Raw genomic sequence first — 72,089 nt, 5'->3', positions numbered from 1 at the left:
GCTATGCACTGAAGACATTTGGGGTTAAGGTTTCTTTTCTTCAAAACGCATGTCTTGTTATATTTTCAGTAATAAACGTCTTTTTATTTCTTATTAAAAATCCAGCGTCTTATCATTTTAAGATATTTTTGGATTGTTGCTGATTTTTTCACATTTGTCTGGTAAAAACTGACCCTTTCAGTTTTAAAACCTACTGTATTTTAATATGAGCTCCGTTTGTGATGTCACAAATTACGCTGTAGCAATTTGAAAGATTTGAACCAATCACGTACGATATGCAAATTATCAGAGGCTTGTTATTAGGAAGCCTCACCACCTGCGTGCCTCCTAGCTAAGCTGTTCCTAATGAAGAAAAGATGGAGGTCGTTATGGTAACGTTATATTTTGGAAGGTTTGGCTGAAGGAATGACGGGTCAAGATGAGACTCGGATACGGAAACGGCATGTGGCCTAGCTAGCTGCGTTTTTTGGAAGAAAAAAAAAGAGAGATTGGTGCTATAGCTGTTTATAGCTGCTATAACGTAAGCGATAACTTGTTTTGCCCACAATAAATGTAACTGTAAAAGGATAAAAAAGTACGACATTTCATTCTTTAATTAATAAAATTCTAATAGTTTGCAAATTGCTGTAGTAAAACAGGAATAAAACACTTATGAAAAGTGAAAATACTGAAAATAATCAGTAACTGCGCTTCATCGCACCTCATACAGTAGTCGTTGATTATTTTCCTATAACAGTAGGACGTTACAGGAGAACGTAGAGTGACGTAGCGTGTTATATTCCTTACATAATCAGTACTTTATGTGTGAGTGTTTAGTTGTTAATTAGCATCTTTTTCTTATCATCATGTTAATTAGCATCTTTTTCTTATATCACACATTTTTTATCACATTTATTCTCTCACACATTTTTATCACTCTCTCTCTCTCTCTCTGTCTCTCTCTCTCTCTCTCTCTCTCGGGGTGAGGATGTCATGAGAAACTATGGCAACCAGAGATAAACCCATCACTCATTAGAGAGGAAATGTGTGTGTGTGTGTGATAAGGTAATTGAGTGTGCCAAATGCAGGTCATGGATCAGTTATAGATTTTCTGCGCCTGGGGAAATGAAACGAAAATTTTCAGCATTAAATAACTTTTTAATCTCGCTGACTCTGAAACACACACACACACACACACACACTGATGCTATCCTGTAGCCCTAATTAATGAATACTGAAAAAAAAAAACAAGCTTCCCTTCCCTCCCCTACTATCTATTCTTTATCAAGCAGGACTGTTATACCAGGACAGGAGTGCAAGGGTCACATGGTGAACAGGTCAGGCATTCTATGCTGTAATTAGCAATAATCATGCAGAGTCATTTTGACCCCACGTCTCATCTTAACCTTATTTACAACTCATTAAAATGTATAGAATTCTCTCATATTGTACACCGTGGCACCATATTGGGATTGACAGCTTTAGAACCCATCTCTCTTTTCCTCGCTGTTCTTTTAGACAGCTTGCTTTGCATTCTTGTGGCAATATTTTCATTCCACACTAACTAAGGCACTAGATCTCACACTATGTGTACTCACTCACACACTACCTTAAGTACTTGCTTATGTAATTACTTAACTACTTACTTATTTACTTGCATACATACTTACTCACTCAAACATATGTAATAACTTACTTACATACTTAATTAATTATGTGCTTATTTACATACTCACTCACATAATTACACACTTAGATACTTACTTATGTACTTACTCATTTACATACTTACTTTTGTAATTAGGTTACTCACTCATACTTTTATTCACTCACATAATTACATATCTACAAATAAATAAATAAATAATTGCTTATTTATGTATTTACTTATGTACCTACGCATTTATTGACTTACATACTTACGTACTTATTTACTTATGTACTTACTTTTGTAACCTACTTATAAACTCACTCCCTTACTTTTATTTACTCATATTTATTTGCGTAAATTACTTACTTATGCGCTTACTCACTTCAAAACTTATATACTTACTCACATTATTATCTTCCTCACTGACATACACACTTGAGCACTTTTACTTTCTTGCGTACCTTGCGTATGTAATTACATCCTTATTAATATATTATTATTACATCCCATTAATTACATCCTTACTTTTTAAACTTATTAAATTACTTATAAAATTCACAAAAATTAATATAACACTACTAAACACTGACTAAAGTTTTGTCAAAAGAATTTTGTCAAATTATGACAGAATAAAAAAAAAAAAAAAAAAAAACTCTGAGAATGAAGACTGCAGACAGGAAGTAGATGAAGTGAGGAGGATGAGCAGCTACACCTTCACTTCCACTGAACATTTCGACTGTGTTTCTTCAGTAGATAATGTGTTTGCTTTTCCACCATCGACATGTCCTGTTCAAACAAACATGCTGCAATTCTGATCAAGCTCCAGCAATCCTTCATTATAGCTGATCTGTAAGTGCTTCCAGGATATTAAAGCACAATAAATATTGAATATTCCAAGCAACATTCATCAGAAATGTCAGCGTGCGTAACATGCACAGAGATTACATACACGATAAACACACCAGGCGAGAAAACAACCTTCTGGTGAGTGTGATTACATTTAATATGACTTCTGCCATTTAAACACACACACACACACACACACACACACACACACACACAGAGAGAAGCTCCCAGCTGGAGATTAGAGCTGTTCACACTGTTTATTGTGTTTGGTTTAAAGTCAGAGTGGTAATCTAGAGAGAGAATTCCTGCTGGCTTAGAAACATCGCTGGAGCTTACTGTTTTTAAGATCGAGCCTACAAGAGTCGAAAGAATGTAACGTACGAGACCGAACATGGAGAGGGGAAGACAGCGAGTCGTGTATTTTAAAATAGTAATGAACAAAAACATGCATGAGGTGATTTTTATATGCTTTGTGATTTGCACAAGTTTGCTACCTAAAGTCTTAATTCATTAATTAAAAGTCTTACTCAATTTCCTACTTACTTACTTTCATGGCCAGCTGTGGCCTGTTTCCTCATTATTTCATGACAAGGACATAAAAGGTCTGGAGTTGATTCCAAGTGTTGCATTTGCATTTGGTAGCTGTTCATGGGAACTCTCAATATGCAGTCCAAAGAGGTGTCAATGCAGGTGAAGGAGGCCATCATTAGGCTAAAAAAAAAACAAAACAGACCTATCAGAGAGGTAGCAGAAACTTCAGGAGTGGCCAAATCAACAATTTGGTACATTCTTTAAAAAAAACGAATGCACTAGCGAGCTCAGCAACACCTAAAGAAGAAGACCATGGAAGACAACTAACGTGGATGATGGCAGAATTCTTTCCTTGGTGATGAAAAACTCCTTCACAACATCTAGCCAAGTCAAGAACACTCTGGAGGAGGTAGACGTATCATTGACAAAGTCTACAATCAAGAGACGCCTTCATGAATGTAAATACAGACGGTTTACCTCAAGATGCAAACCACTGGTAACACTCAAGAACAGAAAGGCCAGATTAGACTTCAAAAAACCTCCAAAAAACACCTGACCAGTTCCCTTGCAAGATTAACTTGTACCAGAATGATGGGAAGAGAAGAGTATGGAGAAGGAAAGGAAGGGCTCATGATCCAAAGCATACCACATCATCTGTCAAACATGGTGGAGGCAGTGTTATGGCATGGGCATGTATGGCTGCCAATGGAACTGGGTCACTGGGGTTTATTGATGTGTGAAGTGTATAGAGCTATACTTTCTGCTCAGATTCAGTCAAATGCTGCAAAACTGATAGGACGCCGCTTCACAGTGCAGATGGATAATGACCTGAAACGTACCACAAAAGCAACCCAAGAGCTTCTTAAGGCAAAGAAAATAAATGTTCTTAAATCTCTGATGAACTCAACCCAACTGAGCTGCTTTTCACTTACTGAATGCAGAAAGACCCATAAACAAGCAAACGGCTGCAGTGAAGGCCTGGCAAAGCATCTCAAGGGAGGAAACTCAGCATTTGGTGATGTCCATGGATTCCACACTTCAAGCAGTCACTGACTGCACAGGATTTTCATCTGAGTATTAAAAATTATCCTAATATTTATGATTATGTTAGTTTGTCCAAATTACTTTTGAGCCTGTGAAGATGGAGGGACTCTGTAATAAAAGGCTGTAATTTCTAAACGGTTAATGCAATACTTTTGTTAGACCCCTTGAATTAAAGCTGAAAGTCTACACTTCAATCACATTGCAATAAGTTAATTGCACATTGTTGATTGCTTCATCAAATAGAGACAATGGAGCTCCACAGTGACACCACCAAAAACAGGACGTCCTTCCAAAATGTACAAAAGGACAAGACAAAAACTTACCAGGGAGGCTGCCACAAGAACTAAAGCAACATTTATTCTCCACTTCAACAAACAACAAACGTCTCATTTGATAAGAGCTTACCTGAAGAAGCACTACAAAACAAAAAATATCTCAGTTAACTCCGGGGTGGACAAATGATCAACTTATTAGCTAGATCACTGTTAGCTAGAACTAAAGTATCAGGTCAACTCCCGCATCCACTGAGAACTACATTTCCAAGAACACACCGTGGCCTACAAACATGGCCACCCCGGACTACACTACCCAAAACACACGAACTCTGTTACGTTATCAATCAGCTGACTTCTAATCACACCTGTTCACGATCACACCTGCACCTAAATAAACAAACCACAGATATTCAGTTAGTTGCGAAGTAAAGCTCAGTGTATCTTTACCTGGTCTTACCAAGCCATTTTTCTGTGTATCGTCTCTTTTTTTTTACTTTGGGCTCTACCTGGTTTTTGCATTTTGGATTCGCCCTCTCACAGTGGTTTGTACATCACCTGACCTTGTCTGTTCTGAGATTACGCCTTTGCTTTACGTTTTGGATTTGTCTGTCCGAATCTTCAAAATAAACTCTCTCTGCATTTGCATCCGTTTCCGCCTCACGTACCTGACATAAAGACATAAAAGCTGTATTTCAACCCCAAAGCTAATATTTAGCTAGTTATGTAGTTAACTAAAACAATACTCTAAAATTCTCTTATTCCCATGGAGGGATTGAGTCTGTGTGGGAAAAGAAATCTGTACAGCCGTGTCGTGTTTGTATCCTCAACCAAAAAAAAACAAAAAACAACTTTTGGCTAACATTTGGCTGTGTAAATCGAGTTTGCTCAGCTAACAGCACAGCTATTTGACAGTTTTGCGCTGCTCTGTTCTCTATTTAGTCACTGTTTCCACATTTGCTTTGTAAATTAATACGTCTTTCATCCGTACAAGCAAATGTGTTTAATTGTTTTTTTTATGAGGCAGGAACAAGCAGCGGATGCTAGTAGTGCTTCACACCGTGATGAAATATTGAATATTTGGTAGATGGGAGAAAAATTGTTTGCACCAGTACATAATCAGCTTATCCCGGATACCCAGGCCTGTGTATTTGTCCACCTCGAATTGATGTCTTCTATTTATAGCCATGAACTAATCGTTAATGGTTAAACATTACAAGGTAACTGTTTTCAATATGCAGACATGTTAGTCATTTATCTGGACTGTTCTTCGTACATTTTACGTAGCTGTACCTTCACGAGTGCGTGGGGAAATCATGGTGAGAGCAAGATGACGTCAGTGTGTAAAAATAGACTCATAGTGAGTTTAATAACGTTCTCTGGGATTTATCCGCGGGTTGGTTTGAGCTGGATTCTTCCAGTATGCTCAGCAGCAGTTAGCGATTAGCCGGTTTTGTCCAGTACTTGTCATGTTGTCTCGCTTTACACTGATACAAAATGTCCAGCCGGGCTAATGGCATGTTTACCCAACACGCACATCACAGAGTGGTGAGAACAAGATGTTTTCCATCAAAAAAAATAAATAAATAAATCTGGTTTGTGATGAAGGCTTGCTGATTTCTGATCTGATAAAAGATGTGGTTTTAATCAGTAACCAGCACACTCCTTTAACTCCTCTCATCTCAGTGAGAGGACACTACAGCCACACGCAAACGCTAACGCTGTCTGTTTACTCATACAAATACAGCGTGTACACTACAGGGACCTGTTCAGCAGAATCTAAAAATACAGCATGCTAGATTAAAATAGCAATCAATTACCTTAATTACTTTCACTTAAAATAATATTTTATGATGGCATAGAGCTTATATTATGAAATACGAATGATATGTAAATTAAAATAAAATTAAAAATAGAAATATTCTTTTTTCATAATAATGAATTTACAAATAATAAATTATTGAATCACACAATGTCAATATTTGTTTAATTCTTTTTTGATATTGCAATATTATAAAAGCAAATTCAAATATAAATTTAAAGAAATTTGTATTTCTATTACAGCGTAATTAAAGCAGCTAAAGTTGGTATAAATTAAATAAATAAATAAATAAGTTTTAGAATTAGCAAGGTCATAAGCATAAAGAAACATATTCAGATTATAATCTTTACATTTTTTTAATATATATATATTAATTTGGAAAAATAAAAGAGCTACTATAAGCAAGCCACTACAGAGGAAAGCAAAGGGGTGTAGAGCAGAAATTAGGATTAAAAGCAGAATATTTAAGCTTCATGACTCCATCTTAGATAAACAGAAGTTTAAAAAATGCAAATGAGTAAATAGAAGAGAGTTTTACCCCCAGGTCTGTTCTTAAGAAAAGATTATTTATGTCTGTGTCAGCGCTAATAAAGTAATAGTAGAGTGTGTAAATATTCAGGACTAATATTAGCTGATTATTGATGATGATATGTGATCCTCGTCCTGAAAAGTCAACACGGATATAAGTCGAGTTCATATACAGCCAGCGGTGATTAAAGCTGCTCATATTTACCCCTGACTTATGAGCTGCTCAGTAACCTGGTGTCACATGACAGTGAGGATATAAAGGGGCTCTCTCTCTCTCTCTCTCTCTCTCACACACACACACACACACACACACACGCACACACATCCACAGAGAACCAAATCTACCCAGATTGAATGGAATTAACTATGACTCCCAGAGTGCCTCAGGTCTGACCTAATATCAGCTCCTATAGCAGCTAATAAATTTCCTGTGATTGCTGGGATCTTAATAAAATGAATTAACATAAAAAAGTATAATAAAATAGATAGATAGATAGATAGATAGATAGATAGATAGATAGATATACTTTATTGATCCCATGAGGGGAATTCTTGGGTTACAGCAGCATGGTCAGTAGCAAGATCCAACACATACACACAGAAAATATAAAATATAAAATACAATAAGTTAAAATAAATGGAGTAGTGCAGATATGGAACACAGTTGTAGATTTAACCAGATTTACATCAGTATTTACATAAGTACACTTGTGAAAACTGGCAGTGAATAATGAATATGAAGAACCTTGAGAATGTAGAATATAATGACAGCTTTCTAAATGATCGCTTTCTTGTAGTAATGTGAAAGTGTTATCATGTGTCACACACAGGTGAGCTGTTGTACAACGTTATTGCGAATGATAAGAACTCCTGTAACCTTCTCTGTGACAACGAATTTGAATGAGTCTTTTGGAGAATGAGCTCCACTGACTCTGTAGTGTGTTGTAGAGTGGATAAGACGGATTGTCCATGATGGAGAGCAGTTTGTTCAGTGACCTCCTGTTCCTCACTGACTCAAACATCTCCAGTTTGTGTCCAGTGATAGATCCAGCCTTGTGAATAAGCTTGTTAATCCTGCTGGTATCCCTGGCACTGATGCTGCCCCCCCAGCAGACCACAGCACAGTAAATGGCACTCGCCACCACAGACTGGTAGAAGATCTCCAGCATCTTGTTCCATACATTGAAAGATCTGAGCTTCCTCAGAAAGTAGAGTCTGCTCATTCCCTTCTTGTACACAGCATCAGTGTTGGTCCTCCAGTCCAGTCTGTCATTTAAGTGTACACCCAAATACTTGTAGTTATTAACAATTCCAACTTCCTCACCCATGATGGTTTTGGGCTTAGTCAAAGTTTTAGTCCTCTTAAAGTTCACCACCATCTCCTTGGTTTTGTCACATTTAGGAGTAGGTCATTCTTAGTGCATTCACCAGTCCACAAAGTTATCCAGTAGTCCCCTGTACTCCGACTCCTGTCCATCCCTAATACACCCCACCACTGCAGAGTCGTCAGAAAACTTCTGCAGGTGGCATGATACAGAGTTGTACTGAAAGTCTGAGGTGTACAGAGTGAACAAAAATGGAGACATAAAATAAAAATGAATAAAATAAAATAATTCTTCTGCATAAATCAAATACTGAAAATAGCTAAAATCACTGAAACACATGTTCGTACACAGATACATCATAATTCTAAAGTAGCAGCAATTCTGATGACACTGACAGACAGACAGATAGATAGATAGATAGATAGATAGATAGATAGATAGATAGAAATGAAAATCCTTTAAGAACTGTACTTTGTGTGTGTGTGTGTGTGTGAGAGAGAGAGAGAGAGAGAGAGAGAGAATGAAGAAGGAGAGTGAGAGGATTTCATCTCTCTCTCCATCGCAGTGAGTACACAGTGATACTGACAGATAGAAAAGAGCGTGTCAGTGTGAAATGCAGGTCAGATGATCATGTGACCAGATCACACTGACAGTGATGTACACACTGAAACTGGGCCAGAAAAGCGCTAAAAGCACAGAGAAACTTTTTAAAGAAGAGTATTTCAGCTATTTAACATTTAACTGAACTTGATGAGCTGCTGTTTCTATATAACCACATGTTTCTATATGACGTGTTTCTATATGATGTGTATCTATATGACGTGTTTCTATATGACGTGTATCTATATGACGTGTTTCTATATGACCACATGTTTCTATATGATGTGTTTCTATATGATGTGTATCTATATGACGTGTTTCTATATGACGTGTTTCTATATGATGTGTATCTATATGACCACATGTTTCTATATGACGTGTTTCTATATGATGTGTATCTATATGACCACATGTTTCTATATGACGTGTTTCTATATGACGTGTTTCTATATGACGTGTTTCTATATGATATGTTTCTATATGACGTGCTTCTATAAGACGTGTTTCTATATGACGTGTTTCTATATGACCACATGTTTCTATATGACGTGTTTCTATATGACGTGTTTCTATATGACGTGTTTCTATATGATATGTTTCTATATGACGTGCTTCTATAAGACGTGTTTCTATATGACGTGTTTCTATATGACCACATGTTTCTATATGACGTGTATCTATATGACGTGTTTCTATATGATGTGTATCTATATGACCACATGTTTCTATATGACGTGTTTCTATATGATGTGTATCTATATGACCACATGTTTCTATATGACGTGTATCTATATGACGTGTTTCTATATGATGTGTATCTATATGACCACATGTTTCTATATGACGTGTTTCTATATGATGTGTATCTATATGACCACATGTTTCTATATGACGTGTTTCTATATGACGTGTTTCTATATGATGTGTATCTATATGACCACATGTTTCTATATGACGTGTTTCTATATGATGTGTATCTATATGACCACATGTTTCTATATGACGTGTATCTATATGACGTGTTTCTATATGATGTGTATCTATATGACCACATGTTTCTATATGACGTGTTTCTATATGATGTGTATCTATATGACCACATGTTTCTATATGACGTGTTTCTATATGATGTGTATCTATATGACCACATGTTTCTATATGACGTGTATCTATATGACGTGTTTCTATATGATGTGTATCTATATGACCACATGTTTCTATATGACGTGTTTCTATATGACGTGTTTCTATATGACCACATGTTTCTATATGATATGTTTCTATATGACGTGCTTCTATAAGACGTGTTTCTATATGACGTGTTTCTATATGACCACGTGTTTCTATATGACCATGTCTGTTTAGTATTTAGATTTAGATTGATGCAGTGTGATTTTGCCTTTATTCCTCCATCTCTCTCCCTGTTCTTCTTGTCCCCTCTTTATCTCTCCCTCTGACTCTCTGTCATCTCCTCTTGACTGATGGACTGATGGATGATGGCAGCTCATCCTAGTTCTCATTCACTTCATGCTGCCCAATTTACAATTTCACCTCAGGACTGCTTCTCTCTCTTTCTCTCTCTCTCTCTCTCTCTCTCTCTCAGAAGTCATGACTTAGGAGTCATTCAGTCTGAGGGTCAGTCATCTCCATTATCCCATCAATCAGGCTGAAGCAGATACAGAGGGGAAAATGGACTGAATAAGGAAGGAAGGAAGGAAGAATAATTAGACAGAGAGATAAAAGAAACAAGACATAAAAGAAACAAGACAAAGGTGAGGAGAGAAGAAGGGACTGAAACAGAAAAAAGAGACAGTGAGATGTATAGAGAAATGCGGAACACATGCCACGTCTTGCTTTTTTTACGTTTTGCACCAGAGTGAATAAAAAGAAAATGAGAGATTCTCATCTTAAAAAGTGTTTATGTTCTCAAGACTGTTCTCAAGACACTATAAATGTAGCATGACTGAAAGTAGAACACTGAGAATTTCTTCAGGCTAAAGGTCAGCTATGTATAGAAAGAGAGAGAGATGACAGATGGAGAGAGAGAAAAAAGATCACACAGATCACAGAGTCTATTAACAATACTGACAGATTTTAATCTTCAGGGCCCAAGACTAACACAAGAATGGACAGATAAATAAATAGATGGACTGATGATTAACTGAGTAAAGAATTGACGGATAAATGGAAAGATCAATACACTGATAAGCAATCGGTTAGATGGATGAAAGGATGGGTGGAGTGAAATACTAATGATTTCATGAAAGATTGGCAGGATACATATATAAGTAGTAGATGGGTGGATAGAGGAATAGATGGATGGATAGCTGGTTAATGGGCTGAATGGATGTTAATAATGAAGAAAGATTGAATGGATAAACATACAAAATAGTAGATGGACAGATGGATAGGTGAATGAATAAATGAATGGATGGACTGAGGTGCGAGCACAAAAGAGATGGATGTTGACTTCACAAGAGCACAGAGTGACCACTCTCCGCTGAACATCCACGGCTCCTCCGTGGAGATCATCAAGAGCACCAAATTCCTTGGTGTTTACCTGGTGGAGAACTTCACCTGGTCCCTCAACACCAGGTCCATAGTCAAGAAAGCTCAGCAGCATCTTTACTTTCTGCAAAGGCTGAGAAAAGCCCAGCTTCCACCTCTCATCCTCACCATGTTCTTCAGAGGGTCTACAGAGAGCATCCTGAGCAGCTGCATCACTGCCTGGTACACAAATTGCACCGTCTCGGATAGTGAGGACAGCTGAGAAGACCATCGGACTTTCTCTTCCTTCCATCACAGACATTTACACCTCACGCTGCATCTGCAAAGCCACCAGCATTGTGGACGACCCCACACACCCCTCACACACACTTCACCCTCCTGTCATCTGGCGAAAGGTACCAAAGCATTCGGGCCACATGACCAGACTGTGTAACAGTTTCTTCCCCCAAGCCATCAGACTCCTCAATACCCAGAGACTGGACTGACACCAACCCACACACACACACATACACACACACACTGTGTTGACCACCTGCACTCTCGCTGCTAACACTGTATTTGTCATAGTAAATACATAGTGTCACAGTATGTTATGTTTACATTTACAGCATTTTACTATTATATTGTTATATCTTTTTGCAGTTACATATGGCACTCAGTCCACTTTAGCAACCTAAGACTGTGTACTAGTCGTTGCTGCACTGTCCTTTACTGCGTCTATTGTCCTGTTTTAGGAAATTTGTACTTGTCTTGCTCTGTTTCATGTTTGAACACATGCACTTTATGTAGTCCTGTGTAGTCTTTAGTTAGTTTTGTGTAGCCTCAGGTAGTATCATGTTGTTTTATGTAGCACCATGGTCCTGGAGGAACGTCGTTTCGTTTCACTGTGTACTGTACCAGCTGTATAAGGTTGAAATGACAATAAAGCCACTTGACTTGACTTGATATACTGATAAGCAAAAGGACAGATTGGTATACAGATGGTTGAATAGATACATGAGTAATGGGTGAATTACTAACTGCATTATTTGAAAGATGTATGTATGTGTGGATGGATGGATAGACGGATGGATGGATGGATGGATGGATGAAGGATAAATGTATATATAAATGAGTGGGAGGATTAATAAATGCAGTGGATGGCTTGCTGGCTGAATGGAATGGACTTTTTAATGATAGTTGAATGAATGAATGAATGAATGAATGAATGAATGTACCTGTATGAAGGGATAGACAGATTAATGAATACAGTGGTTGAGCTGATGTATGGATGGATGGATGGATGGGTGGACAGATGAATGAGGCACAGGAAGAACGCATGGACGTATGGATTAATAAATGCATTTGATCTTCTGATGGATGGATGAATGGATGAAGTATTGAATGAATGAATATATATATATATATATATATATATATATATGAGTGGATGAATGAAATGATGGATATATGAAAGAATGGGTAAATGGATGAATGGATAGATAAACAGATGAAATTCTACACTGGCACTACAATCTGACCCTCAGTTATAAAGCTTTATAATGAGTGATTTGGGCATTTTGGATGTGTGGACGTGTGGAAGTGGTTTATCAGAACCTGAGCTGGACAGTAAGCCATATTCTTCCACTTCTGCTGTACTCAAACATCCTGCCAGCTCCAGTAAACACGGCCCTCAGATGACGCTCCGCTTTTTCCCCCCTCTTTTACGAGAACTGCCCTGCACTGATTTGATTCGGTAAATAAAACACTCCAGATTGTTTGATTATGGACTAATCATGGTATCGGCTAGCAAAAACACTCCGTTTCCATATTACTGCCTCTCGCAGTGACTCTCACAGGAGTGATAAGGACAGAAAAAAAGCAATGTTTAGAGGAGTTCCTCAGAAAGGGTATTTATAGGAAACACACACACAGGGATCACATGTCTGACCATTATGGTGTGTTGACGATATTTCCATCTCTGCATGTGGAGATATCAGAGCTGGAAAAGCAGAAACGCTGACAGGAACTCACACGCTGTAAACACCACGAGACGGTTCTATCTTACAATAAACCATCCATGAAGAAGAAAACAATATCCAAAAAAAACCTTCAGTGGTTTTATACACTGTCGCATTCTGATTGGTCAGAAGGTGTTGATTAGTTCTCTAGAACAGCAGCTGTGAAAATAGCGCTCCTTCTAATACATTTTCGTTTCTGTGTAAATGTATAATCCTGGAATTTCCGTAAATAATGTCCGTAAAGAGCCATTTATTTAACATTTACGCAAGGAGTCTTCAGTGTCGGCGCTTTGGAACAGTAAAGCTATAACCTGAAGGTTTCCAGCATCATCAGGACAGAGTTTATGCTTTTTTTCACTTTAACAAGCTGTGTTTTATCTTATTAAAGTCAAGAGAGAAAAAAAGATGCTGCTATAACGTAAGTGACAACAGGAACTTGATTCACAGATGTTCCACAACATTAAAATGTAACTATAAACACATAAAATGTATGATATGTCGTTCTTTAATATAAAAGATTGTAATCATTGGTACATTTCTGTGCTATTAGAGGAATAAAACACTTGGGTATGGAAACTGTTTTATTCCTTACTTATATACAGAGTATTTAGTCATGTTCAGCTTATTGGACATGTTCCAGAACTTCCAAGAGTTTAACCGTTCACCTCATGCGAGTAATTTAGAGAAAGCAAATATTTATCTTTGGTTGAGAGAGACAGAGACAGGAGGAGAATCAGATAAGCCTGCCTCACATAATCGTTTGGCCCAAAGACACAAAAATGTCTCTCTAATGATAATCGACTGTTTCGGTTCCATGATTCGCTCGAGCCTGAAGCAGTTCTTTATTTCTATTCAACATTCTTATTGGCCTGATTCGCACGACCCTGAGCACAAAGGGGTCCATCAACACGTCCTCACACAACTCTGCGCTCTCTTATTTTAACATTTAAAACATGACCCATTGTCTTCACACAGCGCTTTTTTAAGATACAGGATAAACACTAACATTATTGATTCAGGTTTGTGAAAATATTTGCATGCAAACACAGCCAAAAGACACACACTTCTTATCCTGACACATCAGCTTCTCTCTCTCTCTCTCTCTCTCTCTTTCTCTCTCTTTCGAGGGAAATCGCACTCAGCCATGCTCTCACACAGAATAAAGCAGCTTCATGTTTCAAAAGCAGGTCAAAGAATTTTAAATGCATGTGTCCAGAAATTGATTAAGATTTAAGCAGCAGCTCATCATTTCACCGCTTCTAAATAACAACATCTTCAACCGAGAACATAATACCTCATACGCCAATCTTCGTACGTATGACAGCGTCGCACTTTGCCACTCTTTTTAGAGCCATGACCGACAGACTGAACATACACTTAACACTTCATCTGGTTTACAAACCAGTGCAGAACGATGGAGATGAAATCTTCTCAGTCTGTGTGCCAGAACACAAGCACAGCTCCTGCGAGAGCCAAGAAAGAAGTCGCAGGAGCAGTTTTTTTTTTTTTTTTTGGGTCAGATATGAAGCTGCGTGACACGTTTACCGCATTCACTCATTGCTGTACAAACATCCTTTACCATTTATCTTTACTATAACTTTCACTTTGTTTTGCTTAATTTTTTTATCCTTTTATTTTTAACTTCCTCTATCATTATAGTTATTGTTTATTCTTCTATTCCTTGTTGAAGTTTTTTAAATATTTAATGTAAAGCGTTTTAATACTTGGACTCAAAATGAGAAGTGCTATATAAATAAAGATTATTAGTTTTACATTATTATTCATTCATCTTCAGGAAGTGCTTTATCCTGATCAGGGTCGCTGTGGTTTAAATTAGTAATTTGTTTATATTTTGGAAAATAGAACCAACTAAATTCCTTAGAGGTCGGCACAGTGGTGCAGCTCCAGGGTCCACGGTTCGATCCCGAGCTCAGGTTCTCTGGAGGTTCTCAAAACACGGCAGTAGATGGATTGGTGACTCTAAATTGCCTCCTAGGTATGAATGTGTGTGTATGAATGCACCTTTGATGGCCTGGAGTCACATCCAGGGTGTATTCCCGGCTCACACCCAGTCCTCCTGGGATAAGCTCCGGAACCACTGTGACCCGTACCAAGATAAAGCTCTCACTGAAGATGAATGAATGAATTCATTTGAAAAGATTGTGGATGGGTACAAATAAAAATAATATCCTCAGGAGTGGATGGGATTGATCAGAATTCCTTTAGGAGCAGACGGGAATGGGATTAAAAATACAATCCCAGTTTGAGCCAGTTTGGGCAGAAAACTGAAAAAGAATGTTTGTATTTAAAACTGTTAAATGAGGCTGCGCACACTCGGACCACTTTTAGCCCACAGTTTAACTTCTTTCGGAATTTTTTTGCTGTCTGAGTCTTCGGAGATTTTTTTCAATGCATTATGCAGTTATCTCCCGCTTAATAAAATGAGCAAAGAGCAAGCCTTTGTTCTACCGGCGTCTTCAAGCTGTTGTTGAGTGACTTTTTCATCCCTACAGCCACCCTTTCATTCATTATATTTCATTTTTCCTCCAACAATATTAATTTCTCAGTCTTTACTAAGAGGAGAACTCACTGCTTTTTCTGTGTGCTGTTTCTTTGTTTGAAAAAAAGGGTTAGAGAATAAAAACACACACACACACACACACACCTTCCTCCTAGTACACAAACTGGAATCAATGTGCATAAGACCTCACAGATTGGTCTGTTGGACTCCCTGTTATGATCTGATTCGCTCAGAAGAGCAGAGGGCGGAGTCCCAAAGGGAGGGAGTGGATATAAAAGGGAGCACCTGCTATGCAACAGAGGCATCTGTGAGCTTTTACTACAAGTCATAAAAACAAGAGGAGAGGAGTTTCAAGATAAGCCGCTGTGCTGAACGTAAAGAATCTGAGAAAGCTGAAGGAGAAGAAAAAGAAAAAGAAGAAGGAGAAGAAGAAGCAGAGCCTGAAACGTGAAGAAAAATAGAAAGAAACCTCAATTCGTTCTATCCACCAAACCTCTAAGCAGCAGGAGATCCGTTTCCTAGACCATGTCTCTGGACGTGAAGGAGAAGACCCAGGTGCGTCTGGTGTTCATGGGAGCAGCCGGCGTAGGCAAGACTTCGCTGATCCGTCGCTTCCTGAACGACTCGTTTGAGACGAAACACAGGCGCACGGTGGAGGAGCTGCACAGCAAAGAGTACGAGTTCTCGGGCATCAAGGTGACCGTGGAGATCCTGGACACGAGCGGCAGCTACTCGTTCCCGGCCATGCGCAAGCTCTCCATCCGCAACGGCGACGCCTTCGCACTCGTCTACTCCATCGACGATGCAGAGTCTCTCGAGACGGTCAAGAATCTGCGCGATGAGATCCTGGAGGTCAAGGAGGACAAGTTCACGCCCATCGTGGTGATTGGCAACAAGAGAGACCGTGATGAGTGCAGGCAGGTGAGCGTCGAAGATGTCCTGGCTACGGTGGAGCTGGACTGGAACAACAACTTCCTGGAGGCATCAGCGAAGGAGAACGAAAATGTCGTGGAGGTGTTCAGGGAACTTCTCCAGCAAACCAACCTGCCCAGGCGGCTGAGTCCAGCACTGAGACGACGCCGAGAGACATTTCCTAAAGACACCAGCTTCAGGCCTCCTATGAATAAAACCAACAGCTGCACAGTGTCCTAACCTCAGACATCCAACACGTTGAGGACGTTTCTCCAGGAGGAGACATCTGCAAGATGAACAACACCTCCATACTTCTCACTCTGTTTGAGAACACTGAGATCTTCTCTGCATCGTTCTTTCATGCGGGAGAGAAAAATGAACATAACGAAGAACAGGTGAAAACACTGAGCAAAGATGACAACACCCACAATTCCTCTCTGCTTCCTGACTGCAGGTGAGGGAGGACCTGAAGGAAAAAAAAAAAAACAGAATAAATCTATAAATGAACATGAAGGTAAAGAAGTGACAAAGACTCGTTTAAATGTTTGTGCTGCTCCAGAAAAGACGTTCGATCAATGTGTTAATAATATTTTGCATATCGTGTTAGTGTTGCTTGTAACAAAACCACGCTCGCCATATTGTGAAGATTAATTCATAAAAAATCAATTATACACCATGCTGACAAGTTGGTTTTTTTCTGCGGGTTCTTCAGCCAGGGGTTCCTACAATCAACTACTATTGGTTTAGAGACTTTATTATCGAGTTATAAGCTGAACGCTTGGTCATGAGTTTTGAACGGATTTAATCTAAAAGCTAAAACGCTAATTTAAAAAGTCAGCATATTAAAAAAATTATGTAAAAAATATATATTTCAAAATATTATCATTTGGTTTATGCAGAAGATCATTTCAGGAATAAAATTTCTAATGGCTTCAATAAATAAAAATAAATGTGATGGTATTATATCATATTAACCTAATGTGCTTAATACTTAAATAGAGTGTATTTCATTCAAAAAAATAAATCTTTGCTTTGATGGAATAATATTAAAGGAAATTAAATATATTTTTTAGAACGGGGGCCACTCGCTGCAAAAGTTTTGGCACCCACCATCCAGGTACACCAAGCACCGTATAAACCGGGCAACTCATTGTAATTGTGCATTTAAACATATTCTGTATTCAGTATATTATATATAAATGTCATGAATTTTATATATGTATGCATTAACTGATGATGTTGTTATTATGTTTACATGAAGAGATAGAAATATAAAAGTGTATAAAAACAAACCCGATGTTGTCCGCTGTTTGATGAATTTGTTGTTTTGGACTTGTTCATATGCACTTTGTCGAGTATTTTTTTACGTATACGTAAAATGTTTTTTTTTTTACATGAACCGTACATGAATGTATACAATGTGTTTCAAAGAAGAATTAAATTCCTGAAAATGTTTTTATTTTCTTTTTAAAGGATTGTACTCTCTCTGAAATTGTACTCTACTGTCTATACCCTACTAACGACAAAGTGCATTATGGGTATTGTGTACTTCAGGTTAACATATGTTGTCCACTGTAGTTAATAAACAACAAAATGATAAACCTCAGAACAGTGCACTATGTAGTGGATAGGGTGCAGTTTTTGGACGCTTGCTGCATGTTAGGAGTTGCACGTGTTAATAAATGGATGGCATTAACAGAATTTTAAAAATAGAAGCAGTTTGTTGGTTAATGTTCATGGAGATTTTAGTTTCATACATGACTTTCTTAGAGGAAATTGAATTGTCTTTGTTTTAAAAACGCATTTTTGGAAAAGTCAAGATTGGTAATGTAATAAACAATCCAATGAAAAGAGCTCTGACTGATTTTGTTAATCAGTGTTGCCCCCTGGTGGTAACATCAGATCAGTGCAAATAAATATCTGTATAAAGGACACTGGAGCAACAACACGTCTCTGCCGCAATGGTTTTAGAAAGGTTTTTGTTTTTTTGTTTTTTTTTAATTCGTGATTTTGAGATCATCCACACTTTCTGACCATCAGCAGATTTAAAGAGTTTTGTATTACATTGTATTTGGTCAGATTTTACTGTGGATTTTAGTCGTATATATCTACATGTATAGAGAGAGTCTGTCAGGAAAGTGGACACAAAAGTTTAGGCCCAAAGTTAATGCAAACAAATTAAAGGGTTAATTAAGATTAAGTGCTTGAGTGCTTTGGTTATTGAGCAACCCTGATTTGGCCCAGCCCTGCCCAGTGTACATCTAACATTGGCCCTTAAGATCAGAATAAACTTGATGCAGCAAAGAAAAGAAATTCCTGAAGAGTAAAAAAGCTGTTGAATCCTATCAGTCTGGAAAAGTTTAAAAGCCATTTCTAAAGTTCTGGGGCTCCACAGAACCGTAATCAGAGCCATATTGTCCAGATGGAGAAAGTTTGGATTAGTTGTTAAACTTCTCATGAGTGGCCGTCCTGCGGAAATCTATTTAGTTTGCCAGGAAGCACCTGGGTGATCAACGAGAACTCTGCAACAATGTTCTATGGACAGATGAATCAAATGTGGAACCTTTTATTGTTTCCTTTTATGCATTATTAGGCTTTGGTTAAAGATCGGAAGACATTCAGTGTAAAAAAAAAGTGTAGAAATGCAGAAAATCAGGCGAGGGGCAAATACTTTTTCACAGCACTGTAAATAAAAAAAAACTGCAGGTCTACATCATCACACACTGACCTCAGAAGACACTGGACCTCATTTATCCTACAAATATAACTACAAATTACCGTTAGATTCACAGAAGTTGAGAATCTAATACGTTATGGTTTCTATAGTAACAGGGACTCATGCAGTGGGCGCTCCACGTAAACTGATTAAGGAAGGAGTCTCCAGTGTCAGCGCTTTGTAACAGTCAGAGCTGGAATTTTAGGTTTTCTGACATCTTCAGGACAGAGGAGTTTACGCTTCACAGTTTCTCAGTAACATGACAAGCTTAACATAGTTTAATGTGTTAAAACAGCTTTGCATCAGATCGTATCACACCGCCCTGTCGTGGATTATTTTCCTATAACAGCACAACACCATGTGTTTTATTCTTTACTTATAATGGGGGAAAGCTTACTGTGAAACTCGGTGCTTTATACTTAGTTTGTGGGGTCGTTCTTTTCCTAGTTGACAGTTATGATTAATAACGTGAGAGAAAGTCGCTGTTTTCTCCTGATTCATTACACTGCAGAAAATATCATAGGAAGTAAATTATGAAGCTTATTTCTAGATATTTTTACTTATTTCAATTATCCCATAGTGAGAAATATTTATTCAGGATAACTTCGCTTGCTTTCATTTTTGCAGTGTATAAAGGGTTTCTCTACAGCCAATAACACGTACACTCCTGAGCCAAGCACAAAATGGCAAGTATTAAGCTTTTAATGGTCTTAACAACTAATCATTGGCCAGAAAATGAGCGAGAATGAAACAGATGCACTCCTGAGAGCTCCTGTGCCTCCATTTGCTGGTTTCCTTTTGCTGCAGTGAACTGTTTGTTTGGGGAAAAGCTAGAAACAGGGAACTACTTCTATAGTCTTCTTGTACGCAAAGGTCAACCCATGATAATGATTCAAATGTATGATGTAAAATTCAAACTAACACATGTCTTGGTGCACTAAATCCTCCAAAATATCTTCTGGGATGTTTTTTTTTTCTGGAAAGGTTAGTCAATATTTGGTTATCTGCCACACCTGATGCAGCTCATCAAGAGCCACGAGGCTTAAACACTGAAAGCAGTTAAAGAGAAAAGCTATCGCATGCTAAACTCCTTTAATTTTGTTTAATTCTTGCTCATTTCCTGACCACTGATCTGTTGTTTAGACCATTAAAACTTATACTTTGCCATTTTGGGCTTGGACCTCTTGTTTTGCCCAGGAGTGTAATGTGAAAGTTAGCGTGTTATGTTTGGATTGGGTTTACGGTAAGAGTGTGTGATCTGGTGTTGCTTTACATCAAACAAGTTCCTGTACACTGTATTTTTGTTCCTTTAAAAACAGAAAATTAAAAAAAACATGTCAATGAACAAAGCGTGATTCAAGCACACGCACTGTGAATAATGTGTTTTTACAGTAAGGAAATTATAATCATGTAATATACATCATGCAACAGACACACACACACATACAGGTATAGCTTGATTGCCTTAAACGGCATACACACACACTTCCTTACATGGATCACTCACACACACACACACACGCACACACACAATGCCGGCCTTGTCCGTGTGTTTCCCGTTTCCCATCTCAGCTCTGATAGCTGCACATTGTCTCACACGAGGAAGTGGCCAAGAGTCGGTTGCTGTCTAGTTCCTCTTTGGATCATGCTTACACACACACACACACACACACAGACACACTCACACACGCCTCATTCTCACTGCACACAGTCACACAGTGCAGTACAGAGACATTCCACCCTGCCTCACTTTCAGGTAAGTGACATGTTTACTGCTAATTTGACTTCGCTACCTGTCGCTGAATATTTCTGACTTATTTACAGTTTAAACCTGAAGTTGTTTTTTTGAACATTTTGTGGACTAGAAAAGCAAACACACATGACTTGTGAAAGAAAGTGTGAGTAAAGTGCAACGTTGGATTGTATTCTGCTTTCTTCCTTACTGCAATCTTTAGCATAACTGGATAACAGAAGTGAATAAATGTGTGAATGTGAATGAATGAGTAATTTTACAAAACTAACTGAATGTATGAATGAAAGAATAATCTTGTACAGATGAAGGAAAGTATAAATATACTTGAGTAAGTGAATGTATGAATGATTTCATGATTAATTTTGATTATTTTGTGAATAAATGAGTGAATGAATGAATAAATCCATGAACTTTACACAAGTACATGAATGTACACTATGAACAAATGAACAAATAAGATGGCACAAGTTTAAGTTACAATACATAAGTATATAAAGAATCTTACACAAGTGAATGTGTGAATGAATGAATGGATGGATGGATGGATGGATGGATGAATAATCTTACACAAGTGAATACATGTGTGAATGGATGAATAATTATCTTTTTCAGATGTATATATGTGTGAATGGATGAATAATCCTACACAAGTGAAGAAACGGTGTGAATGGATGAATTAATGATGTTTTACTTATGAATAAATGTAAGTAAATGAATGAATGAGTGTGTAAGTGATTAAATGGTTGTGTGTGTAAACAAATAAACAAGTCTTGTGCATGCAGATAAATTAATTAATGCAAGTCATTAAATAGGTGAATGAATGAATGAATGATGTCTTTGCCTCTGGACTTGGTCCAAGCTCCACAGCAGCTTTAATGAAACCTGCGGAGTTTAGAACAAGTACAGCGTCTCTGACACTACAATACGTTACCCAGAATGCATTTCACACATTTCATATCGATGATCCTTTGCAGCTCTGGCTGCTGAGTCGACGTTAAAGCGTAGAGCAGATCATTGTGACCAGCGCTATATGCTTTGCTCTAACGTGATGTATGTGTCTAACTTTAGCGTTCAGTCTTTATGTGGTGTGTGTGACATAACAACATCATGTCATGTGTTTATATAGAGCTACATGTAATACGCCTATTTTAAAACACAGTTACTCAGATCATGGTAATTCCCCTTCACACTTCCTCTGACTTCATGGATGAGTGTAACTTCTGCAATGCCGATGACTTTAGGAAGTCCGATTTCCTCAAATCACTCGAGAAATCTGAACTATTTGAAAGAGTAAAATCAGTCTTAGTTAAATAGCCAAGTGGTGTTTCATCCATATATCTATCCATCCATCGTTACATCCATCCTTCCATCCGTCAGTATAGTCATCTATCCAATGGTAGAGCTATTCATACATTCATCCATCCATATCTATTCATCTGTCCATCCATATATCCACCCATTCATCTGTTTACATCCATCCATCAGTACATCCATCCTTCCATCAGTCAGTGTATCCATCCACCCAACTGTAGATCTATTCATACATTCATCCATCCATATATCACCCCATTCATCTGTATATCCATCCTTTCATCAGTCAGTATATTCATCTATCCAATGGTAGATCTATTCATACATTCATCCATCCATATCTATTCATCTGTCCATCCATATATCAATCCATTCATCTGTATGCATCCATCCAACAGTAGATCTATTCATACATTCATCCATCCATCCATCCATCCATCAGCATAATCTATTCATCCTTCAATATATCACCCCATTCATCTGTATATCCTTCCTTCCTTCCATCCATCCATCAGTATAATCTATTCATATATTCATCCATCCATCCAACATTATAATTTATTCATACATTTATCCATCCATCCACGAGTATAACTATTCATGTTTTAACCATCCATCCATCCATACATTTAGCCATCTATCCATCAATATATTCATCCATCTGTCCTTCAGTATATCAATCCATTCATCTGTATATCTTTTCATACATTTAACCAGCCATCCATCCATCACCATCTGTAAATGCATCCACCACTTCATTAATCCATCAGTAAATCCGTCCATCTTTCCATTCATTCATCAGTCATACTGATCCATCTGTTTTTTCAGATGTGCACCAAGCAAAAGAGAGGCAAAAGTTCAGATGCTACCTATAAATACTAGCGTCTCCATTTTCTTCTAAGCCCACAGCTCCGCCTTCTTGTTTTCTATTGGCTCACAAGAAGAGGTTTGTGAATTCACAGGTCAAAGGTCAAGTATATAGTTGGCTGTATAGTCAGTAGCTATAAGTCCTATGTCCTTTCCCCTTCAGTGAAATGGATTTTCCACCAGGTGAATTTTATTTGTGTTTGTTCTGATCACTTCTTTAGCTGGAAAAAGCAGAAAAGAAAAGTTTTTAGGCTTAAGTTTTTCTCATATCGCCAGAACAAAGGATCAAAAACTGAAAATGGTGTGGCTCAACAGTACATATTGTCTCATATCTCAGAAAATGTCTTTTAAATCAATGTAGTGTTTAAGAAATTATATATTTTTATGTCTAAATATTTAATACAAACATTAAAATATGAAATGTAAAATTTTTATATTTTAAATATTTTATAGAATAAATATTTCTATTTTTTAATTATTTACTTAGCTGGCTGTCAAGCGATGTAAAGTTTGTGTCAGTTAAAAAATTGTCTTATCATTAAAGGAAAGAATGTAAAAAAGAAAATTGTCCGTTTTTCTTGATTTATTGGTCCACCGTTTTATACATGACACCAGACAGATGTGAAAAACAGAACAGAATATTTTTAACAGGAGGTGTATGGTGTGTATTGTGAAATGTAGTGCATATTTCACACAAAAAAGTGGAAGTGAGAACGTTAGAGCACCACTCTGTCCAACAGACACGGAATGACGTAGTGTTTCTCCTCTATCTCCTTTCTCCTCCATGCTGAGACTGTTGTTGGAATAATTACGCTGTAGAAGGAGCATTAGCTTCCTGCACAAGGAATATTTTCATACTGCCGTGCCTTTTTTTTTTTTTTTTTTTTTTTGATAAAACAGGATCTGAAACCACCAGTAAGGCACCACAGGAAAAGGCCTCAGACTGGTCCTGGATCAGCGTGAGGACTCGTTATGCTCATTAACGTGCCGTTAGTCGTCCACGGTGATGTTGCGGAACAGGTAGGCCATGGATTCTCCGTTATGGATGCGACGGATGGCTTCAGCCAGAATCATACTGACGTCCACCGTCTTGATCTTGGGACACTGAAGCTTCTGGACCTCGTGGGGGACCGTGTTAGTCACCACCACCTGTGTGATGAAGCAGTTACGATTACTACCTCAAAGCTGATTACAGGACATGAAGTGTTTTATTCCTCTTACACCACAGCAATTTGCCAATGATTATTATTTATTAAAGAACAACACGTCATACATTTTTACACTTTTATTGCTACATTTAATGTTGTGGAACATCCGCAAAGCAAGTTACTTCCTGTTCTCACTTACGTTATAGCAGCTATAAACAGACGTTCAATCATCAGCCACTTGACTTGACGTTTTTTCTCTCCTTTGACATTAATAAGGCAAGCTTGTTGTGTTTTTTTTTTTAACCGCAAAGGGTAAAAACCCTCTATCCTGACAATGCTGGAAAACCTAAAAGTTACAGCTTTACCTCTGACTTTTTACAAAGCGCTGACACTGGAAACTCATGTGACATAAACATTTAAATCTTTTTTTCCCCTTGTTAAATAACAGCTTTTTTTTAAATCTGTTTATCATTAGTCATAGATTATGTGGAACTTCCTCCACACAGATCTTAAAGATTCGATTGTTGATTCTTTTGTCCTAGTATTTAAACAGTCGAGTTCGCTGTATAGGTCTACACGAATAACATGACAGCGAGATTAACACCAGCGTGTTCTACAAGCCGTGCGATTTACAGTCATTTTCATCCAACAGCACTGACATTAAACAGCACAAGGAAACCTGAGTCACTCACAGTAAACAGTGTATTTCTGTTTTAGCCGTGTGTGACTCACAATGACTTGCTAATTCACTCCCTAATTGAGGCTCTAATGTGAATTAACTATACACAGTATGCTCTAATGGTCATTACTGTAGCTCTAAGTGGCACACATTTACCATTACACAGTTTTACATTATTAGCGCAGGAAGAAAACATCCTCACCTCGTCTATAAGGGACTCCTCGATGAGGCGCGGGGCGTCGGCCGAGAGCAAGCCGTGAGTGGCCATGACGTAGATCTTATACGCTCCTCTCTCCTTCAGAATCTCCGCCACCGCCACAAAGTCCTGCACATCATCGATGATATCATCCTAAAAAATATATTAATGAATAAAAAAAAAAAAGAGATTAAACACATTCAAAAGTTTTTTTTTCAGAATAACAATTGTTGGTCTGTTAAACTGGTCTGTTTATCTTTTATTTTAAAGATAAATGAATTTTTTTTTTTGTATTATTTTACTATTTGTTTGTAAATTATTTTATTGATGTCTTTTAAATTATTTAATCATTTAGACTAACAAGTGTTTTATATATATATATATATATAGATTTTATATACATTATATAATATTTTTATAAACCTCCACCCAAAGAGGCTTTCCATTTTTATATTCTTATTTTTTTTATTTATTTATTTATTTTTTTACTTTCTGAACCTTCTGTGACATTTTCCATGACTGATTTTGATTGAGAACAGTAACATGAAGGGAAAAAAAGAAGAAAACATTAAATTTTATTATGGAGGCTGCAATTCTTACTTTAAAACATTATGTATTTTCCTATTTTTCCAAAATTTCTAGATCTGTGAAAACACCAGCAGGATTTTCTGATTTGTATAATTGCACATTTTCGATTTTATATTCTTAATAAACAGTGAATTGGTGAATGCTAATTCAGTTCATGACGGACCTCTGGGATCTCAGTTTGGGAAAAATATTTCATCTTGTGTTTTTCTGTCTCCCTTTAGTGGTGTTTCTCTGCCATTACACATATAGTGCATTTAAAAAATCCTGGGAGAAAAAATGACATTCCAAAAAAATTTAACAAAATAAAAAAATAAGTAACTTTTTTTTTTTTTTTTTTTTTTTAAATGGACATGTAGCCAGTCAGTACAACAATTATGCTCCAGTACCATGATTTGTGTGTGAAAGAGTGAACAATACTTACAATAATGATAGCGATTCGACCTCCAACGTCTCCTACCACGGTGATGGGCGGTTTCTCTTTAGCCATCATCACTGCACAGGAACATTGAAATGTTATTTATCATCACGTTTCACGCTAAACTTGTGGCTTAAACAGTCGTTTTATGCCTTGACCACAAAGCTCAATTACACACACATACACACCACTGCTTATTTTAGAATACAATCGAGTTAGAATATTAGAAAATAGATATATATATATAAAATTTCAAATTAGACATAGAATATTTTAAGTATGTGGTTTTAGAGTTGCTGTTCACTGTGCATTGTGTGTGTGTGTGTGTGTGTGTGTGTCAAGTCATTCCTTCACCTGCTCCAACCTCATAAATACAGCAATAAACTCAAATAAAACGAGTTACACCTCACCAAACCATGCTGCAAACTCAAACCACATCCTCATTTAAAAGCCAAAACAAATAGTTTGAGCCAAGCTAAAAACATAAATGTCACAATAAAAAAAGAAAAGAAATAAATAGTAAATGAAACGCAAACCTATTGGCTTGTATGTATGAGAGATTTCAGGCAGAGCGAGGAAGCTCTTTCACTTGCTTGTATATATAAATGTGAGAAACCTTTTTTTTTTTTTTGCCAAGTTAATGTTGGATGCTAAAAGGGCACATGTGTACAGCCGAAAGCAGGATTTATTGATATAATGACAAAATTAAATTGAATAGGATTTAAGCAAAATTAACAAAAAAAATGCAAGATACTACATACAGGCCATTTTAGCTCATCACCCTGAGAACAACCAGGACATGACGTCGCTGCTGGTTTTAAAGGTGCTATTGTCAATTTTATTTAATTTCTTAGAAAGATAGATAACCTGACATCTATATAGGACATGATTTTAAAAAAAATAATTAGTTAAGCAATGACATCAGCACAAGTGCATTATTTGGCTGAAAAGTAGTACAGTAAACTGCATTCCCAGAACAGACTGCTTGTACTTTTTTACACGGGCCTTCTGTCAGTATTTTAATCGACATGCCCACAATGCTGCTTCACTCCGCCCCCATGTCAGTCTGAAAATATGGTGGAATCTGATAAGCACTCAGAGCAGCCAGATACTTTTACAGGGAGGAATAGAACCATGCAGTGCTTCTGAAAACCCCAATGACAAGAAACACAGTAAAACCAGAATAAACCCTGGAGTAGAATAAACTCTAATACTAAACTCTTTACAATCTCAAAGTCGCTGTACTGCATACACTTATGTGACTTTTATCACTTGTGATCTTCTGTTTTGTCAACATTGGAGTGTGTGCACTACATGAGTAATCGCATACTATATGATCTTTTGACCTGGAAAGATCCCTGGAAAAGTGCAATCCTGCTTTCTCATGAAAATAAATCTGAGTGTGGCCAATCATGTGACCTTGTCTGGCTGTACAGAAATGAAAAAAAAAGAGAAATAAGAGGAAAATGTGGATTGTTTGGTGAGACTCAGGCAGCGAGGCTTGTCTGTTCTGCAAAGAGAACTATTTGAGAGCTATTTTTATACTGTGAGTTACCAGGAACTGTGATTGTTCCTGTGTGATTTTTCCTGTTCCTAACAACTATTTGGGCATGACATGAGAAATAATTTCTTATAGAAGCAATATTATTTTGTTTAAATTTTGCCCTTGTCCTCAAACAAATGGATGTTCAACTGGATTCAGTGATCTGCTGCGCATGACAAAAGACGACTTTGATTTCCTCCCTGATTCTCTCTGGCTGTTTCTCATCACCGTTCTTGTTACATGGTGTAGCAGGGACCACACTACAAGACTCACTGTGAGAAAACCAAAGCACAGCGATGGGTGTGCACAGTGAGGTCATAAATAAAGTCCAATGGCCTCCAAAGATTCTTCGGGTGTGGTTTTGTGCAAATGAATGGAAGGTGAGTTCAAGCACTAAAAAAAAAAATAATAATAAATCAATCCAATGTTGTTGTACTTCACCTACTTAACCACTCGAGCATCAGTCTTGACTACTGCACCTTTAAAACATCTTTAATCCCAAAAAAAACTGCTTAACCTTCCAGTCAGGCATCCTAACGGTTGCAGTAATATTAAGAATGGGCGAAATTTTCTTTTCAATTCAGTACCAAATCGAAACAAGACCAGCCACCTGATAACAAACCTTTGAAAAGTTTTCTTCTGTCTTTGCAGTTTCTACAGAAAGAAGAAGTTTGCATCAGGACCAGAATCTTGTTAAAAAGTGTTTGATAGTATTTTTTTTTTTTGTAAACCAGATCAAGTTGTGTAGGTTTAAAAGGAATATCTGCATTCTCCAAACCCCAAACACATCCGCACAAACAGCGTCAGGCTGAAAATGTGTAGAGAGATAGCGAGAAAAGCCCTAAAGCACACACACAGTGCAGGTCATGCATTTGAAGCACACAGCAGAGGAGATGCTCAGCTGCCGTACTTGGAAGCTCGATGCCAGGGAACGGAGCTTGGTATCTACCTGTACGGCCGACAAATAAAGGAGGACTGGTTATAAATAAAGCATGTCGATAATAATTCAGCCAGTGCAGAATTAAAACAGAGGCTCTAGAAGTTCCACATAATCAGAACTTCTAGTGGAGGTTAGGCCTGGATTTAAACTTTACTAGCAATGTGTTGTTTCAGTAGCCAAGTCTATTCAAATGTGTTAAATATAACATAACATTTGCTAACTTAGCTAGCTAGTGACCTGCTGGCCGGCAAGTTAACAGCTAGTAAACTAGCTTATATATTTGTTTCATGATATACATTTGTTCCATGATTTGTATCATGTTCTCTCTGATTTAATTAGTAGTAATGTGTCAAAACATGCCATAATAGCAATGATTAATATTAACAAAGTTAGCTAGCTAACTACCTGCTTGCCAGCTAGTTAACAGATAGTAATCTAGCTCAAATTTGTCAGTGTTTCTGTAGCTAAGTCTACATTCGTAGAATCCTTTTATGCCTGATTTAATTAATAGCATTTTAAATGTGGATAATATACTGGAACAGCTAGCACTAACATTAGCAAAGAAAGCTAGGTTACGACATGCTAGCTGGCTAGTTAACTGCTAGAAATCTAGCTCACGTTTGTCAGTGTTTCAGTAGCTGAGTCTTCATTTGTATTCTTCTCTTATCCCTGATTCAATTACTAGTATCCAAACATGGTAAAATATACCAGAACAGCCATCACTAACATTATAAAAATAAATAGTCTCTCATAGAGTTCAGTTAGCATGCTAATGCTGATCATGCTAGCTAATCCCCACCTGTGTCCACAAACTGTTAGCTGGGTCAAATGTTCAGAACTATTCTTTAAATGTTTTTACAAAACAAATGAATAAAATGAATAAAAGGCTTCTAGCTGTTATACAAAATAGCTGACTTTGCATAATTCTACCTGACAACAGTTAGCTCTTTTCTAATAATTAGCAGCCATTTCATCTGACAGATTTATGCTGCATGCAAACAGGTTTAGGTGTTTTTTAGGTGTTTAATGTTTGTTTCTTACAGGGCAGCTCGAGGCCTGGAGGTCCACACGAGGGCCTGAATGCGGGAGGAGAGTTTCGACCATCAGCCAGATCAGACTCAGACTGAGCCTCGCCGTGAATTACCGCCAAACCGAGTCTCAGACGCTCGGCATACGATTGGGCTCTGAATAAACACACACACACGCACACACACACACAGAGGAGAAAAAATAAGCCTGAGGGGAAATTTTTTGATAAACTAGTTTTACAGTAAACTGTGTTTTCACAATCGTTCAGCTGCTCAATGCCAAACACTCGCGAATCTGCGTTTTACCTCTTTGCAGCCGCGGGTGATTTTGCTACAATAACAGCGTTTCTGAAGTCGGGGATCTGAGGAGGAACAAAAGCAAAAAAGAGATGTTTATGTGAGAAAATGAATGATGTAACTCCTAAAGCCATTTTTAATTAAAAGCCTGGTTGAAAGGTTAATAAGCTCACCACTGAGATCAAAGAGGATTAGAGGCAAATTTATGACCATGCTATTGATATCACAATACACTACGCAATAAGAAGAAGAAGAAGAAGAAGAAGAAGAAGAAATGTGTTTAAAAAAGTGTCGATATAGGAAAACAATCGACTTCAGCACTACAGTAACTCTGCTTCATTACACCATCATGTCATTTATTATTTTACTATAACCACACAACCCAAAGGTTTTATTCCTTATTGTTAGGTTTAACTTTTTGTAAATGAAGTTAGTAAAGGTAAACATGTGCTGTTTATCTGTGGAAACTTAATATCGACAGCTTTATTAGCCAACTGATGAAACAGTCCGTCTCCATTAAAGAGACAGACCCAAGATAGAGGAGATCTTTTTTCTTTTTTAAAGCAGAGCTATCAGTACTCTTATCTGGGCTTTCCTAATAAAACCAACCACTCTTGGCCATAAGTAAAATGTTAAAATGTTAATCTAAAGCTATATGCACAAAAATAGAGGATTTGCAGCGTGTTTAACAATTTAACAATCGCTGAAAATCGGTTTTCCCGGTGTGTCCTGCTTTCAGCAATAAATGGACACGTTGTTCCTCGTTGTTCCTCGTTGTTCCTCGTTTATCTGTTTATTTATTATTTGCAGTTGTAGCTTTTTCCAGATAAAACTTGAAAGAATACAGATTAGCAGGTAGATAGAGTCCGTGACTCTGTGAGGGGTGTGTGTGTGTGTGTGTGTGTGTGTGTGTGTGTGTGTATAGAAGTGTGCTACCTCCTCCTGGATGTACTGCAGCAGAAACGGTGAAGCTCGCAGGTTATCCACAGGGAAGTTGAAGAAACCCTGGATCTCTTTCTGGTGCAGATCCATGGTGATGATGTGGGTCAGACCTGGAACACGCACGCGCACGCGCACACACACACACACACACACACACCTCTGGTTTAACTATGCATGAATATGCATTCATCACTATCATGCATACTCAGAGCTGAACGTTCGTAGCTCCCGTGCTTGTGAGATTTGAAGGATTTTTTTTTTATTGCCTACAACAAAGAAGCATTATGCTCTTAATCTCTAATGAGTGTAAGTACACGCCTTAATCCACCAGCTCAGAGCACTAGGCCACATTCCACACCTCAGTAAACACCCAAACACTAACAGATACACGTCACTTATTTTGGCATTATGCACAGCTGTACTAAAATGAAACACCCTAATTATAGCAGCTTAGTGGTGGTATGGGGTGCCAAAACTTTGTGCTGAGGAACAAACGGGCCACTGTGAGTACTTATACACCTAAAATGTGACCTGTGTGGCAGGTGTAGCTGATAAAGAGGCTAATGGGTGTAGCTAGACCTAATAAAGTGCTCACTTAGTGTAAAGTTCACCCGTGTGTGTGTGTGTGTGTGTGTGTGTGTGTGTGTTTCTCCTACCCGCTTTAGCCAGCATGGATGCTAGCAGCTTGCAGACGATGGATCCTCTCTTCCTCATCTTGCACTGCTTGCTGTAGGGGAAATAGGGGATGACGCCGATGATGTTCTTGGCGCAGGACGTCTTCAGAGCGTACGCCATCACCAGCAGCTCCATGATGGCCGTGTTCACATCCCTGAACCCAAAACCAAAACAAGCACTGAACACGCTTATTAGCACCTGTTTATTATAATAAAAGTACTTTTAAATACAGCACATATCCACGTCTTGATAATGTGTATTCTCAGATTTAAAGGCTATTTTTTATTCCTAATGAATTTATCACCCTCAACTTTATGAAATGATTTTTTATTATTATTATTATTATTATTATTAAATCATATTTGGGAAGTTCATCTGAGTGTTTCTGAGAATAAAAGTGTAGGTGATTAGATTTTTTTTTTTTTTCCTAAAGCCTTTTTTGTTCTGGAATCACCCTCATGATTCATGAATGGAAAAAGTTATGATTTACTGGATATATTTATTAGATTAGATTAATGCATGACAAAACAAAACAAAAAAAAATTAAATCTTTCTTTCTTATTTATTTTTATCTAAAGAAAAAAAACGATCACTACATTTTTTATTTCAGCTGAGTCATGAATTATTTAAGCTTGGCATTCAACATTAAATGTTAAAGTAAAATAATCAGATAATAATCAGATTTATACCACAGTGCTGCTGAATTCTGGATTCTGATTGGTCAGAAGGGGTTGATTCATTTTCTATAACAGCGGCTCTGACAGTATTATGTTTTTGTTACTATAGTAACAGCTCATTCACACGGACTCCGCATAAACGTTTTAAAATCCGTGGTCTGTGAGGAAACGTTTATTTAACGTTGATGGAAGGAGTCTCCAGTGTCAGCGCTTTGTAACAGTCAGAGGTAAAGCTGGAGGTTTAAGATTTCTGACATGTTCAGGACAGAGGAGTTTACGCTTTGTGGATTTTCGGTAAAAAAAAAAAAAAACAACAAGCTGTGGGGTTTTTTTCGTCTTATTAACTTTAAGAGAGAAAAAAAAAAAGTCTGGTGACGGAACAACTGTTTATAGGTGCGATAACGGATGTGAGAACTCGCTCGATTGTCGGACCGTTTCCCCCAGACTCAGCTCCAGCATGATCTCTGGAAAGCATCACTCGAGTCGAGTTGAACCTGAAGCCCTTTTTGCTTTCGAGTTTGCATGATGCGATTACGTAATGTAGCCTGAAAGCAAACTGGAGAATCCGATTAGCATCAATCCAACCTGATTAACAGAAACGATGCCAATCCATGCACCGTGACCCAGTTTGTACCGCACCTTTACAGAGACATGAGTCAGCTGAACAGAACGACAGCCTCGGCTTTCTGTTTACTGCCTCAAAGTCTAGATTAACCAGTTAGTGACCACAGAGACTGTGTAAATCCAGTGCAGTGTGAGCAAGGGTTAAAAAGATTTAGAGTGCAACCAGCAAAGCACAAAAAACCTGCACAGAAAGTAAAAAACATTTTCAGAGAAGGTGGGTGGGGAGATTTCTAATTCACTATACAGTATTGCTAGAATTTAGCATTTTCATCAAAAATATATAATAAGAGTCGAATTTGTGCCTCCACATATTTCTCAACGATTGCTAGCTAGCTGATAGCCAATGCTAACTTACGCAATCAACAATGGAATTTTGCACCAAGCTACAGTGACAAAACAAAACAGAAACATAAGATACATGTAAGAAAAAAAAAAGAAAAGACCTTTAAAAATAGGCGTTAATTGACATTAAATATTTATTATCATATCATTGCTGCAGTGTTGAGTTTCGAGGACAAAAAAAAAAAAAACAGTGCAAAGAAGCTGCTGAGGCTTAATTTTACATTTAAACTTAGGGGTAAAAATTCTGTCTATGAAAAGTCAGTGCAAAGGTCATAAATCCACAGCATCATTTTTAAAAAATAAATAAATAACATGCTTAACTAAGGACTAGACATCAGTTCTTGGCCCCACGGTAAAAACGTCGTTATGGTTACAGTGTACGTATCACGTGGCCCTCTCACCTGCGTATGGTCTGGATGATGAAGATGTCCTGTCCTCTCACCGACTCCTTCACCTCCACCGTGGTCTCTGTGACGGGACAGTCAGAGCCGCACTCGGGTTACACACAGGGAAACATGTACATCACCTCGATTCACAGCATTAATCATTCCACAGTCACAGCATGAAAACTAACACACATGCAGCTGTATGTGAACTACTGCTGCAGCTTTCTGCCCTCTTCCTCATACACGAGCTCCCCGACGCCTGCGATTGGCTAGTGTCGCTGTGATTGACGGGGGAGAGAGAGTATGCCCCTCCCACCCACACAGCACCGTCCGGCATCGTCAGGATTCGAACACACGATCATATTTCTGTTGCGCCGCTCAGGAGCCCACTGGAGAGAATTTCTGCAGCATATTACAACAACACTACAGTACACTAACAGCTCCATGAGTCTATAACCTCAGATTTTATTAGTACTAACCAAATAATATAATTTTTTTCATATATCCTCAGATATAAAGTGCACCACTTTATTATTGACCTCCTTTTTTTTAAGCTAGAAATCTGATAGCTAATGCTGGTAATATTTACATGCAATTTTTTTAAATGACTACATTAACCTGTAAGAACACTCCAGGTCTCTTTGTGTGTGTTTGTGTGTGTTTTATGGGCTCTGTTTTACAGAAAGAGTTTGTACTTTGCACTATTACACTCGCTGTACTGACTAAAGTACATACACAGATGTGAAAAACAGAAAATTACACGTAACTCACCTCTGTTTGCCCCCTCAAACACCACCGATTTTCCCAATTCCACACCGAGACGCCTGGAAAAAGCACAAAAAATTATGCTGTGTTAAGGTGTGACCCAATAAGTGATAATGATATTGTTTTGGTGATTTATAGACCTATATGACTTTAAAACCTTCAGCAATACTGTATTAATGTAATGTGATACGATCCCAATAATAAAGCCACTCCACATTGAACTGTCTTTGATTTACTGCCTGTGATATAAATCTAGTTAATAAAAATAAGATTCATTCCGGTGTCTGGGGAGGTGACATTTAAACTTGGCACCTGTACAAATTTTTAGAACTGGTAATATAACATTTCTGAGAAAACACAGATCAATATTTAAAAAAAATATTTATTATTTTCAACAGACATCAACATTTAACTGTGAATCTTAAAGACATTTCTAAAATGTAGAGATAACAAAAAAGGTTAAAAAATTTCAAACCACCAAAAGTTCAGATGAAAATGTCTAAAAATGCACAGAAAAACTAAAAATCTGTCATTTTAGAAAGAATTTCTTGAAGTGTTATTTTTAAAGTGAGAAATATAATGCTGAAAACAATTAAAAGATCAAACTAAATAAAAAACAATAAAAATATGAAATAATTATAATTAAATGTGTACATAATACGTAATTATTAAAGTAATAAATAATAAAAACAACAGTGATGATGGTGGTAACACAACAACAACAACAACGACAACAACAACGACAACAACAACCTAAATGTTGAGTTCGCTTTTGGTTTCAGCGGAGGATTTTTGTTTTTATGAGAGCGTCACTGATAAAAAGCTCGCACTGGATTGTCTCTGCTTTGCATGCAGCTTTCCAAACACGACACATTTTCACAAAAAATGCTGCCTGCCTACGCAGCCTCGTCTCAAACTGAACAAGACGGTATTTTTTTCCCCAAGTGTGTATAATATCGTGATATACAGTGTAATTATCAGCACACACCTAGCTGAAGATATTTTCCAGGAGCCCTTGATAAACTGGATTAGGTGTGTCATCATCATCAGGGTTAAAAATGATCATGGGGAGATTTTAAGCATTCCTGCAACTGCACTGACTGACACACACACACACACACACACACACACACACACACACAGTGCAGAGAGAGCAGGACACTCTTAACAAGTGTGCTTCATTCTCTTCAGCTAAGAGGTTTCATGTTTCGGTGCTAAGTGCTGGAGGACTGGATCATGTTACAGACTCTTCACAATGAAGCACATCTCACACACACACACACACACACACACCACAGGAATAGGTCACACACCATAGCTGTTGAATTCTGGATTCTGATTGGTCACGAGGTGTTGATTAATTTTCTGTAACAGCAGCTCTGACAGTGACGCAGCTCGTAACGCACTCGCTCTAATACGTTATCGTTTCTATGGTAACAGTTCGCTCACAGGGACGTGTAATTTTAAGTGTTTAATTATTGACACGGTGAAGTTTTCCGTTATGTATCATTTATGGAAGGAGTCTCCAGTGTCAGCGCTTTGCAAGTGTCAGAGGTGAAGCTGGCATCAGCTTCAGGCATCTTCAGGACAGAGGAGTTTACGCGTTGCGGTTTCGCAGTAACATGACGGGGTGCGTTTTTTTTTTAATTATTATTATTAACTGCAAGACTGATGTTACGAGACCGACAGGAGTCACAGCTTTTAAAACTAAGCTGAGTCTCCGTTGTTAATGCCACCTCCAAAGTCCCTCTGTGGAGAGAAAAACCTCCCTCAGTGTCCTAATGACAGCATGTGATAAGACCACACACACATACACACACACACACACACACACACATATATACACACACACACACACACCTCTCATTTCCCCCCCCAGACACTGATCTGTAAACATTAACAGGATTAAAGGAACTCCTACCGAGCTCAACTTTTAAACTTAAGTGCAAAAGTTTGCACCCCCCCCCCCCCCCCCACACACACACACACACACACATGCGCACACATGCGCACACATGCACACACATGCACACACACATGCACACACACATGCACACACACATGCACACACACATGCACACACACATGCACACACACATGCACACACACCCTTCTTTTTGTAGCTAAAATGGATAAAAAATATCCAAAAAACCCCAAAAGGCAGAGATAATCAAATCTGATATTTGGATATTTTTTTGCTATTAATAAACATGTATTATTTGTTACTTGTACTGATGAATCTCTTGCTATTAAATTCAATTTTGTCTTCTTGATTTTGTCCTAAAGGTGTGCAAACTTTTGCACTCAACTATAAATCCACATTGATGTTTGTACTATTGATGTTTTAGTTCAGTTGTTGTACATGTGACTTTTAACATTTTGCTTTTAACATCTTTTTTCGCAAAAGGGTTTTTTTTGTGATCACTAAAGTTACATTTAAGTAAAATAAACTAAGAGAAACTTCCTCACATCGTTTCAGGTTTGCATGAGGTCATGTGGTACAACATCTCCATGTTCATTGGCCACAGAGAATAAAGAGGAACGTCATGCTGTCATTATTGTTGTTGATTATTTTCATATATCAGCATATCCTGGAGTATGTTCTTCATATATCACAGTAAATTCTTCCTTTATTTAAAAAATGACACTTTTTTTGTCCATTTATAGTTGCATTTAATGCTCAGGTAAGTTCCTGTTCTCATTTACTTTGCAGCTTCACTATTGTCAGAGCTGCTGTTATAGAAAATTAATCAACACCTTCTGACCAATCAGGATCCAGAAGTCAATAAGGAGGAGCAGTTCTGGTTCATGCTGCAGAATCGGCGCTGTTCTTGAGATCCTGATTTGAACAGGGGTTTTAGTGCAGCGCTGCTGTGTGCCAGTCCCAGTGTGATATTAAACAGTGCTGACAGTTCGACCGGGTCACCGTGATCACGCTCTTACAAAAGCAGCTTTCAAAATACACAGCTGCGAAACGCATGTTTCATCACCAACACTGTGACGGTAAAGACGATTAACTTCAGTAAAAGCGGCAAAACAGTACAGAGTAGCATAGCAGGTTTATCGCAAAGTGCCGATTTGCTAACATTCTAACAAATAACAGGCACTGGGAAAACATTTCATTCTGGAAAGTCACAAAAATGAGAACCTAGTAACGTAGCAGGCGTCTGAGAGTGTGTGAAGTGATGAGTATTAGGGTACAAGGATACGATGATAAGCTAAATCTCTTACTTTAACCATCCATATAGTCCTACATGAAGCCGATTACTTTCCTACATCACATCCTGGAGTGTTTTATTCCTCTTACAGCACAGCGAATTGTGCACAGTTTTTGCTTTTAGTTAGTTCCTGATCTCACGCATGTTACAGCAGCTATAAACAGTCGTTCCCTCACCAGCCTCTTTTTTTCTCTCTTGAAGTTTATCAAACAAAAATAAAGTGCAGCCTGTCACTTTACCGAGAAACCGCAAAGCAGAAATTCCTGTCTTAAGAAATGTTAAAAATACAGCTTTAGAGAGTCTCTGACACTGGAGACTCCTTCTATAAATGTTAAATAAACGTTTCCTTTACAATATAATTCCACCATACACATCCCTGATGTGTGACTACAGCAATGAAAGCGTATTAGAACAGGCACGTTAATATATATAATATAATATAATCCTGCGATTTCGTGGCAGTAGTATCTAAGCGTTCCACCTTTACGACACGCATACGAGTAGCATAAAAGTTTATTATTATTATGATTACACTCAATCAGTGATGCAAGGCTTTTCCCAGTTCGGTGGTTCCTGGAGGTGGGTTGGTTGTAATAGGATGAAAATATGTTACATTTAGGGTTACATGAGTTCAATTTCTGATTATGATGCCTAAAATAGAGTTGAATGATAATGAACGAGTATAATAGAGCAGTGGGATGATACAGTGTATAATAGTATTATTATGATTATGATTATGATACTCACTCAGTGATCTTGTTGGCCAGCTCGGTGCTTGCTGGGATGTTGTTGGCACAGAAGACCCTGTACCCACTTCTGCCCACATTCATGTTGGAGTTATAACCATAGGACAGCTTCGGGGTTTGGGGCCGAGACAGAAGGAACTTGTGGACTCCTGCTCGACTCTTTGGCATGTTCACACACAAGTTAGGGATGGTTTTTTTAAAGGTAAATGTGGTCCTTGTACCCGCAATTTGCAACAAAATCAGCAGTGATACAAATGATTTCAGCACAAACAGACGGACAAGCCAAGTGGGGTTGAGGGAGAAAGCCCAGAAGTACCCTCAAGTGGATCTGATCACGTTTATACACTGAGAGGGGAAAAAAGCAAAGCCAAGGCGAAAAATAATACTAATAATAATAAAAAATTAAAAATAATACAGATCTACTGACTTACCAGAAAAAACTGGATAAACAGAAGAAGAAATGGGAAAATGTCCTATATCATACTACTACTACTACTACTACTACTACTACTAAAAATAATAATAATAATAAAATAAACAAATAATAATAATACCAGTAATAAAAATCTCACTATTTTAACACTTTTCTTAATTCACTTTTATCAGCAAAATTGAAAGTCCACCGACAGAAATCCAGAAATCCCCTGGCACTTTTTTCCCATCTGGACTTCGATCTCTTCCGACATTCAGAGCTCGAAGTCAAACCGACTGCATGTAAACCACCTGAGAATATGATCGGATTCTGCACCTCATACGCGACTAAAGCGATTAAAGAGCAGCGACGCGCTCGCGGTATTTTTGTATCACTGTAAACTTTGTTGCAATGCGGTCGGAAAAAGAGCCGACACGCCGCCAGCTCGCCGAAAGCACCGCCCACATTCACGTGACTGACACGCCGACCAGCCAATCGGGTTACAGTACTGGAGCACGAGGGGCGGTGATGGCTGGGGGGTTTTAACCAATCGTGTCCATCTCGTGTAAGTTTAGGGTGCAGTCACAAGCATGTACAGTAAGATGAAAAAATATTGGCACCCTTGTGTCAAATAAATCTTAAACCCAGTGCTTCTGTTTGACATCTGTAATAATTGAACATTAGACTCAATGTCTGTTGAAAAACTGGTTGGCCTTTCCTTTAATAAAAATGTTAAATAAATAAATAAATAGTTTAATTTTATCTCAAAATAGTCATATTTGGCTATCCTTTTGACATCCATAAAAATATTAAACATTACACTCAGTTTTGGGGGAAATGGTTGGCCTTTCCTTAAACAAAAATCATTTCATTTTTTTAAATAATATTTTCTCTCAAAAACTATTTTTGGCAATTTTTTACATCCATAAAAATAAATTTGGCTTTTCCTTTAACAAAATTCATTCTCATAAAACTTTCTTTAAAAAAAATTCTCTCATAAGCAATCTTGGATACATTTTTGATACATTACTTAATGTCTTTTTTTTCCCTTAACAAACCTCACCATCATACAAATTTTAGAAATAATATTTTCTCTCAGGAACAAATTATGACATCTCTAATAATATTTAAAAAAGTTAAAGAAAGAAAAAAAAATTCTAAAATGCTCTCAGTATACAGGTATACAGATGCTCTGTTGTTACCTTTAACCAAGCACATGAGCAGTGCTCATCTCCAACTCCAACTCAGTCTCTGGAGTTCTCTGTTATTCTCTGCAGGGAATGCCTCCCAATATATTAACTGTAAGGGTGCCAATACTTTTGAGACGGTGTAAAAAGTTGAAAAAAATTTCACTGGTTGCTTTGGTTATTGTCAGGGATTTGTTGAATCAGATCAGGAAAGATAAATTTACAAAGGCAAAGGAATATTCAGTACTCAGATATTCAGATTAGGCAGAGACAAAGGCGATGGCAAAACAAAGCAAAGTCAAAACCGGATAAACAATACGCAAGAAAATAAGTTCCAGTAATGTCACTGTATAATCCAGAAGTGTGACTTTGCGAAACTGGTGAGACCAGGTTATTTAAAGGGCGCCCTAGATAGACATGAGTACTTAGAAATCTGGAAATTGTTAAATGGGGATATGGCTCAAGTGAGGAGGCTTGTAGTTTGCTGCTGGGTTGAGGATCATGTGGAGTGTGGTTAATAGTTTCAATGAGAGAGGACATAGACTTGACAGAACTCATAACTGACCCCCACTCCATGCTCTGAAGACCTCACTCTGTGAGCAGATTGTGAAGATTTGCGTGGTCTACCCCCAGGACTTGGTGCTGTGCGGTTAGGGAGGTCGCTGTGAATTCTCGCTTAAGGTAGGGGTCTAGAACAACCTGAGTCGGGACCCAGCATCTCTCCTCAGGACTATATCCCTCCCAGTCAACAAGGTATTGCCTTCCTACCGTCCTGATATCCAGAATCAAGGACTTCCTTAATGGTAGAGGCTGGTTGTCCTTCCAGGTCTTGAGAAGGTGGTGGAATATTTGTTGGTGTTTCTTCATCTTTGCAAACGGGAACCAAGGATTTCAGCACGGAAACATGAAAAATCATTAGTTCATGTATATAGGTCACCTCAAAGATGTGTTGAAGAATCTTGAATAGCCTGATATACTTACTGATGCATCCTAGGCATACATGAAGGTTTCTGGTTGAAAGCCACCTGGCTCAAAAATGGGTGTGGCAGCATGGCAGCGATCTGCAAAAACCTTGTTCTGCCTTACTGCTTATTCAAAGTGCCTGTGTGCCACCTCCCAGACTTCCTCACTTCTCCAAAACTACGACTGGTAATTAGTGGTAGTAGCATTCATGGGGAAGAAAGTGGGATTAATCTTCCTGGTTGTCTGCGCAGAAGGTTCTTAAGAATCAGCCTATTTCTTGATTTGCACGTTCAAATTGGTTGGTAATTGTTGGTTTATGCATGATACCCAGATGTCAGACTTCCTGAAACACCAGCTTCTCCATGATCTCCCATTGTACACGCACTCTCAGAAACCAAATTGGAGATTTCCTTGTCACTGGGGTATCCGCTAGCAACCGTCATGACGTATTGAGAGTAGGACAGTTGTTAACATCTGGTCAGAATGTTGCTAGATTTGCTTCTCTTATTTGAAATAAATTCACAAAAGTCACCAAATCTAGTGATAACATTGGCAACACTGAATGCAGAAGAGATTAAGGCCCAGTAATGTCACTGTGTAAACCAGCACTGAGCCTTAATTTCTTATTATGATAATGACATACAGAATGCAAAGCAATTATTCAAACTTTTATTCACAATATAAAGCTGTGTAATCCAAATAATTATATATCATGTTACATTTCAGTAGTATCAACTAATTTTCATTTAGCAAAAATAATATAGCTAAAAATACATACAAGTGAAGCCCTGGAATATTATTGTTAAATATTAATCATTTTTTAGCCAGGGTAGTCGCTTCAACTCTCTGAGTGCAACAAAGACGTGGGCAAAAAAAAAAAATGGCAGCACATGGTAAATATTGGACAACGTAAACATCAATTATTGTCATCTCTCAACAAAGACTTGGCTATGTGATGCACAACGATGGCTCTGCATCATTTCACAGCAAACATATTACTGTACATTAAATCTGACAAATGTAACAAACTTCACATCTACAGCAGCTTCCAACATCTAAAAAAATTATGATTGTACATCCTTAAACTCATTTGTGTCATGCAGCAACAGTTTGATTTTAATTTACATGGAAATGAACTGCAGTTGAGGAAATGAGTATAAAAAAATTTGCAGCATTGCAACTAAATTACAGCATTTTAAACGAGTCCTGATTCTGCCGAGTATCGGGCGACGCTGCATCAATGAAGGCGGAGCTTAAGTTAAATCTTTTCAGCCAACCACAAACTTGATCATATGACATCACCACCATACTTTAAATATGTTCTCTTCTGGTTTTGGTTGCATGTTAAATTAGCTTACTTATGTTAGCTAGTTTGCTACGGACTTGGTTACTGGTTTATTATAGCTATATTAATAGTTACAGACAATGATACAATAGCTAGTTTGCTAACAATTTGATGGCTAGCAACAAATTTTAAATATATAACATAATAGATTGCATAATGTAAGCTATCTTTCTAGCAAACATAGATTGCTCATTGCAAGCTCCAATCGCAAACTCAATCAGAAAACTTCACATACTTTGGCTAGTGGTTTTGATTAAACAAATAAAACAGTTTATGTAATGTTACCTAGCCTGCTAATGAACTTAGACTTACACAATAAAAACACATAACATTAGCAAGCTCAGTTGCTGGATTTAATTACAATAAAATGGCTTAGCCAAAATAATAATTTACATATCTCCTAGCTTGCTAAAGAGGTTAGCCTGGTTCTACTTACATAATAAAATAGGTGCTAGTGACCTTGAACACTTATTTATAAAATTAATAAAAATAAAATCATTCACATAACATTAGCAAACTTGCTGCTGGTTTAAACTTTAATATTAAATAAAATTGATCTGCTAATGTACACTAGTTTAATTTTACTACTAAAAAAAAAATAAAATTCATGATAGAATTGTTAACCTAACATTATCGCATGAAAAAAAAAGAACAGATTACCTAGCATGAGCTAGATTTTAGCTGCTTAATGTTATGCTAGAGAAGTAACGTTAACTGTGACAACTCGCTTGCTGGCTAATGTTAGCACAGTGCTATTTAGGTAGCTTTGCTAGCTCTAGTAGAACATGTACGAGTTGTATATTTCACTCAGCAGTACATCAAGACAAAGAAATGAAAGGTTAGTGATGCTAACACAATTACATTTAGAGCTAGCTGATTTTTTTTTAACTTAAGTTCCATCCTTTTTGACCCAGAAACGCCCGTGTCCTTGTCTCCCGGAGGTTGTCATGCAGGGAGAACAATAAATGCATTTCAGGAAGAACATGAAGGACATGAAGGACATGAAGGACGCTAGCAGCTGAAAGGTGCTCGAAGCTGATTGATAACATAGCGCTGATTCACCAGCTGATGCAATCAATCGAATCTCTCCATTTGTCGTCTAAACATGGCTCCGTCCCAAACATTTTAATTTAGAATTAAACTTACAGCTGTAACAAGATTTCTTCACAGTTGGGCGAAAGTAAGTATCCCCCATAGACTTCAATATTTAAAGCTTTTTTTAACAATACATGACCAAATTATGTTTATCTTTCTGCTCAAAGCATTTGAATTTTTAATACAACGCATTTTTTGCTTTTAAAAAAAAAAAAAACGAAAAGGAAGTATTATCATAAAATAGTGCAAGGTTGTTATTCTCACTCGGAAATTCACTCTGGCTGTCATAGCTAGCTAAGGTTTGCAGCGCAATGCTAGCTAATGATTCTTCATTTACCGTTACACACTATATAAACAAACTCAGTCAACTTTTAACACAGTTAAACGCAGTTAATCAGTTAACTTTTAACGCAGTAAATTTTAGAACTGTACGCTGATATTTTGACAAAATGTCATCACGCCCTTGAGAAAAACAAAAACTCATCAGGATTTATGTTTCATTTGATTGGTATATAGAATGTTATCAGTTAGCTCACTCTCTAATACGCTTCTTTATAGTTTTAACACCCGGAAATGGAGAGTTGGCTCAAAAACGTCATCTGAATGATTGTATAATGAAATATACAGAAATGTATAACATAAATATAACATAAATGTAGCGATGCTCACTGAAACATATAGCCGGAGGACGTATGTGTTTAGCATTCTGAAATACTAGCGACTTTACGGGCGACTCGTATTTGTGATGTTGTATCAAAGTCATGTTCTTGAAAGTTTTATCGAGTTTTATCGTAATTTGTTAGAATTAATTTCAAATAAAAATTCAAGTAGAGCTGGGCAATTGTGATAAATTATGTCACAAAACATTTTTCTGGTATATCTTGTTATTATGATATATTTTTCTAACTAATTTTAATTTTAAATTATTATGCTGATATGATTTTGTATTGAATCCTTATTAAATAGTACTTTTTTATTCAATATTAGAATTTGTTCGTATTATTATGATTTTTTTTGTTTGTTTTAGTTTATATATTTTTGTAGAAAAAAAGGTAACTTTTTAGTTGTTGTTTTTTAAATTTACTGTTACTGGTGTTTTGCTGGCAGTTTGTTAGGAAACCTATCTATCATAGAAACGTCACCATGTATCATGATGAGATATTTTTGTCATTACCCAGCCCTAAACTCAAGTGCTAGTGTTTGGGATACACCCTTTGTAAAGTGCTACCATCTATAAATTATTATTTAGCCAATTAGCTAGCTAGTTGTTAGCTATCTACTACATTAAGAGTCAATATCTACGTATATTGTCACAAAGTATTCTGTACAGCCTTCACTTGTTAGAATTAATTCTACGAACTCTTGAACAAATAGAAAATGGGACAGTTTGTGAGGAAAAATGTTAGCAACAGGTTAGCAAAACGAGTCCAAACTACTGGCAATGTAGCACTGTGCTGTGTTTCGAAAAGTCAGCACTCAGCATTCTTCTCACTCTTGAGAACTTTCTCCTTGAGCAGGTCGAGGATGACCTGCCTCTCCTGGCTCTCCAGCTCAAAGCGCCGCTCACGTTCCTTCCTCTCAGCACCGAGTCGTTCGCGTTCCAGAGCGATTTTGCTCCTCTGGATCTCGAGCTCTTCCCTGCGGAGCGCCATCTCCTCTTCACGTAGCCGCTGCTCGGCTTCTGAGCGTTTCTCCAGGAAGCTCAGGATCTCCGAGTACGTCTGGCAGCAGCACTGGCACGGCCGCTTGGCTGTGGGCGCAGACAGCTCGACCAGGTCCTCCTGTTCCTCCGGCTCCAATGAACCAGACACTGCAGGAGAACCAGAATGATCTTTATATATTAGCGTGCTTTCACACGTAGTGTTAGCCTGTTTGTGAACAGTTCTGTTGTGATCGTCTCCTCACCTGTAGGCGCCGTTGCTGCGACTGGAAGCACAGTGGGTTTGTCTGGCTCAGGCAGTGTGAGCTCCTCCAGTGTTCTCTTCTTCATCTCTCCATCCTGGTATTTTCCTTCACCACTTGCCATCAGGTTCTTTTCAGCCTCAAGCTCCAGAACCTCATGCAGCAGATCCTCCTTCTGAGCGTAGAGCCTCTCGGTGCCGAACCTCAACACAGTTACATGATATCATTTATTTAATGATTTTGTTTAAACATCTAGGAGATGACATGTTTATGAAAGTTTCAGTCATTCAGAAACGTCAGGTAGTAGTTCACTCAAGTGTGTCCTGGTTTGTTCTACTTCAACCTTTAAAGTCACACAAAATTTGTCCAAATTATTGTTCAAAAGACCATACTGTGAACACATTGTAAGCACTGAAGTGACATTTTTGTCATGCTGTGTCATGCTGTTACAGGAAAATAATCAAAGAAGGGGAGGAGAGGGAATGACTATAACTTGTGGTGGAAACCTATAATCCTATAATCCTATATTCCTTGTGATTTAACGTGTTTCTTGCTAACCTGCGCAGGCTAGGAAAGTCCTGCTTTTTGTAGTAGTCGAGTAGCAGCATAGTTCTCTCCCTGCATCTGCGTCCATCCACCTCAAAGTTCTCGTCCTGCAGCGCTGCTGTAACGATCTCACCCACCCGAGCCCAGATCCGGCCCGACTCCTTCGAGATGAACGGGTTCTGAGCGATGACCTCGCGGAGGAGCAGGATGTCATGGCGGGCGGAGAAACGCACCTGCCGCTTCCGGGGAGTGGATGAGGGGCCAGCGATGGAGAATCCTAAAACAGAAAGAATTACTGTACTTTTTTTTTTTTTTTAAACTCCTTAACTTCTTGTTATTTGACCAAGGAAAACATAAAATTGTTTATATAAAATTGTTTATGGAAGGAGTCTCCAGTGTCAGCATTCTGTAACAGTCAAAGGCAAAGCTGTACCTCAAGTTACAACAGGAACTAACTTATCTCACGGACATTTCATAACATTAAATGTAATAGGCCTATATTACATTTATTACATATTTGAACGTAATTGACTGATTGATATCTTTAACTGAAATGCTTCCCTATTAAGCAAGTAAACCTCTACATGACGTATTGTATAGTATATAATATTATTAGCACTTATATAGGAAATGTGGAGCCAATAGCTATTTCGTACGTAAAAGAATACACACATATATATATATATATATATATATATATATATATATATATATATATATATATATATACACACACACACACACAAAATAAATTAATAAGCCACCAGTGTAGGAATTAACAGTATCGAAAAAGTAGCTAGCACAAAAACTAGCAGGTGTCATACTAGCTAGCTAGTTGTGGTTCTCAACGCTGAGTCTGTGAATGAAAGTCAGGAGATTGATGTTTGTTTATTTATTTAAATTAGTTAGTTAGTTAGTTAGTTAGGTAGGTAGGTAGGTAGGTAGGTAGGTAAGTAGGTAGTTACACGTAGTTACAGTGTAGTTATTGTACAGTTATTACAGTTACAAAGCTAACTGGCCAGTCACCTGAACTGAGTGTGTTTTAAACCCCAACATTTAAAAATAATCCATAAATAATGTTTATTTTAAGCAAATTAGAAAAATATCATCAAATATTTACACATATATTAAACTATATGCGTATTTGAACTCAGACAACTTGATTTGGATTGTTATAAATCTCTAATGGCTCTAATACATGAAAATGGCGGTGCTGAGAGTACTTCCACTTCTGTGTTGATAATGGCTTTATCTTACAGTATACAAGGAATATATTCCTTCATTCAATGAAATTGTTTCGAGTTGTTATTATTTAATTATTTCTGGGGAAAAATTACTGGTTGAAAAGTTTTTATTAAGTTTTTATCACTGTATTAGATTTTACTTGCAGGTGAATCGCTATATAAAACGCAGGTGTCACATCGCTAACAGTCCGGGTTGGGACGTGTAAACGGAACGGAGTTGTGCAGGACCTGTGTTTCACACCGGAGTGTAGTTTTGCGGTGCTTTTCGCATCATAGACGTGCAGTAACGCGTAATAAACATTGTACAGTAAATATAATAAGGATACACTCCTCCAGATGGGTGGTTTCTATAGCTGAATATGCTCTAAATATTAATTAGTGAATATTAATATTCGCATATTATGTGGAGTATTATTTATTTGTCTAGAATATGCACTTATTTAGTGCATAAATAGCGTGTTTATAAGCATTTCTAACACAGGATCGCTGACCGAGAACCGGAAATCAAGAGGAAAACAGTCCACGTGCGCGCATGCTATTAAAAACAGTACGCATCCTATAGTAATTATGGTAAGATTTAGATGCGTACTATTCTAACACACTGTTTAGTGCAGTAGGATGCAGGAGGATTTCAGAGCCACGGCGACGGGAGAGAGAGAAAAAGAATAATTGCACCCGCGTCTAATCCTCTCACGCAGCCGCTGCTTCGGTATCATTAGACGAGCCGTGCGTGCGCGTGCGGGTGTGCAAAATGCGTGAATTCCCCCCGGTTTTACCTTCGCTGATCGGCATCTCCACCTTCCGTTGCATGTCTTCCGGTGTCTGCCAGCGTCAGCTGATGCGCACAAACTGCTGAGGTCATCGCACACGTCCGCTCACCAGTACAAGGCTTGCACTCTGACGTGTACCTCAACTTCTGGCCAAAAACACTGGAGAGGAGCGAGTGTGTCTGAGTCTGAGAAAGCGTGTGTGTGTGTTTGTGTGTGCATGGCCACGAGATGGCAGAAGAGGATCGACAAGACATCTTTAATGTGTCTGCATTTAAATAACACAATAGTACACAAACTCCACCTGATCATTAACACTGACCCTTTAACCACCGAGCCACAACCGTACACAAACTCCACCTGATCATTAACACCGAGACTTTAACCACCGAGCCACAACCGTACACAAACTCCACCTGATCATTAACACTGACCCTTTAACCACCGAGCCACAACCGTACACAAACTCCACCTGATCATTAACACTGACCCTTTAACCACCGAGCCACAACCGTACACAAACTCCACCTGATCATTAACACTGACCCTTTAACCACCGAGCCACAACCGTACACAAACTCCACCTGATCATTAACACTGACCCTTTAACCACCGAGCCACAACCGTACACAAACTCCACCTGATCATTAACACTGACCCTTTAACCACCGAGCCACAACCGTACACAAACTCCACCTGATCATTAACACCGAGACTTTAACCACCGAGCCACAACCGTACACAAACTCCACCTGATCATTAACACTGACCCTTTAACCACCGAGCCACAACCGTACACAAACTCCACCTGATCATTAACACTGACCCTTTAACCACCGAGCCACAACCGTACACAAACTCCACCTGATCATTAACACTGACGCTTTAACCACCGAGCCACAACCATACACAAACTCCACCTGATCATTAACACTCAGACTTTAACCACCGAGCCACAACCGTACACAAACTCCACCTGATCATTAACACTGACCCTTTAACCACCGAGCCACAACCGTACACAAACTCCACCTGATCATTAACACTGACCCTTTAACCACCGAGCCACAACCGTACACAAACTCCACCTGATCATTAACACCGAGACTTTAACCACCGAGCCGCAACCGTACACAAACTCCACCTGATCATTAACACTGACGCTTTAACCACCGAGCCACAACCGTACACAAACTCCACCTGATCATTAACACTGACCCTTTAACCACCGAGCCACAACCGTACACAAACTCCACCTGATCATTAACACTGACCCTTTAACCACCGAGCCACAACCGTACACAAACTCCACCTGATCATTAACACCGAGACTTTAACCACCGAGCCACAACCGTACACAAACTCCACCTGATCATTAACACTGACCCTTTAACCACCGAGCCACAACCGTACACAAACTCCACCTGATCATTAACACTGACGCTTTAACCACCGAGCCACAACCGTACACAAACTCCACCTGATCATTAACACTCAGACTTTAACCACCGAGCCACAACCGTACACAAACTCCACCTGATCATTAACACTGACCCTTTAACCACCGAGCCAAAACCGTACACAAACTCCACCTGATCATTAACACTGACCCTTTAACCACCGAGCCACAACCGTACACAAACTCCACCTGATCATTAACACCGAGACTTTAACCACCGAGCCACAACCGTACACAAACTCCACCTGATCATTAACACTGACCCTTTAACCACCGAGCCACAACCGTACACAAACTCCACCTGATCATTAACACTCAGACTTTAACCACCGAGCCACAACCGTACACAAACTCCACCTGATCATTAACACTGACCCTTTAACCACCGAGCCACAACCGTACACAAACTCCACCTGATCATTAACACTGACCCTTTAACCACCGAGCCACAACCGTACACAAACTCCACCTGATCATTAACACCGAGACTTTAACCACGGAGCCACAACCGTACACAAACTCCACCTGATCATTAACACTGACGCTTTAACCACCGAGCCACAACTGTACACAAACTCCACCTGATCATTAACACTGACGCTTTAACCACCGAGCCACAACCGTACACAAACTCCACCTGATCATTAACACTCAGACTTTAACCACCGAGCCACAACCGTACACAAACTCCACCTGATCATTAACACTGACCCTTTAACCACCGAGCCAAAACCGTACACAAACTCCACCTGATCATTAACACTGACCCTTTAACCACCGAGCCACAACCGTACACAAACTCCACCTGATCATTAACACCGAGACTTTAACCACCGAGCCACAACCGTACACAAACTCCACCTGATCATTAACACTGACCCTTTAACCACCGAGCCACAACCGTACACAAACTCCACCTGATCATTAACACTCAGACTTTAACCACCGAGCCACAACCGTACACAAACTCCACCTGATCATTAACACTGACCCTTTAACCACCGAGCCACAACCGTACACAAACTCCACCTGATCATTAACACTGACCCTTTAACCACCGAGCCACAACCGTACACAAACTCCACCTGATCATTAACACCGAGACTTTAACCACGGAGCCACAACCGTACACAAACTCCACCTGATCATTAACACTGACGCTTTAACCACCGAGCCACAACCGTACACAAACTCCACCTGATCATTAACACTGACCCTTTAACCACCGAGCCACAACCGTACACAAACTCCACCTGATCATTAACACCGAGACTTTAACCACCGAGCCACAACCGTACACAAACTCCACCTGATCATTAACACTCAGACTTTAACCACCGAGCCACAACCGTACACAAACTCCACCTGATCATTAACACTGACCCTTTAACCACCGAGCCACAACCGTACACAAACTCCACCTGATCATTAACACTGACCCTTTAACCACCGAGCCACAACCGTACACAAACTCCACCTGATCATTAACACCGAGACTTTAACCACCGAGCCACAACCATACACAAACTCCACCTGATCATTAACACTGACCCTTTAACCACCGAGCCACAACCGTACACAAACTCCACCTGATCATTAACACGGAGCCTTTAACTACCGAGCCACAACCGTACACAAACTCCACCTGAACATTAACACTGACCCTTTAACCACCGAGCCACAACCATACACAAACTCTGTCTGGTTTTTGAAAAACTCTTCTCTTATTGGTGATCTGAGCCAAACAACGTGAGACACTGAAAAGACTCATCACTACTTTGTGCACAGCAGAGGGTGTGCTAAAGATGGACGAATAAACGAATTACCCAATTTCTACAAGACACAGTAAACACATCACAAGCACAGCGACAAATACACTCCTATGTTAACATTCGTGGCCTTTCTTCATCCCTTTTTTTTGTTCCTGTTCCATCAAGAATGGCGGCTTGGTGTATGTTTTAACAGAATGATATGAAAATCACTAAATTTCCGTTATTTAGTGAACTTTTTATTGCATCCATGGTTCCAGGCATCCAAGTCAGAATTTAGTTTTTATAGGTACTAAATAAAATTATCATCAAACTCAGTTTAACAGATCTTAATTCATACAGTTTTATCGTGTATTGTACAAATGGTTTCAAGTATCGCGATACGATATTTTTGTCATATCAATTCAGCACTCCCAATCCACCTACTGTGATGTGTTCCAGAGAACCCAGTGGAAACCCACAGGAAGAACGTAACCTGAGCTCAAGATTAAACCGGGTGACTCTTGTGCTGCGAGCTGGTGACGCTACCCGCTGTACCATCGCACCACTGTAGTTTCTTTCTCTGTAATTAAAAATAATTAGTTTAACAGCAATAGCGATAGTGATGCATAAAACTTTTATTCATGGGCGTTGTCATGGTTACAGTACAATGTCACTACATAGGATCAGGAGAATTGATTTAGATCTGTGAATATAAAATAACAGACATCTGCCAGCCAATCAGAAACAAGCATCTTCCATAGCCATGGTATTAAAGGAAAAACAAACTATGTTCTACCTTGACAGCATATGAATCTGATCTGAATAATGTGTAATAATGTGATATTGAATATATTGTATCAGTGATGTTTCTAGTCAGAGGTGTCTCAGAGAGAGTGATTTACAGACATGAGGATGAAAAAAAAAACTAATTGAACATCAGAGTCGTGCAGTGATGGATATTTTGCTCAACTGAAGCAGAAACAGAGATAATCCAGAAACACGGAAAGGTTCAGAGACCTTCTGGTGGATGATGTTAACCTCCAGCAGGTTTGATTGACAGCTGGAGGAACGCAGCACGCCCGGCGTGATGGGGTTAGCGGCGAGCACTTAGGCGTGGGATAGCATTTTGAAAGGTATTTTAGAGAGGAGCAAGGAGCACATAATCACCCTGAGAAAATTCACAGACGTGCAGGGAATACTGAAGAGCAGCGGCGTTATCAATCACACTGTAGGGTTTTTATGTGATTCATGACCTTTGGTCCGCTCTGTTATTGTCATTTCTGCATATCAGCGGTTTTACTGCAATCTCAAATCTCAAGATTGGTGTATCACTTGTAATTTGATTCATTGAGTCAGATCCAGAAGGCATAGCATTAATGAGTACTAGAATTTCTGTTTAGTGAAACTTGTCATGTCTCAAATACATAAAAATATCTTGAATACAAGCCAAATTTATCGAGTATGATAAGATCACAATAAACCAAATCTATGACTATTAAACCTATTTCTAGACACTTACACCAATGTCAAGCTTGAAATTGTCTTGTTCTCTCAGCAATATGGCTAATTTCTCTTTTTCAAGCATTTATTTCTAGAAATTTATCTGCCAACAGAATAAGAACATTTAAAGCTTAAAATGTGTAAAGTGCCTGAATAATTTCTATTTAATTTATAATAATCTCATAATAAAAAAATATTAGATCAATTTGCCCATATTCAAGATATTTTCACTTGCTAAGATATCATCTTACACATCTGGTCAGTAAGCTTTTTAATTAAGTAATTAATTAACTAATGAACTTACTGAATAATTAATTAATTGGATTGTTTCTCATTTTATCCATAAGTGGATAAAATTCTTTGTGGAATTAATAAATGTGACATTTATTTATCATATAAATACTATAAGACACTTGCCCTTAAGTGGCATATCAGTGTAATGGTTTTATTTTAATTTATTTAATTTAATATTTTAAACAGAATTTTTTAACTGTTGCTGGGTGTTATCTGAAACAGCTAAACAGGTGAACTTTTTATTTATTTTTTTATTTATTTAATTAAATTATTTTAAGCCTGTGCAGCAGACAACCTGCTTAAAATAAAAAGGATTAAAATAATGAAACCGGTATATGTTTATTTATCTGTCATAAAGGACTGTCAGAACATGCAACTTGGCACTGAAAAAGTATGAAAAAAAAGAAATAAATGTCTCCTTACAGAAATGTGCTTGTTTTGTATTAGAATATACGGCTGAATGCAGATCTTCGGCCATCTAGAACAGCAGGAGAGCCGAAAGATCATCCTAAAGCCTTCTTTTTCTTTAAGACAAAACATCATCTCATCTTACAGTCACGTCTCTGTAATGAGGAGAAACCAAATGCATGCAAATAGATTCCCTTCCTTGACAATCTTTTGAGAATACACACACATACACAAACACACACATACACAAACACACACAGGTGTACGACATGCACATACTGTATGTCTATTCATGCACACGTTAATTAAAAACGTCTCCAGAGATGGCGCTGGCTCTTGTTTGCCAGACTGTTGGACTCGGTTGTTTTGATCCTCAGTAATAAAAAGCTAATAATAAAAGTCCAGCAGAGCAGCGGGGAAAGTCGTGAGTGTCTGTGATGATGGAGCTGATCGCTCCGGTGCTGCTTTTCTCCCACTTTAGGATGTCGCTTTCCCTATAAACACAAAACACAGCCTTTTATACACATACAGTAATAACGTAATAAACATTTTGCAAAATGTTCAATTTGTTATATTATATTTGTTATATTGTTATGCAAAATTTTTATCCCTTTGAGCTCGCTACCTTACAGGTGAGCTGAAGAAGTGAAAATAAATGCGATGACTGACTTTGTGACTGGTTGGTTAACATAAAGTCTCCAAGAAATGGCTTCGGAACCATGACTTTGTTCCATATGTTGATGACTTCCTGTGAAACTGGAAGTCAGCGTGACGGTGAGTAGAAACGTTTGACATTAGCTTATCCTGCATTCGACTTCCCTCGGAAGTGGGAAGTCAGAACTACTTCATTTTTTTACAAACTGAGTAAAATCCTCCATGTTCATTTTTTGTTAGCAACAAGCTAGCCAGCTAAGTGTGATGTATATTTTCCTCCTCAAAACAGTGCACTGTAGAGTCAGTGTTATAGATTTAAAAAGCCAATATGTCTGTATGTTGATTGATCTAAACCTAATACTTGTAACTGCAGTACAACTCGTTTAAAGGTAAGACATGCTGCTGTGTTTACTGTTCATGCTGTGAGCGGCCATTTTGATTTGACGTCACTTGCTGAACTTGGGGTTGAAGAGACCTTCCCAAGTTCCAGAGTAGGAAATCCCAACATTTGTGTGTGTGTGTGTGTTTTTTTTTCCTAGTTGGAAATCACAAATTACAAGTTACGATCTTAAGCTGCGTTCAGCATAAACCATCCTGACCTAGCTTTTGGTATCTTCTCAGAAGTCCTGCTAAGAAATTTGTACAGGTTTGATGTTAGTGATTACAGACTAGTGTGTGTTCAAGTGGTTTTGGTCGGGAAACGATGACGGTGTGAGAAAACTTCTTTTGCTTTTGGGTTTTTTAGTATCATCAGTGCTTTATGGAAAGAAAATGAAAACCTGAACAGTTAACATGCAAAATTCCTACTTCAATCTTACCGTCTGTTGTAGGTTACATTCTACACACTTTGACTTTTTTTTTATTGATACGCCCTCAACTTGGAAAGTCGGGGCTCATAGAACAGTATGCGCTCCAGAGGTGTAATTATGACACTATGGTGGCGTTCACGTTTGTTACCTCGTAATTAGTTCCTCATACATATTTCGGCCAGGACTTGAAGGCAACATTAGTGAACTAGCTAAATAAAGAAAAAAGAGATTTAATGAGAGATTTTTTTCAACTGCTACTGCTGATAATGAGCTGACAAACTGCTACTGCTGCTAACACGCTATTGAACAGCTACTCCTGCTAACGACCTGCTACTGCTGTTAACAAGCTATTGAACAGCTATTCATGCTAATGAACTTCTACCTCTGCTAACAAGCTATTGAACAGCTACTCCTGCTAACAAACAGCTACTGCTGATAATTAGCTAATAAACTGCTACTGCTGCTAACAAGCTATTGAACAGCTACTCCTGCTAATGACCTGCTTCTGCTACTAACAAGCTAACAGAATTATAAAGCATATACAGACATATACATTTCTACAGAGCATTTTGATTGAATGAACATTAAGATTAGCACACGTATGCATCATCAGAAACATTTAAACATTTAACAGCAAGTGACGAAGTATAACATTAAACTGAGATTTTTTTTTTTGTATTTATGTCTAGATGTGCTGTCTACATATGTGTCCAGGTACAAAACAAAACGCTCCCGAAGACCAATTTAGATGGTGGAGATGTTGAACTCCATCCAGAGTCTTTTTTCTCCCTTTTGCACATTTTTCCCAGGACTGGCTCCAGATTCACCGAATGAATAAAGCGTGCTTGTTGATTTAGGGATGCTCATCATGCTGGATGATGGAGCTGTAGTTCAAAAACATTATTCAAAAACAGACCCTGTGAGCACCAGAAACCATTTTGGTTCTATTTCAGCAGGACTTTGTGACTTATTCGAAGTAACAGGTAATAGTTCCAGGTAAAACCTTTTCTGCAGCAGAAGCGGAAGGGGAACATTGGTTCAGTGGGCTATAAAACATTCCCCTGATGATTTATTACCCCTGAGCCATTCTGTTTCCTGTCTTTCCCCAACATTAGGCTTGAACTCAGCAGTCATAACCGCATATACTGATCGAAAAGAATTGCTCTGACTTCCAGAGGTGGAGGAAAAAAGATTTATTTAAAGCTCTTATAAAAGAGAAGGACCTAATTTCTCTTCCTGACAGCCGACATCTCCAGAGAGACGCTAACGGAGCTGTCTGTGTGTCTCCATCAAGAACGGTTCAATAATCTAGTAGCTCAAAATCAGCCAAAAAAAACAGCAATTTAATAAATATATTTAACCACTGAACATTCCCATAGAATTTGAGTATTTTCTTTGGCATGGTTACTCAACCATGCATTAAATTACAGACCTCCTAATTCCCACGTAACATCATGCACATGTTTACGTCTTTTACCAAGTCCAAGTTTCCCCATATTGTCATTTGAAATGAAGTAAGTCCAATGTTACGACTGCTCCAGCAAAGAACCATGACTATAACATCAATACTCAGAATATGCTGTAAATTACACGTACATCAGGAAAATGAAGAAGCTGCATTTAGAGAAAACAAACGTGTTACAACTGTACCGTGTTAGAAATCACGCCGATTCTCCCCAACCCTGTTTTATCCCAGTTTACTGACCACCAGTTGTCGTCTGTGAGCTTGTTCTCCCGACAGATACCAACCTGTAAAGGTGAAGACTAAGAGATGTGCTTTTTCTCCGAGACACCAGATCTTTGGGTATAGCTCTAACTTCCCACATCTGTATTGACATATGTGATTGGCTAGCATCGCTCTGATTGGCTAAATCGCATTAAATTAATATTGCAATATCAGGTATCAGGTATGAATTGTAACAGGATTCGGATTGCTTATTTGTGACTCACCTTGGATGTGAGCTGATAAGGTTCGGACTTGAAGTTCATTCATCTGGAGTAAGCACTTTATCCTGGTCAGGGTCATGGTGAATCCAGAGCCAATCCCGGGAACGCTTAGGCGGGAATACACCCTGGATGGGACCATAGTCCATCATACGGCACCGCACACACACACACACACACATTCACACCTAGGGGCAATTTAGTGTTGACAATCCTCCTACTGGAATGTTTTTTGTGAGGTGGAAAGAAACCGGAGATCCAGGAGGAAACCAACAGTGGGAGAACATGCGAGGTCAGGATCGAATCGGGGACGAGAACGATTCATACATACGCTTATGAATCACATTGTGTATCATACTGATGAATTATAGTAAGTGTCCACTAATTAGGTCAGCGTAGCATGTGTGTGTGTGCTTCTCTGCTTCATGCTCATCATAATTGCCAGTGGGACTTTTTCCCCAAAGGAAGCAACACAGCTCCGTAGTGTAATTTACAGCTTCCGTGAAGAGAGACAGAGCGCAATCATGTTGATGAAGAACAGAAAGAGGAAAGGGTTGTTGGGTAACACAGGAATTCTCTCTCGCCCTCCCCATCTCTCTCTCTCTCTCTCTCTCTCTCTCTCTTTCTCTCTCTGGCTGTCAGTTTCTCCTCCATCAACCCTTTCTCTCTCTCTCACACGCCCACTCATCTCTCTCTCTCCTCCTCCTCCTCTGTATCTCGGCTCTTCACAGAGCCTCAACTTCAGAGCGGCGACAACATCTGCGCGAGAGCACACGCAGGAGACCGAGAGAGAGAGAGAGAGGGAGAGAGAGAGAGACAGTCAGTCAGTCTGAGAGGCTTTTCAGAGCATCAGCAAGGAAAACGAGATACACGGAGAGACAGGGACGTAAGAAGCGAGACAGCGTGTGTGTCTGCGTGTGTGAGTGTGTGTATATATGAATGCGAGTGTGTAGATGTGTGTGTGAAAGTCCGAGGGCACGCTGCCTCCCCGAGGGGGTCGCGAGGGGCGAGGGCTGAGAGGAGGGTGGCTCAACGCTCTCTGCTCTCTCGCCCTGCGCTTCTGCTGCCCCCTCCGCCGCTCCTCGCCACCCCCTGCGCCGCTCATCTGCCCCTCTCCGCCTGCCCCGCAGCCGCTCCTCTGCCCCCCCTCCCCTCCGTGGTGCGTGTGCAGCATGGAGCCTGAGCGTGACGTGGCCGAGCCGGAGCGGAGAGAGCGTCCCGAGCCTCTGAGTGGCGTGGAGCGCGCCATCGTGCAGGACACCTGGGCACGAGTGTACGAGAGCTGCGAGGATGTGGGCGTGGCCGTGCTCGTCAGGTACGCCCACCTTTCACACATACCTCTCACACACCTTTATTTATCTTTTTATCATTCCGTTTCTTTCATTATTTTTCAGTCTGAATTTTTTTTTATAGTTTTGTTCATCTAGCACAATTTACACACAGATGTCACTCTTTTTAAAAATCATTTAAACTTTTTAAAATCATGATGGAACATTTTTAAAATTTATTTCATTTTTTATTCATTGTTTTCAAATTCAAATTTGATTTGCCATATTACACAATTTAGAAAATGCACATCTTTCATCCACTGCATTATTTGTCATCTAAACTTTTCATTTAGTCTTCTTTCTGTCTTTTTTTCTAAAGAAATCAACTGAGACAAATGAACTAAACTGTAATCTTCCATAAATTTAATTTACATTCATCATAATCAAGGGGCTAAAACTGAGGAGCTAAATTTACATCCATCATTCACACACACACACACACACACACGCTTCATTAGTTCATCCTTGTATGATTTCATTATTTCTTTTAGGTCTTCTCATTTTTATGAAATTGTACTTTATGGATGGATTAATGAAGTGTGTGTGTGTGTGTGTGAGTGAGTGAGTGTATGATCAATGTAAACTGGCAAATTATAATGTTGTTTATAGCTTCTTGATCAGAGTTGCTATTGTATCTGCTTTGCCAGAGTATTGCATATATTATAAATTTTTCCTGTACATGCTGAGGTGCGTGTTTTATTAGGTAATGAATGCTGCATGGGAACTTAATAAACTAGTAAAGCTGTGTACTCTGAACACATCTTGTGTGGTTAATCACAGTAAGTGCTGCTTTAATTTAAATTTCTAAAATTTTTGGTTCAAATGATCAGATAACAGGAAAAATGTCTCATGGAGAATTTTTAATCTAACGTGCATCTGCCATGTCATTGTGCATACTAGGTTATGTAATGAATAAATCACTCTGTGTCATGCTGTTACATGAAAATAATCAATGATGGAGTTGTGTGATGAAGCGGAGTTACTGTTACCACCCTGGAGTTGATTATTTTCCTATAACAGCACATCCCTAAGTGTTTTATTCCTCTTACACCACAGCAATGTACCAATAATTAGATTTTTCTGTTTATTAAGGAATTACGTTATAGTTTTATCCGTTTATAGTTACACTTGATGTTGTGGAACGTCCTTGAAACAAATTAGCTCCTGTTCTCACTTGTTATAGCAGCTATAAACAGTCGTTGTTTATAAGATGTTAATAAGACAACAAAAAAGTGCAGCATGTTATGTTACTGAGAAACTGTAAAGCGTAAACTCCTCTATCCCGAAGGTGTCAGAAACCTTAAAGCTACAGCTTTACCTTTACATAAACATCTCCTTATGGAAACAATTATTACAAGTCCCTGTGCATGAGCTGTTACTATAGAAACAATAATGTATTAGATCGAGTGCATTAATATAAACCTGTGATTTGCAGCTGCACTACTGTCAGAGCTGCTGTTCTAGAGAATTAATCACCTTCTGAGCAATCAGGATCCAGAATTCAGCAGTGCTGTGGTGTAACTTGCTTCATACTGTAGATGCAAAGAAATTCCATATCGGTGTTTCTCCTCACAGCACAGTCTCCTGAAATAGTTTAGTCGATGTGGAACGGTGCCTGCCAACCATGGAGGTGCCATCACACATTTTCTCTCAGCTCTCCAGAGCTCTGTGTGTGTGCATGTGTGTGTCTGTGTGTGTGTGTGTGTGTGCGATCTGGGAATGCATTATGTCTCGCACTCTTTTTAACACTCACCTGACTGAATTTCGTGCCGTGGGTAGACGGAGAACACAAAAAAACTCCTTCCAAGAGCAAGAAATACATAAACAGTGGAGAAAATCATACTTTTACGGTTACTCACATGTCAGGGAAGGATTTAGTTTCTGGCAGTGGATTAGTGTGTCCATAACTTTGGACTCGAGCTGATCTGCACCAGCACAAAGACGTGTTTGTTTTCCAAGTAGACACTCGAAAGGCGATGTGTTCCAGCAAAGCAACAGGGACGTGTTCTCTCAAATGTAAACTATAAAACTATTAATCATTTTTTAAGAAGTAGGATGAAAAAAAATTTTTTTTTTATTACTCCCAACCAATCAGGTCACAAGTTGGTGGCTCAAATGAGAAAAACCAAGATGGAGGACAAAGTGGTGATCTCGTTAATGAGCAAATGTGAGGAGATTTACGACATGTCAAATGGAACGTATTTTATTTCCGATATTCCAAGTAAAAATAACAAACGTGTATTTTCAGTAAGCGATGTGACTACAGTACGTAACTTGGGATAAAGCTACAGTACATGACGTGTTAAAGATACGGTGTGTAACTTGCGCTAAAGCTACACTACATAACTTGCGTTTAAGGGACAGTAAATAACTTGTGTTAAAGAGACAGGACGTAACTTGCATTTAAGTGACAGGATGTGACATGGGATAAAGTTACTGTAAGTAACTTGTGTTAAAGCGACAAGATGTCACTTGTTTTAAAGCTACAGTACGTAAATTGGTATAAAGCTACAGTACGAAACTTGTGATAAATCTACAGTCCATAACTTGTGTTTAAGTGACAGGATGTGACTTGGGATAAAGTTACAGTAAGTAACTTGTGTTAAAGTGACAGGACGTAACTTGGGATAAATCTACAGTATGTAACTTGTGTTAAGGTGACAGTAAATAACTCATTTTAAAAGAGACAGTATGTAACTTGTGTTAAAGCTTGTGTTTCATTCGTAAGTCAGCATTGGAATAATATATCGAGGTCTGTAGGGTAATTGATACACTGGACAGAATACATACACATGCACACACACACACACACAATGTTGTAAATGAATGAAACCCAGAGGACTCGTTAAAATAGAATTCGTCAGGTTACCAGGACAACGGTCAGGAACAACGATGTGATTTTGGGTTAGAGGTGATAAGCAAATCCCTGTAGTGTCTACCCTGTGTGTGTGTGTGTGCGTGTGTGTGTTTATCTGAGGATAGCACTAGCCTATATTGGCCATCTGAGGTGTTTTGCATCCGTCATGTTGTTCCAGTCGTCCTGTAACGTGTGTGTGTGTGTGATCTCTCTTGGAAGCTCAGAGCCCTGAGATTCTCTCCCTTAAGTATAGAGGTGTTAAAATCTCTCACATCTACAGCTTCAGCCTTTTCCTGCACGGAGAACGCTAAACTACAGTTTGGTACCAATCCAGATCTCTCCTGGACATCTCCAGGACTAGAATTAGAAAGATTTCCAGAAACTGCATTCTTAAAATGAAAAAAAAGAAGGAACCAAAAACAAACCCTGATCTAATCAGCTAATCACAGAGTTGCTCATTTCACTGCTGATTTTAGCAGCTGATAGACATTTGGCTTGCGATCCTATTTCACACATTTTTTGGAAATGATTAAACTGGCAAGTGTGTCTTGTTATTGCTCTTGCCTGAAAAAAAAAAGCAGATTAATATTAAACACTTAACGAAGAGAAAATAATGGATGAACACCACAGTGCAAAGCATATACAGTTGTTGTTATTGTTGTTATGGTTACATCTCGGATGGCATGATCTCACTCTATTCTTGACACTTTTGAACATTTCCACACACACACACACACACACACACACACACACACACACACACACACACACACATAGACACACTTGCCCAAGGCCCTCATTAAGAGATGGATAATTTTCATATAACAACATGGCCCAAAGTGTGTTATTCCACTTATCCCACAGCGATTACAGTTTTAATTTATTATTGTACAACAGTTAGTTCTGATCCACTAATCTGATTGGACGAGCAGCATTCCAAGAGTGCTTAAATGTAGTTTAACCACACTGGGACGTTTCGCTGTTTGTCAGGGTTCACCATGTACAATTCCAACTCAAGCAACAGTCCCACTGAACAGTTACTACAGGAGAGTTAGTGAGACCGTCAGCAGACACGACAAACAATACATTTATCATGAATACAACTTCTGATATAAAATATGAAAGCTCATCTGATGAAGAAGGGAATCCGGAAGCTGTCAGTGAGTGTGGCTTCTTCGGATTATTTCTGTTCACGGAGCAAAAATAAACAATTTATTTGCCCATATTCTATCCGAAATCTGTTGTATAAGAGCAATATCTCACGAGCATGAGTGTGCTTATGCTGAATATCATAAATATTATGGTAGTTATTTCCTGTTCTCACTTACATTATAGCAGCTATAAACAGATGTTCCCTTATTAGCTTTTTTTTTCTTTCTCTTGAAGTTAATAAGACCAAAAAAATGCATCTTGTCATCAAAAAATAACATGTTTTTTTTAAATCTTTTCATGGAGGATCTGCTATATAAATCCCTGTGAATGAGCTGTTACTATAGAAACAATAACATATTAGAAGGAGCACATTAATATAAACTTGTGATTTGTGTTACAGCCCGGAACTACTGTCAGAGCTGCTTCTGATTCGAGAATGAACCGGGTTGTGGTTTAATATGCTACACTTCAGCAGGTTATGTTGTAGTTGATACTTTGAACTTTGTCGTTTGTTTCCATTTAATCATTTGGCAGATGCTTTTATGCCAAAGGAACTACAACTGAGAAAGAGTTTAAGAATCCACACCCGAGATAGTTTTGTGTGGACAGTTTTTCTGTTTCAGATCTGTTGGGTGTCATGTTTTGGAGGTCCATGAAATCACATATACATAGACGTAGAGGGGAAAGAGCTTGGGATCGATGTTTAGATGATCTCAAAAGGGCCGAGTCTTCAGGAATTCGTGGTTGTGAGGGAATCTGCAGAGAGAACTGAGCTGGGAAGTTTGTTTCACCATCATGGATTCTAGACTATAGCGATTGGGAGGGAACATTTAATACATAACAGGCATAACATTATAACAACATGGAGGACAAAGTGTCATCAATTCCTATATATATATACATATATGATTATGATATGGTTGTCAAATGTAATCCCGATGTTCCAGTGTGGATTTGATATTATCCATGATAATGAGTCTTCCAGGATTGAGAAATGTTCTACAGCCTTCAATTTCTCTGAACGTTGAAAAGGTCAGGAGCTATACACGGACACTAAAAACTCACATCTCTATCTTTGGTTCTCTCTTTTTCTAACTAATTAAAAGTTCTCATTTGGCTCTGCAGCGCAAAGTCATTGAAATTCAACGCCGCAAGCGTAAAGGATAATATGATAGCTCGACTAATAAGATCTTAAGGAAGTAGTTATCAATTTTTAATTTCACAAGTACATTTCCGCCCTCAGGCAAATGCCATCATGAAGTCTCATTTCATTTATGATGAGAGTTTACATGGGACAGATTTACGCTAACAATATTCAAGTCAAGAAACTTAGCATTGCTCTCATGGGAGGTAAACATATGACTAAATCTAAAGTTATCATAAAAGTGTGTTAGCATTTTTCATGACATCCCAGCATTAACGCTTTACCTCTGAATGTTACAAAGCACTGACGCTGGAGACTCCTTCCATAAATGTTAAATACAGATCTCCTAACAGAAAACTTGTCTGCCGGACAAGTCGCTGTGAAAGAGCTGTTACTATAGAAACGATAACATTTCTAATTAGACCGAGAGCATAAATCGAAACCTGTGATTTGCAGCTGCACTGCTGCTTTTCTAGAAAAATAATCAACACATCCTGACCAATCAGAATCCAGAATTCGACCCAGCTGTAGTATAAAAGAGTTTATTACGTAGTAGCTCTGGGTTCACGTGTTTTTGTGAGTGTTTCAAGTTTTTCAGTTTCGCTTTTTTTTTTTCATGTGGACTGGAGGTTTTTTTTTTTTTTTTTGGAAAACAGAGGGCTAAGAACTACTTTTTCAAAAATGCTGTATACATGTACATGAGGATAAATCATCGGGGCTTAATCATATAAAAATACCACTCACTCAGGTGAAATCAGGCCAAGTACAGCAAAATGGAACAGCTTTTGGAAATGGCGTTTTGGGTATTCTCCAATAGTTACAGTAATATTTAATAGAAATCATACTTTTTTTCACACCAGCCCCTTAAAGCACAACCGGTTCAAGGATTTCATCAAGGCTTTATGAATCTGTCATCCAGATTCATGGAAAATCTCCACTGAATATTCTTCTCGACATGATGTGGTGTACTCGGCAGTGAGGTCTCTAAAACCCTGGCCGTAGGCCACCTCGGTTTCACTGAGGATCCTAAAGTTAAGGCATGTTTAGATGGCACTTAAAATAACTTCCTACATAAACACTGGTTCAGGAAAAGGAGGTCAGTTTGGGGTTGGCGTAAACTCCATTTACTTTGAAAGGCTTTGCCATTGGCAGAATTGGTATAAACATATACATTCCTCCCGGATCTCTTTTGTCAAAGAGTCTTTAAAGCGTACCACTTTAACGCATCCAATCCCAGATTCGCTTATGTTAGCCACACGGAAAGTCAGTCTCCGAAAAGCCATTGTTAATGCGATGTGGTCTTAATAGCCGTGCGCTTCCTGCTTCGTGTTTCCATTCGATAAAAGTGTATTAATTAGCGTCTCGACGTCGGATGAAAGTGAATCCGGTCGGTTGTTTCTGAAGGGAGCTGAACGCGCTGTGCTGAATCTCAAGCAGAAACAGGGTTACACAATTTGTGCTTTATTAGACCAGTTCCCGCTCGACGTGCTTATTATGGGATGTTCATAATCAACACTGAGGCGTTCTGGCAGGCAGAGACACTGAGTGAAATATTGGCAGAGGGATGTCTCTCTCTCTCTTTCTCTGTCTCTCTCTTTCTCTTTCTCTCCGTCTCTCTGCACCTGCCTCTCATTTTCCCTGCTGTGACTTAATGACATCCCTCTCGTCAGAGCATCAAAACCACTTCAGCTCTGCAGTGCAATCATCCAGCACATTCGCCTCCTTCTCTTCTTCTCTCTTCCTCTATCTGACACTCTTCCTTACCCCCTGTCTTTATCCCTCCATGATCTGAGTGGTCCTCCTTTCACACGTCTTCTTCCGTCCATCACAATTGCATGTACATATCCATGAGTTTATATTTGTTGGAGTGTCTCTCCGGCACTTCTCAACATTTCCTTTTTCAGAAGCAGGCTCTAAGCTATACATTCCACACGATCCTCTGGGGGAATCTTTAAATATTATATGTAGAACTCTACAACAGTGTTTCCTGTCAAAATAGGATGTTTTTTTGGAAGCTAACTGTCCAATGGACCCTTAAAGAACCCCTGAAAACCCCTTTTTTTTATTTGCCTTTGTATCCGGTACTTCCGTACCTCCTGACACTTCCATTTTTAAGAACGAGACTCTAATCTATTTACTCTCTACATTCTTTGGCTGTTTCTCTGGAGGAACTCTTAAAGATTATATGTAGACCCCTACAACAAAGTGTTTCCCTATCAGGAAGGGTTCCAAGTAGGACCTTTAATTATCTAAGAAGCTAAGAACCGTTAATTATCCTTAGAACCCTTTTTTTTATAGTTGCAGTCTCCAGTACTTCAAGAAGATTTCCTTGGTCATATGGAGTCTCTAAGCTATAACCGTTAAAGAACCCTTAAAGAACCCTTTTTTCGCTATTTGCTGAAGGGTCTCTGCTACATTTCCTTTTCAGAAGACGACTCTAATCTTCCCTCTGGGAATTATCCCTCTGGGAGAACCCCTTAATGGTTTTATGTAGAACTCAATGGTGTTCCTATTAGAAAGAGTCCCATGTAGAAACATTTTTGGAAGCTAAGAACCCTTAAGTATTCAATGAACCTTGAAGAACCCTTTTTTGTATCCACTGGAATGTCTCTGGTATGTCAGTACCTATGCACTCCATACATTCTCCCACTGTACCTCTGAGGAACCCTTAAAGTTTCTATGCAGGACTCTACAATAGAGTGTTTTCCTATCAGAAAGGGTTCCAAGCAGGAACATTTTTTGGAATGTAATCATCCAATAAACTCTTAAATAAACCCTTGAAGAACCTTTTTTTCGGAGCGTGTATGTATTAAGCGTTCAATACAAACACCAAATTATTGCTCGTTAGTTTCTTCTTAATATCTAGAACCTGTCCGATGATTAATATTTAGCTTAGTGCATGCTTTTCTTGTTCGGACTGGACAAGCCAAATTCCTGCTTATCCCGTTGATGAAATCTCCCAATTTGTTTGACTTTCTTTCTTCTCCAGGTTCTTCGTGAACTTCCCGTCGGCAAAGCAGTACTTCAGTCAGTTTCAAGACTTGGACGACCCAGAGGAGATGGAGAGGAGCTCCCAGCTGAGGAAGCACGCGTGCCGTGTCATGAACGCCATCAACACGGTGGTCGAGAACCTCCACGATCCGGAGAAGGTCTCGTCTGTGCTGGAGCTGGTGGGGAAAGCCCATGCCATCAAGCACAAAGTGGAACCCATGTACTTTAAGGTACAAGGCAATAATCTGACCTTCATGAATATTCAAGTCATGTTATAAGATGTTGAGCAAATCAAAACGGTTCTTCTCCTCAACTTCTTTTCCTCCTTTTCCACCTCAGATACTAAGTGGCGTGATCCTCGAGATTCTCTCCGAAGACTTGGGCGACTGTTTCACAGAAGAGGTGCAGACGGCCTGGACCAAACTGATGGCACTGCTCTACTGGCACATCACTGGAGCATACCAAGAGGTGGGCTGGGTCAAACTCTCCAGCTCAGCAGTCTGAGAACCGGCCTTGCACACACACTGCCACGCATGGTGCACTGCCCTGCTGCTGAATAATCTGAAAAGGAGTGACAAGTTATTGTCATAGAAAAAGACTGGTTTTATCCAAACACACACTCACTACATCATCATTTATTCTGCTTCTTCTTTATCGTGTCCTGTCTTTATTCAACCAAACAACAATCTTTATATTTTGGACATGCAGGGATTTGGAGCAGAGCAAATAGAAAATAGAAACAAGGAAATCTTCTTTTAACTCATCATTCATTTTTCCCCCTCCTTTACTTTCCATTTCTGTTTTGATGTAATTAAGGTACATTTATATAACCTTTCATTCATACCAGCAAGTGAAGAAAAAAAGCAACCCCTCAAAATTTATTTCCACGAACAGTGATAAAAGACGTTTGAATTGAAATAATCTCAATTTCATCCGAATTGCACTTTTAGAAAAACGGTTTCATCTAGCACCTAAACGGTTCTTCGGTTGTCCCTCTGGAGGAACCCTTAATGATTTTATGTAGAAGCCTACAACAGAAAAGAAGCTAAGAACCCTTAATTATCCAATGAACCTTAAAGAACCTTTGAAGAACCCTTCTGTGTATTTGCTGGAGTGTACTTCTCAACATGCATCTATACACTCCATACATTCCTTGATTTGTCCCTCAGGGAGAACCCTTAATGGTTCTATGTAAAACACTACAACAAAGTGTTTTCCTATCAGAATAGATTCCTAGTAGAACCCTTTTATAAGCTAGGGTCTCTTAATTATTCAATGAACCATTAAAGAATCCCTAAAGAACTCTTTTTCTATTTCCTGAGGTGTCTTGGCTACTTAAGTCAGTCCTGACATTTCATTTTTCAGGAGGCTCTGATCTATACAGTCTATACGTTCTTTGGTTGTCGCTCTGGGAGAACCCTTAGAGGATATATATAGAATCCCACAACAAAGTGTTTTCCTTTTAGAAAAGAAAGTTAAGAACCCTTAATTATCCAGTGAACCCTTAAAGAAGCTTGAAAGAACTGTTGAAAAACCCTTCTTTCTATTTGCTGAAGGATGTCAGGTACATTTCCTTTTTTTTTCAGAACGCTCTAATCTATACAGCATGGATTCCTTAATTTGTCTCTCTGGGGGAACGCTTAATGGTTCAATGCAAAACCCTACAGCAGTGTGTTTACCTGTCAGAATGGGGTTCCAAGTAGAACCGTTTTTCTTTATCCAATGAACCCTTGAAGAACCCATTTTTCTATTTGATTTTCCAAGTGTCTCAAATACTTCAGTACCTCCGGACCTTTCATTCTTTGGTTGTCCCACTAGGAGAACCCTTAGAGGATATATGTAGAATCCCACAACAAGGTGTTTTCCTATCAGAAAGGGTTCCATGTAGAAACCTTTTTGGAAGCTAAGAACTCCATCCAATAAACCGTTTAAAGAACCCTTAAACCCTATTTTTACATTTGCTGGAGTGACTTCAGTACTTATGTACTTCAGAAACAATCCTAAATAGAACCTTATTTAGAAATCTAGAACCATTAACCATTCTGCATCTGCTGGAATTCAGTTACGATCATCTCCAGCTAATTAACAACCAAGACATATTTATACCAAGGGGTGCCAATAATTTTGGAGTGGATTGTACGTGGTGAAGCGATAAATCCATGATGCTTCTCGGATCAGTTCTCTACTCCCACAACCTACATTTAATGTCCAATCAACACGTTCAGGACGCAAAAACATTCTCTGGTTTTTATGACAGTATCAAATCATTTTTAACAAAAACAAAAAAATCCAAAATCTTATAGATATGTGTACAAGATTTTAGACATTATAGTACAAAAATGCTAAATAGGCCACACCTGAAAAATGTAATGTTACATCGGTTACCTGTTGCTTGCTGGTGTACGTGAGGGGTAACAGTGCATTCACTTCATCCTGGAATTATGGTAATTACAAGATTAGCAACGTACACAACGGAAAAATGGATACATGAGTCACTATGAAAGCTAGCAGTGAGCGAAACCATATTTTTAAAGAAAGTAGACTATATTATTGAGTATGAGGTTGCTAGAAAATGATAGGGACTGTTCGATAGACGTACAGAAATAAATCATGTTAAATCCTAACATTAATTTCGTAACACCACTGCCATTCTTTCAGCCGTCAAATGTCCGAGCTTTCAGAAAATCCACCGGGTAATTATAGTTCTGCAAAGTCAAAAACTTGTAATTATCATAATTTACCATAATTACAGTGAGCGCACTGTGTGTGTGTGTGTGTGTGTGTGTGTGTGTGTGGTTGTGCATCACACAGGTATTGCGTATCCTAAACAGCCACCAATAATGTATACTTAACGTCTCCCTTGGATATTTGTCAGTCATGAAATCAGTCATTCCAAATTTACACACACACACACACACACACACACACTGCTGCACTCGACACTGTAATGAGGCTGCAGTATGGCTTCTGACTGTCCTAACGATGTGTCCAAAATATGAGCGTACTCACTCTCCCCTACACTGGCGAATCATGAGCACTATGTAGCACACTAATACAGGTAATGGAATTAACGCAGGATTAGCATCATCATCTCGACATCATCACGGTACTGTGGACGTGTCCCAAATTACACATCGTATTCATTACATAGCGCACATAAACACCATAAAAATCAGTGAACATCATAAGGGTGCGGTGGATGTGTCCTAAACCACATACCATATTCTCTACATAGGGCAGATAAACTCCAGCACCATCTCAAACATCTCACCATCTATCTAATGTGGCTGTGTCCCAACCCACACATCATATTCACTACACAGGGCACATAAACACAAAAACAATGTCTGAACATTATTAGTTCATTATTCGTGTTCCAATCCACACACTATATACATATACATATATATATATATATATATTCACTATATAGGACACATGTTTTACTATCTGCCTAATGGGGACATGTCCCAAATCACATAACGTATTTACTATATAGGGCACTTAAACTCTGTTTGCACCATCCCAAACGTCCCATCCTATATCTAATGTCGAAGTGTCCTAAATCACACATCCTATAATCTATATAGTGTGTATAAATACCACAACATACATAACATCAATCCACTGTGGATGTGTCCCAAACCACACATTGTTGTCCCTTTTACACACACACACACACACACAAAGTTAACTTAATACTAACAATGTGGAGAAATGGATGGAAGAAAGGCGTACACTTTCTCTCTCTTACACACACACACACACACACACACACACACACACAAACACACACATTTATGGCATGTCCCAAATGGCACACTTTGGGGAGAATGGGTTTTAAAAATCGAGCACTGAGGCGTAGCATCAGCACCTTTAGTTTTACCATTTTTGCGCTAACATGAGCTAACCTGACAGGATTTCTGAAAGAATTTTAAAGTAATATTACTTTAAAAAAGCTTCATAATGTAGCCTGCTGCTAAAACTAGCTAGTTCACTAACTAACATAAGATAGCTAGTGAACTAGCTAAAAAAAATTTTTAATAATAATTTAAAGTACTATAAGCTTTACTACTTATCCTAGTTAGCTGGCTAGATAACATAGACTTAGCTGACAGGATTTCTGAGAGGATTTTAAGTGATATTCAAAAATAGTAAATCTTCACTGCGTTACTGGTTAGCTAGCTAGCTTACCTCAGCTAATCTGACAGGATTTCTGAGAGGATTTTAAAGTCAGATTTATAGCCCTTTTCATTAACTAGGTGAGGAAAAAGTCTTTAGTGCTAACACTGGCTAGCACTTCTGACAGGATTTCTGAAAGGATAGCTGCAATTATCATGTCAAGTGTCATCGCTAAGCGATTTCGGTAAGAGAGTGCTGTTGAGTTCACGTACATGATTCGCAAATGAGGACCGCAAGACTGAAGTGTGCCATTTGGGACAGGCCCGTAGTCTCACTAGTAGAGCAATAAACACTTAGCCTAGAGGATTGACTGTTCTACTGATGTGTGTGTGTGTGTGTGTGTGCGCTAATATTAGGTTAACATCAATGATGCGTTATGTGAGTCGTTCTGTGTTGGTTCTGTTGCTTTTTCTTTGTGTGTGTGTGCATGTGTGTGTGTGTGTGTGTGTGTGTGTGGGTTTAGAGCTGATGTTTGTCTCCATAGTGAGCTTCTCCTGACAGCTTGTTTATTAAACACCTCTCCACCATTCATCCCTAACTCGCTAAATGGCAACGTACTGTTCGCTCCCTCTCTCCCTTTCTCTCTCTTTCAACCTCATATCTCTCTCATGCCACCCACCCTGGTGTTCTTTTCATCTGTATCTCTCTCTCTTCCTTCTTCTGTCTCAGTGTCTCTCTCCCTTTTTCTTTTTCTGTCTCTCTTTCTCTCTCACTCTCTCTCTCGCTTTGTTTCAGCACCTGTCTCTCTCCATCTTTATCTCTCTCACTTTCTTAAGCTTTATGTCTCTTTTTTTTCTCTTTTTGTCTCTCAATGTGTCTCTCTATATTTGGATCTCTCTCTCTCTCTCTCTCTCTCTCTCTCCTTCTGTGTCCTGTGTTCCCCTGACAGATGTTTCCATTAGCTGGCTGTTGCCCACCTGCTGGGCTCGAGGCCTGTCTCTGTGAAACATCCTGTGCCAGGTTTTACTGTCATTACACACACACACACACACACACACACACACTTTCAGCCTCGTACTCTGTACTCTCAATGTTCCCTCCTGAGTAAGTTCTCGTCTTTTCAAAGCTTGGACTTTATATTTTTCTACATATGTGAGCGAAAATGTTTATCAATGTCCTGGAATATTTAAATATGGATTAAAATATGTTGTTTAGGATTCTCTTTGTATATACACCGCTAATGTTTGACTGTTTGATGGGGTGGTGACTAGTGCTAATGAAAAACTAATGAATGAGATGATCTAAAATCGACTATATGAATAAAGTTATCATGTCCAGCTCTGTTTGTGGTGATGAGTTATTTCTGCAGCGTGCTCTCGTTCAGTACGCGTGATGTGTAGTTTTGGGTTTTTCCAAATAAAATGTCAAATCACGTAAAAAAAAATTTTTCAATGACTCATATAACAAATGGGAGCCTAAAGCGTTTCCTGGATCATTTCCCAAAACTCTAATAAAATAATCCACACTCCTAATAAATAAATAACACGGGAAACGACTCACGTACTCACAAAATTCTTTATAAATGACCAAAATTTCATTCTGATTATGTGATGACTTTTTTCACTCTTTCACTTATTAGTCCTTTAAAATAACAGCTTGTCATTTTTACCGTCTTCTTACGCCAGCAAGGCAAATTGCAAACCAAGTATGATATGTGAGTTGCATTTTAAGTCGTCTCGGCCTCAAACGCTCCACAACAGGCCACAGAACATCTGATAGCTTTCGTACACTTTTCTGGCCAGTTGCTTCAGAATCTTGGT

The 72,089-nt window shown here is 38.6% G+C and overlaps 4 protein-coding genes and 1 long non-coding RNA gene across 9 annotated transcripts in view; 2 read left to right on the top strand and 3 right to left on the bottom strand.

The window, feature by feature from the left end:
- LOC128317083 (uncharacterized) overlaps positions 1-6,842 on the bottom strand; it is a 23,254-nt gene extending 16,412 nt beyond the window's left edge. For both annotated transcript variants that reach the window (XR_008300568.1, XR_008300567.1), the window contains exons 1-2: positions 6,684-6,842; positions 3,024-3,187 (exon numbers count right to left, since the gene is read on the bottom strand). This is a non-coding gene — a long non-coding RNA (uncharacterized LOC128317083). The remainder of the gene's footprint in view (positions 1-3,023; positions 3,188-6,683) is intronic.
- Positions 6,843-15,919: 9,077 nt separating this feature from the next.
- LOC113538410 (GTP-binding protein Rhes) lies at positions 15,920-18,392 on the top strand. The gene has a single exon (XM_034310933.2). The coding sequence runs from the start codon at positions 16,153-16,155 to the stop codon at positions 16,777-16,779; it is 627 nt and encodes a 208-aa protein (XP_034166824.1). The 5' UTR covers positions 15,920-16,152; the 3' UTR covers positions 16,780-18,392.
- A 5,359-nt stretch (positions 18,393-23,751) lies between these two features.
- Positions 23,752-39,267, bottom strand: LOC113538381 (phosphoribosyl pyrophosphate synthase-associated protein 1). Of its 4 annotated transcripts, none has more exons than XM_053231965.1 (12): positions 38,827-39,267; positions 38,397-38,740; positions 34,438-34,490; positions 33,682-33,748; positions 31,619-31,791; positions 30,957-31,072; positions 30,030-30,085; positions 29,737-29,879; positions 28,666-28,704; positions 26,219-26,289; positions 25,216-25,362; positions 23,752-24,335 (listed from the first exon to the last, which is right to left on the bottom strand). In XM_053231965.1, the coding sequence occupies exons 2-12, from the start codon at positions 38,561-38,563 to the stop codon at positions 24,177-24,179; spliced, it is 1,191 nt and encodes a 396-aa protein (XP_053087940.1). In that variant the 5' UTR covers positions 38,564-38,740; positions 38,827-39,267; the 3' UTR covers positions 23,752-24,176. The 4 variants fall into 4 exon arrangements, with proteins under 4 accessions (XP_053087940.1, XP_034153864.1, XP_034153853.1 ...); XM_034297973.2 differs by having other exon boundaries at positions 38,397-38,554; XM_034297962.2 differs by having other exon boundaries at positions 38,397-39,267.
- Positions 39,268-41,611: 2,344 nt separating this feature from the next.
- On the bottom strand, positions 41,612-48,063 carry si:dkey-45d16.4 (uncharacterized). The gene is made up of 4 exons (XM_026933505.3): positions 47,866-48,063; positions 45,858-46,122; positions 45,303-45,502; positions 41,612-45,207 (listed from the first exon to the last, which is right to left on the bottom strand). Exons 1-4 carry the CDS (start codon positions 47,897-47,899, stop codon positions 44,867-44,869), a joined length of 840 nt encoding a protein of 279 aa, XP_026789306.1. The 5' UTR covers positions 47,900-48,063; the 3' UTR covers positions 41,612-44,866.
- A 9,326-nt stretch (positions 48,064-57,389) lies between these two features.
- cygb2 (cytoglobin 2) lies at positions 57,390-71,606 on the top strand. The gene is made up of 3 exons (XM_026933016.3): positions 57,390-57,990; positions 66,146-66,377; positions 66,487-71,606. Exons 1-3 carry the CDS (start codon positions 57,848-57,850, stop codon positions 66,649-66,651), a joined length of 540 nt encoding a protein of 179 aa, XP_026788817.1. The 5' UTR covers positions 57,390-57,847; the 3' UTR covers positions 66,652-71,606.
- Positions 71,607-72,089: the final 483 nt, after the last annotated feature.

The sequence above is a fragment of the Pangasianodon hypophthalmus genome, chromosome 2 (assembly GCF_027358585.1).
Source record: "Pangasianodon hypophthalmus isolate fPanHyp1 chromosome 2, fPanHyp1.pri, whole genome shotgun sequence".
Classification (NCBI taxonomy): domain Eukaryota; kingdom Metazoa; phylum Chordata; class Actinopteri; order Siluriformes; family Pangasiidae; genus Pangasianodon; species Pangasianodon hypophthalmus.
The sequence above is the reverse complement of the archived record's forward strand: the minus strand, read 5'-3'. Positions and strand labels throughout refer to the sequence as shown.

What these genes read in the sequence shown, in the direction of transcription:
- LOC113538381 (XM_034297962.2), bottom strand. Translation starts at nt 38,563, where the DNA reads ATGCCAAAGAGTCGAGCAGGAGTCCACAAGTTCCTTCTGTCTCGGCCC. An exon ending in CCCTGGCATCGAGCTTCCAA is followed by an intron (nt 26,290 to 28,665) that starts GTACGGCAGCTG and finishes GTTCCTGTGCAG; the next exon opens with TGATGATGGCTAAAGAGAAA. An exon ending in GTCGAATCGCTATCATTATT is followed by an intron (nt 25,363 to 26,218) that starts GTAAGTATTGTT and finishes TATATTTTTTAG; the next exon opens with GATGATATCATCGATGATGT.
- cygb2 (XM_026933016.3), top strand. Translation starts at nt 57,848, where the DNA reads ATGGAGCCTGAGCGTGACGTGGCCGAGCCGGAGCGGAGAGAGCGTCCC. An exon ending in GGCGTGGCCGTGCTCGTCAG is followed by an intron (nt 57,991 to 66,145) that starts GTACGCCCACCT and finishes TTTCTTCTCCAG; the next exon opens with GTTCTTCGTGAACTTCCCGT. An exon ending in TGGAACCCATGTACTTTAAG is followed by an intron (nt 66,378 to 66,486) that starts GTACAAGGCAAT and finishes TTTCCACCTCAG; the next exon opens with ATACTAAGTGGCGTGATCCT.
- LOC113538410 (XM_034310933.2), top strand. Translation starts at nt 16,153, where the DNA reads ATGTCTCTGGACGTGAAGGAGAAGACCCAGGTGCGTCTGGTGTTCATG.
- si:dkey-45d16.4 (XM_026933505.3), bottom strand. Translation starts at nt 47,899, where the DNA reads ATGCAACGGAAGGTGGAGATGCCGATCAGCGAAG. An exon ending in GACTTTCCTAGCCTGCGCAG is followed by an intron (nt 45,503 to 45,857) that starts GTTAGCAAGAAA and finishes AACTGTGTTGAG; the next exon opens with GTTCGGCACCGAGAGGCTCT. An exon ending in CGCAGCAACGGCGCCTACAG is followed by an intron (nt 45,208 to 45,302) that starts GTGAGGAGACGA and finishes GTTCTCCTGCAG; the next exon opens with TGTCTGGTTCATTGGAGCCG.